The sequence below is a fragment of the Diadema antillarum genome, unplaced genomic scaffold (genome assembly GCF_040938485.1).
Source record: "Diadema antillarum isolate AM-2024a unplaced genomic scaffold, OU_Dant_1.0 scf00000030, whole genome shotgun sequence".
NCBI lineage: Eukaryota > Metazoa > Echinodermata > Echinoidea > Diadematoida > Diadematidae > Diadema > Diadema antillarum.
This window is the reverse complement of record NW_027270919.1, coordinates 2,716,462-2,788,550: the sequence shown is the minus strand read 5'-3', so window position 1 is coordinate 2,788,550 and position 72,089 is coordinate 2,716,462. Positions and strand designations below refer to the sequence as shown.

At 38.1% G+C, this 72,089-nt stretch overlaps 3 protein-coding genes across 3 annotated transcripts in view; all 3 read left to right on the top strand.

Moving 5' to 3' along the window:
- LOC139740990 (zinc finger Y-chromosomal protein-like) overlaps positions 1-1,509 on the top strand; it is a 2,779-nt gene extending 1,270 nt beyond the window's left edge. The window contains exon 1 of the mRNA XM_071651579.1: positions 1-1,509. This exon is cut by the window's left edge and continues 1,270 nt beyond it. Coding sequence (XP_071507680.1) covers positions 1-1,190 — 1,190 coding nt within the window. The 3' untranslated portion in view covers positions 1,191-1,509.
- A 22,987-nt stretch (positions 1,510-24,496) lies between these two features.
- Positions 24,497-36,958, top strand: LOC139740415 (uncharacterized). The gene is made up of 7 exons (XM_071651010.1): positions 24,497-24,908; positions 29,593-30,030; positions 32,144-32,581; positions 33,198-33,635; positions 34,278-34,469; positions 36,413-36,902; positions 36,949-36,958. The coding sequence occupies exons 2-7, from the start codon at positions 29,814-29,816 to the stop codon at positions 36,956-36,958; spliced, it is 1,785 nt and encodes a 594-aa protein (XP_071507111.1). The 5' UTR covers positions 24,497-24,908; positions 29,593-29,813.
- A 31-nt stretch (positions 36,959-36,989) lies between these two features.
- LOC139741028 (uncharacterized) lies at positions 36,990-39,780 on the top strand. Its single transcript, XM_071651620.1, has one exon. The coding sequence runs from the start codon at positions 37,246-37,248 to the stop codon at positions 39,757-39,759; it is 2,514 nt and encodes an 837-aa protein (XP_071507721.1). The 5' UTR covers positions 36,990-37,245; the 3' UTR covers positions 39,760-39,780.
- Positions 39,781-72,089: the final 32,309 nt, after the last annotated feature.

The window sequence follows — 72,089 nt, the reverse complement described above, 5'->3', positions numbered from 1 at the left end:
AGAAGCCATTCCAATGTGAAGTCTGTTCAAGGTGCTTCGCACATAGTGGGTCCCTCAAACGGCACATGTCTTTGCTTGGTCCCAAGCACAAATATGATAATGCTCACCTGGATTCGTTTAGTGAGACTATGAGCACAAGCTCTCTTAATGTGTCAAAGAAGTGGATGAATTCAAATGAAGACCAAAGCAAGCCCCAGTCAAAGAGACGCATGCGCAAGCAAAAGCAATGCAAAGTGTGCGGGAAATCCATATTTCAGCACAATATAAAAGCCCACATGAGAGTGCACACGGGTGAGAAGCCATTCCGCTGCAAAGTTTGTTCAAAGTGCTTCTCACAGCAAGGTTCCCTCACACGGCACATGTCTTTGCATGATTCTAAGCACTTTTATGCCAGAGAGCAGTGCAAAGTCTGTGGGAAATCTGTATTAAAGCGTTATATGTGGGTCCACATGAGGGTGCACACGGGGGAGAAGCCATTCCAATGTGAAGTCTGTTCAAGGTGCTTCGCACATAGTGGGTCCCTCAAACGGCACATGTCTTTGTTTGGTCCCAAGCACAAATATGATAATGCTCACCCGGATTCGTTTAGTGAGACTATGAGCACAAGCTCTCTTAATGTGTCAAAGAAGTGGATGAATTCAAATGAAGACCAAAGCAAGCCCCAGTCAAAGAGACGCATGCGCAAGCAAAAGCAATGCATAGTGTGCGGGAAATCCATATTTCAGCACAATATAAAAGCCCACATGAGAGTGCACACGGGTGAGAAGCCATTCCGCTGCAAAGTTTGTTCAAGGTGCTTCTCACAGAGATGGTCCCTCAAACGGCATATGTCTACGCTTGGTCCCAAGCACAAATATTATGAGAAGGCTATCCCATATTCGTTTAGTGAGACTGTGATCACAAGCTTGCTTAATGAGTCAAAGAAGTGGATGAATTCAAATGAAGACCAAAGCAAGCACCAATTGAAGGAACCCAAGCAAAAGCAGTGCAAAGTGTGCAGGAAATCTGTATTGCAGAACAATATGAGGGTCCACATGAGAGTGCACACAGGGGAGAAGCCATTCTGCTGCAAAGTTTGTTCAAGGTGCTTCGCAAGAAAGGACTCCCTCAAACGGCACATGCCTTTGCATGGTCCCAAGCATACGTGTGATAACATTAACCAGGATTGGTTTAGTGAGACAACAACATGAGCACAACCTCTTTTAATGTGTCACAGAAAAGGATGAAATCACATGGACACTTGTAAAAGCAAGCCCCAGTCGAAGAAATCGAAGGATTTCATTGTAAGAGAGCAGTGCAAAATGTACTGGAAATCCATATTTAAGCACCATATGAAGGTCTGCATGAGGGTGCACATTGGGGAAAAACCATTCCGTTGCAAAGTTTATTCAAAGTGCTTCTTACGAAATATGAACCTCAAATGGCACATGTATCTACTTGCTTGGTTCCAAGCATAAATGTTATAATGCTAACCCAGATACGTTAAAGGGGATGGCTAGTAACTGATCAGTGGGAATCAGTGGGAATGCTGGGGAATGATTGTTTCCATCTTTGTGGGATTCATTTAAGAGTGCATTATATATTCTATTGTTGTGTGAAAAGTATCTGCTTCAGAATGGTCTCATATTCAAGTAATGTGCAGTTTAATGTTTCCAGGTTAGCATGCCTGTATGTGGACGGGACATTAAACTGTACATTACTTGAATATAAGACCATTTTGAAGCAAATGATTTTAACAGAGCAATAGATATATAATGTACTCTCAAATGAATCCCACAAGAATTGGAACAATCATCTCCCGGCATTCCCACTGATTCCCACTGATTAGTTGCCAGCCATCCCCTTTAAGTGAGACTATGAGCTCAACCTCTCTTGATGTGTTAAGAAAGCAGATGAATTCATATGAAAACCAAAGCAAGTCCCAATTGAAGAGATGCAAACAACATCAGTGCAAAGTTTGTGGGAAATCCATATCTGAGCACCGTATGAAGGTTCACATGAGAGTGCACATGGGGAAAAGGCCATTCCGCTGTAAAGTTTGTTCAAGGTGCTTCACATGAATTATGAACCTCAAACGGCACATGTCTTTGCATCGTCCCAAGCACACATTATCATACGGCTAACCCAGATTCGTTTAGTGAGACAGTGAGGGCAACCTCTCTTGATGTGTCAAAGAAGAGGATGAAATCACATGAAAACCAGAGTGAGCCGGATAGTGGGAGAGATCCCAGCACTCTTTTGTAAAAAGAGATTTGTGCAAAGTGTGTGGGAAATTAATATTAAAGAAAAATATGATTCACCATATTAGGGTGCACACAGGGGAGAAGCCATTCCGCTGCAAAGTTTGTTCAAAGTGCTTCGCACAAAGTGGGTCCCTCAATCGCCACATGTGTGTGTATGATCCCGAACATGGCTGCCTTCACATGTGTGGTACACCTGCAACATCTCCCACAAATCATGGGTCCACTGTTGCAGGTTGGATGATCGCATGAGGAAACAAAGGAATTTAGCCTACCATCAGCACAAAACAGCTGTTCATGTGCCCAGACATAACCTCTAGCTTGCCAGTGGTGGCATACAATGTATGAGGCTTCTGTCCAGTTAAGCCTGCAAAACTCATGACTACACAGTTTACACAAGGTCAATAGTCACAAGCATGGGTCATCAAACTTTATGGCGAGTTTCTATTTTTTTATCATAACTTTTGATCAATGGGTCCGTTTGTGTCTATAATAAACTTGGATGGTAGATGTCCCCTGGGGAGTGGATGATCACCATTAGGCCAAATGTCATAAGCTGGGGTCAACAAACTTTTAGAGCCCAATGTTGAGTTTTTATGGTGCATTTCTATTATGATTCGCAATTTTTGATCCATAACTCCAATTGTGACTAAACTTGGACGATAGATATCCCTTGGGGAATGGATGGTGACCACAAGGTCAAAGGGCACAGGCAGGGGTCAACGTTAAGTTTTTATGGCATGTTTCCTTTTTTGCCGTAAATGTTTACCATTTTATATCTGTTTTTATCCGTATATATCTTTTTGTCTTGTAGATTTCTGTTTATCTTCACAGGCATGGGTTATAACTTTAATAATACAGCTTTCTTTGTACTAACCCTTGGTCCTGATTCCACTTCATAATAATTACTGACTTTACATTTTTTTTTTTAAATGTCTTCTTTGTACATGGGCGAGACACATTTTTGCACTTGCCTTGTTTTTCAGAGGGATTAATTCCTAATAAACAAATTATATGCGATCAAGCTAGCTGATTTTTTTTCTTCGTGAAAATTTGACCTGAAAATTGACTGTTGACCTGTGAAATATTGAAATTATTGCATAAATTTGACATTTGTAATTAAAGTAAATAGAATATACAAATGTATAGCCAAAATGGGGTTGTGGGTGAGCAATCCCCCTTAAGTAATCAAGGGGGACATGCCTCCCTCCCCCCTCTCCTGGGATTGTCACCTATAAAGTAACAAGCACGTCATGCAAATAAGATAGGAAATAAAGAAAACAAAGCAACAAATTGCTGATCTTAGAATATGTACTCAATAATGAACAGAAAGAGTCCTGCAGTCCCCTTTATGAGGGCAGTGAATTGTTTTTGGGTCATCCTGTACTAAAAATGACTTAAGAATACTGGAGAGCACCTCAAAAATTAAAGAAATTCCATAAAGGTGCAGGAAATCTCAAACTTCCAAGAAAATTCCTGAAATTTAATCAGATCCTTGAAAGATTCTTGAAAAACTCATAAAGTCCTGGAAATGCCAGAAAATAATGAGAAGGGGAAGGCCTGCTTACTATACACACACTAAACACTGGACCGTCCTATTTTTATGCCTCTTCTACAAAGTGGTTCCGGAATCATTTTTTTTTTTCAGGTTGTCCGTCCGTGTGTTTGTCCTTCAGTCATAATCAACTTTGTAGACAGTGCAACTAAAAAGCCGTTTGAGGTTTGGTGTGTAGACATTGTATGTATAAGTTAGCAAAGTTATGCTTATCACCTTGAGGAGCACATGCTCAGAGTCAAAGGTCAAATGGTCAAGGTCAAATGTTTAAAAAAAAATCACTATTTCCCCATATCCACACAATGCCTGAAGTGTTTTCTTTGAACTTAGTGTATGTACTACCAATTCTCCAGAGAGAGTTTTGGGTCATGAGCTCATAGGTGAAAGATCAAAATGTTAAATTTCCATGTTTTTCTCCATATTCCGCAAATGGTTCATGGTATCTTAATGAAACTTAGTATATGCACATGTACTGGCCGACAGTGATTATCATGGGAATTTCAGGTCATGATTCTAAGATCGGGTCAAGGTCAACTCCTCTAAAATGTCAATTCTTTCCTCATATATATGAAATGCCTGCAGAATTTTTTCTTGAAACTTGATATATACATGTATTGCCCAAGACATTCTCTGGGGCATTTCTTGCCAAAAGGAAAGAGGTCAAAGGTCAAGTGAAGTGCTGAATTTCAATTCCTCCTCCATATCTCGGAAGTGGCTCAAGGTATCATCATGAAACTTAGTCCGTTTTTGTGCATGTTCTTCCTTACAGTGATTCTCTTGGGAACTTTACGGTCTGAAAAGTCAAGGTTAAGGGTCAAAGGCCAGGTTTAAATGATAATATTTTACCATTTAATACTGAAATTACTTTTACTTAATACCTTTTAGAATTACACAATGCATAATTTCAGAAAAGGGTCAAAGTGAAGTAAAAGCCAATCACCCAATTCAGCCTACATAGTTCAAGGAAAATAAACATTCAGCACATTTTGACAAATCTGTGATTATAAATTTTCCCATTTGAAACTGTCATCACACATTGTCAAGAAGTAGAATTTGATCATATAACTCCCATTATAACTCCCATGTAAGTCACATTCTTCGTAGTCTTCATTGGTTCCCTGTATATTGTTGATGATGTGATGCTCAAGTGTTTTTTGTTTTTTTTTTGGATATACGGTATATAGAATATTAGAGGAAATTAAAAGATTGGAGTGGTCCTCGATTAGGATACTTGTAATCATTCCTGTCAATCTGGTGATATGATAAACTGCTTTGGGACCCTTGAAATTACTCTGACACAGTTATATTCTTAAGGAGATTTCCTTCTTTATGACATTGATAATGAAAGCTGATATTTTATACATGTAATTGATGCCATTTTACCTACAATTTGCTCGCTATTATCTTTCATGTAGCTGGCGTTTTTACAAGATGTGAAAAAAAACTTGTCTTACTGTGCATGTATCTTAGTACACGTTTTGTAAGATAACATGTTTAGCACATCGAGGCAATTGATGAAAATGTTGGTGGCGGAAACTTCGGTTTTTTCCAGTAAATAGTTCATGTACTGAGTATCCATTTTGTATAATCATAACGTAAATATCAATTCTGAAGATTTGTATGCAGTGCTGTATAAAGAAAATTGAGATATAGCAACAGAATTGTTAGTGACATGCACGGCAATGTACCTCACAAAGTAATTTAATGGAAGAAAAGCTAAAAATGACCATTTCAAATGTTGCATTGTGGGTCAATACATTGTACAGTAAGAAACTTGAAGTGAAGTACTCTAGCATTATGAGTTACTGTGAAAGAGTATCTATGTTGGCATTGTTTTGTTTTCAGCTAAAATCAAGAGAAAGACTGGTCATGAAGAAAAAGTTATCAAATTTGAAAGTGGAATTTAGAGGGACAGACAATTTTGGACATTTCTGTAATCTTAATTTATTCAAGGCATTTTTTTTTTCAGCCATCATGAGTCAAATGATGAGCTGATGTTGGTTTATCTCTGATATTACAGTTACAATGGTAAATGATTTTTTTTTCTTGATAAACTAGGTAAACACTCAAAGTAATAAAGTGCATTCACATTGTGTTACATGTTGCAGTGATTTTAGATTATGAGCACCTACAAGTGAAACAATATTGGTGTCATTGACGGATTTTTTTAAATATTGTTTTTGTTGTTTATCTTTAATTTCTACTGTTATAATCCCCAAAGTCAAACGATGATGAGAATTGATGTTATTATGATCAATGTACCTTTTCCAAATTTTGGATTGTCAGGATTTCGATGTCACATTTTGTTAAGGAGAATGTCTTTGTATGACTTGCTTGTAACTTTCATGCAGCTTGGTTATAAGAATACCAGACAATGATGACCATTCAGCTAATACGTTGCAATCCCCCAGATTTTAATCTTGATGTAACATACCGTTTCATTCTAACTTGATTGCTATACAACTGTGCTGCGTGCGCATGTGTCTTCATGCTGAAATTAATCATGCAATCCTGAAGGAGCTACCAATATAGCATGACTAATGAGGACTGGCTGAAAATAGAAAATTAAAGTTTATACCGAAAAGTATATTTCTGGCAATATCAAGTGTGTGGGTGCTTTCATTATTTCTCAAAATTATATGTTTGGAATGAAGAGATGTAGTAAGAGAGAGATAGAAGGGGACGCGGCTATGTGTGTTAGTGTGTGTGCATGTGTGTGTGCATTTACTGCATGCATGAATACAAAAGATCGAGAAAGACAAAGAGAGAGAGGTACAGGTATGAGAAAAGAGGGTCACAGCAGAAGAGTGTATGGCAGTGATGAGGAAATACAAAAAAAAAATTATACTCAGTATAATTATATTAAATTATACACTTCAAGATTGCTATTCATTAATTTTTGAATATTAACATTTTTCACAGGTAAGACAACATTTTACATTATCACTGTACCCCCATTCCCACTTACCAAGTGACTAAAATGGTTTGCAAAAGTGTCCAAGCAAGTGAGGAGAACATTTCAAGTAAAACAAGAAAATGTTCTTTTATAGCACAACGTAACGATGTGCATTTTACCCAAATGTCCGTACACTCTTTGTTGCAACACTGTATGGACCATATTTACTTCACAGCAGAAAAAGTAATCTAATACACAGGTAATTGCCCGAGTGTACAATTTTGATCTCAAGATAGCGCTAACCGTAATTATGAAACAGAAGCGGATCGGGGGGGGGGGGTGGTGGGGTTGCAAACCCCCCCCCCCCCCAAAAAAAAAAAAAAAAAATCCAGGGACCTTTTTTTTTTCATCTTATCCTTTTTTTTAACTTGTAATTTTATTTTTTCTATTTATGTATTTATTTTATTTATTATTATTATTATTATTATTGTTATTGTTATTATTTCTAATTTGGCAATGACCTCTATACCAAAAATAGTGGTGTTTTAGATGCAAGAAAATGCCATTTTCACGCACGGATTTTTAAAAATTCTCCCTACTGTGGGAGGGGGGACACCCCCCCCCCCAAAAAAAAAACCCCTCCCCTCCCCCCTCCCCCCCCCCCCTCGCTCGCTCCGCTCACTCAGGCTCGGTCACTACTCTCCCTCGCATACCGCCCCCAACCACACCCTTTATAAAAAGCTAGATCCGCCCCTGTGAAATATTAATGTATGATAACCCAGAATTGGGCACTATTTCGATCTGACGAGTTTGTATGATTGTTAATCAAAACAAATCTCTATATTTGTGCAATCTCATTAAGTTGCCACATGATGGTCACAGAAAAACAAAAAATTAGAGCACTTGTTCATGTATGCATCTCGGACTTTTTCTTGTTACTTGATTTCTTTTATTAATGTGAAAGGTGCAGTTGCAAAGTTAGGTACTTTACACGGTAAACTGGCACCTCGTCTACAACCACACTGTCCACTGTTCACCTAGTCTAATGACATCTCGTCTAAACTCGCTTCGTCTACTACCAACTCGTCTACCAACCATTTTGTCTAAATGCCAATTAGTCTAATTGTCATTTCGTCTACTAGCCATTTTATCTAATGTCCAATTTGTCTAAGTCACATTTCGTCTAACACCCATTATGTCTATTGACTATTTCGTCTATTAATCATTAGGTCTATGAATGAAGTAGTCTACAGCTCATTTTGTCTAATAGCTAATTGGTCTACATCCACCTTGTCTTATACTCAATTTGTCTAATAACCAGTTAGTCTACTCCCAACTGATCTACTCCCAACTCGTCTACACCCACCTGGTCTACTCCCAACTGGTCTACTTGTTATTGTTATTATAGTTGTTGTTTTTTGTCTACTCCAAACTCCTTACTTAAGTCTACTTCGTCCAGTTTCCTTTCCCACTGAAATAGTTTGAACACTCTTGGTGCCCCATTTGGTTTAATTTTTTTGCTCTAATTATGACAATTTTACTACTTTTTTTATGAAAAAAAATAATGTCACAGTTTGAAAAAACTTGCTGTGTAACATTTGTGCTGGATGTGTAATTTATATCAGAAGCAATCATGCAGCATTTATAAAACATGTCCAAACTTCAACACTCCATCCATTCACCTTTGATACACAATCATAAGTATGGTAAAAATGAAAAGGTACACATTAGACGTACATTATCAGTATTCTGGAATCTTTATTCCGTATGACTGACAATTCGTTTGTGATGGAGGATTGTAACTGAGCTAGTTTATTATCATTTAGTTATTTTACGGCCAGGATGTTGACTGGATAGTCGTGTCTCACCATTAATATGTCTTTATATTCAGCATGTGCGGAATAATTCACAACTTTAAAGAATAAACTATCATTGATTTTTGTACCAGGGCAGGATTATGAGTAGTTCGTGACAGTGAGACCGACTGGACACTAGACAAAGTGGTATATTCATTATTAGCATGACCAGATGGGAATGATCAGTTTGGGTATCCTGGTTGAGAGTATACCAGTTGGGAGTAGACCAATATTGGGTATAGACGAGTTGGGAGTAGACGAGTTGGGAGTAGACCAGACGGGAGTAGACCAGTTGGGAGTATTGGGTGTAGACCAGTTAGGAGTAGACCAATTGGGTGTAGACCAGATGGGTAACGACCATGTGGGGGTATAGACGAACTAAGGGTTGGACGATATGATAACTAGACAAAGTGAATGTAGACGAGATGACTTGTAGACGAGGTGGGAGTAGACAAAGTGGCAGTAGGCAAAATGGATATTAGACGACATGACAAGTAGACATTGTGAGTAGGCCTATAGACGACTTGGCTATTAGATCAACTGTTCAGTAGACGAGATGCTCCTTAGACGAGTTGGGTATTAGACAGTATGGGTAGTGGGCAAAGTGACTATTAGACAATATGTGTACTAGACAAAACAAGTTGTAGACCAAATGGGTATTAGACGAATCGGTGATAGACGCTTTGCCAGTAGACCAATTGGAAGATAGACAGAGTGGCTGTAGACGAGGTCACTATAAACCCTTTACACCCATACTGAGCATGCTCACAATGACGAAAAATTGCAAGTGCATTACTCATCATTATAATAGCGTGTCTTTTTCCACCTGTCTGCACGGAGAGCCAGCTGACATTATTGTAGAAAACATCTGATGGAAACGCGTTGCACCCCATTGAATCCTAAACTGGTCATCGTGATAACGAGTGCCTGTATTTACAATTTATTGTGATGATAAGAAGGATAGGAATTAGAGCAGTAAAGCTAACGGTAAAAGTGACAGTGATATCAGTCAGAACAACTTCTGACCTTCTTGGCTTCAGGCTTGCAGTAGCCATACTAGCTGAGTGTCAGCCTTCACTGTGCATGTATATGGACATTATCCAAGTTCACTCATCCTCGTCATGAATGGGACCTGTTCTTTCACTAGTGCTGCAGTGACTTCAGCAACATGGACTTAATCAGTTTATCCCCCATTCTTCCCATTGTCTGGATCTTGGCTCTGCTTCTGTCTGTCAATCAGCTGTACTGTGTGAACCATGTACTGACTGCATCCGTGAAGCAGCTCTCTGTTATAACTGCAAGTTACCACACATCGATGGGAAGCCATATTGTATATGATCGTGACTTTCTTCTGCGTCTCAATCCAGACCCAAGCCGAATATCTTGTTTACTGAATAAGGATGGAGATCATTTCACGTTTGATGTTCAGACACTTCCCTTGTCTTCACTCAAAAAAAGGGGAAGATGGAAGCGGATTAGGAGACATCGAGGCGTAAGGGGTGGGAGACGAAAACAGAGACACGCAGCATCAACAAGCGAAGAAAATATACCTCCTAAAGATATAAATCGGGGTAGATCAGTGAATGCTCAGCCTCTTGCCATTGCAAAATGCGCTGTTCTAAATGCACGTTCAGTTTGCAACAAAGCTGCTCTCATTCAAACATTTCTCCTCGATCATGACATTGATGTCTTAGTAATTACTGAAACCTGGCTGACGGATGGAGATGAAGTCACCCCTCGACAGTTACTTCCAGACCCTGATGGCTACAGCTTCATCTCAGTGCCCAGAAATGGTCGTGGTGGTGGTCTTGGTATTGTAGCTAAAAGTCACATAAGCATCAAGCTGCGACCTCCTCAGAAATGTGAAAGCTTTGAATGTGCCGAGTTCGATCTTAGGGCTGCTAGTTTGTCAACGCTTCTGGTCGCAGTCTATAGACCTCCACCCTCTACGCAGAATGGACTCTCCAGGCATCAGTTCTTAACTGATTTCACCCCTTATCTGGAAGATCTGGTCACTAGGCAGGATAATTTCATCATTATGGGGGACTTCAACATTCACATGGATAATCTGGACAATCCGGAAGCTGCCCAGTTCGCCAATCTTTTGAATGACTGCAACTGTATTCAGCTCGTAAATCAGTCAACTCACATGGCAGGTCATATCCTGGATCTCATTATAATCAAGTGTTCTTGTAAGCTCCTGGATCCAAAGGACGTTTCGATCGGATCGTTTATCTCTGACCATGCAGCTGTTCATTTCTGCTGTAGACCTGAGGAGTCTTCTCACAAGAAATGTGACAGGAAATTTCGTAAACTGCGCTCAGTTGACATTCCTTCCTTCCTCGACGATATTGAAACAGCTCTGAATCAGAAGGATTTTTGGGACAAAGCTGATGCTAATGATCTTGCCGACTGTTATAATGCCACAATCAAATGTACTTTGGACAAGCATGCCCCAATGAAAACTGTACGTGTACCTGAACGTGAGCCAGTGCCGTGGTACACAGGTGGCTTGCGGCAACAGAAACAGCATGTAAGGAGGGCAGAAAGACGCTGGCGTAAATCAGGACTCCCTGTGGATCGCAAAGAGTTTACAAAGCAACGAAATATCTTCACTGATATGGCATCTGTAGCCAAGAAAGATCATATCAAGCAGAAGATAAAGGACTGTGACGGTGATCAAAAGCTTCTGTTTCGTCTGGTTAATGAGCTCCTAGGAAGATCAAAATCAAAAAGGTTACCTACCATCTATGATAGTGAAGCAGATCTTGCCAACATGTTTAGTGACTTCTTTCATGAGAAGATATCCAACATCCGCAATGTGCTATCCAACTTCTCTGCCAGTGGAACAGCTCATGAAACTTCCCACCCTCCTTCCTCTACATGGCTCTCCTTCCAACTCGTATCATCAGTCGAGGTTTCCAGAATCATCAAAAGCTCACCCTGCAAATCGTGTGCCCTTGATCCTGTTCCAACGTGGATGGTGAAAGCGGCCCCGGAGAGATTTGCAGACATCATCGCCAAGATCATTAACTCTTCCCTTGCAACTGGCATTGTCCCAGACATCTTCAAGCGTGCTCATGTCACGCCCCTGCTGAAGAAGACTACTCTTGATCCTGACTCTCTCGACAACTATAGACCGATTTCGCAACTACAGTTTGTCTCCAAAGTTCTTGAGAAAGTTGTTGGAAATTTCCTGTGCAAGTACCTCAAGGGAAATGATCTGTTCGAAAACCTGCAGTCCGCATATCAACCAGGGCACAGTGTGGAAACTGCTCTTGTCAAAGTGACAAATGATATCCTCCTAGCCCTCGACAAGAAACAGATGGTACTCCTTGTCCTCTTAGATCTATCCGCAGCGTTCGATACTGTGGACCACGATTTGCTGCTGATGAGAATGTCGCATCGTTTTGGAATCTCTGGTAACGTTCTCAAATGGTTCCACTCTTACCTGACTTTGAGATCCCAAGTAGTTACTTTGTTGGATTCTTCATCAAAGCAGTGCTACATCGAATGTGGTGTCCCGCAGGGCTCCGTGCTGGGACCTATCCTTTTTACCATGTATACTTCTCCTCTTGGTGACATAGCAAGATGTTTTGGCCTGAGCTATCATCTCTATGCTGACGACACGCAGCTCTATGTTGCCTTCAAGCCAGGAATAACCGATCAGGTCCGTTGTCGGCAAATTCAGGATTGCTTGGCGGCAATGCAGGACTGGATGAGTGGCAATTTCCTGAAACTTAATAATGACAAAACTGATGTGATCCTGATTGGTTCCCGACACCAACACTCTGTGTTTGAGATGGAGCACATTTCCCTGAATGGCCAGAATCTGTCGCTCTTGGAATCAGTTCATGACCTTGGAGTGATCCTAGACAACAGATTGAATATGAATGACCACATCACAAGTGCCTGTAAGAGTGCCAACTACCATCTGAGGAACATTGCAAGAATTCGTAGATTCTTGTCTGAATCTGATGCAGTCAAGGTTATTCACGCCCTAGTATCGTCACGCATTGACTATTGTAATGCAGTATTAGCTGGTCTGCCTAACTCTTCTATCTGTCGCCTCCAAAGAGTACAGAACAGTGCCGCCCGTGTTCTAGCTCGTGTGAGGAAGAATGTTCACATCACCCCAATACTAAGACAATACCACTGGCTTCCAGTCAAGAAGAGGATTGAGTACAAGATTCTTACCCTTGTTTTCAAGGCATTACATTGCATGGCTCCGAAGTATCTTCAGGACTTGGTCACAGTAAAGCAGTCAACTTACAGCCTACGTTCTTCGTCTTCGACGGTGCTACATGTTCCCAAAACTCGGACAACCTACGGGGATCGCGCCTTCCTCCATTTGGCTCCTTCACTTTGGAATAAACTTCCGGATAATATTCGTAACATGCACAGCCTAGATACTTTTCAACGACATGTCAAGGCATATCTTTTTGCTCAATCATATGATTAGGGTTCTTTTTTTGTGTGTGTTTTTTCTTCTTCTGTTAGGCGTTGTCATTGTATTGTATTATTTTGTATGGTATTGCACTGTATTGTAATGTACTATTTATTTGTACCTTTTCTATTTTCTTAAGAGAGAGCAGAAAGCGCTTTGAGTAGTTTGTAACTGGACATAGCGCTTTATAAGAAATTACTTATATATATATATATAATAATGATGATCACAATAACTATAACAATGATGATATTAGAAACAATGACAACTAGGTATAGTTACTAATACTTGATGTCACGTATGATATGTGACCGTGCACCACAAAACGAACAAAAAGTCGCACCCCTTGATTTTACGTGAGGACTCAAAAAAGGTGAAACGGGTCAACCAAGTCAATATAAAGTTTTTCATATTTTCTGAAAGAGCTACCCTTCTTCTACATTATGCTTAAGTTTGGGATCATAAAATGAACGGGAAAGTGCATTTTGAGCAGTTTTTCTACAACCTTTTTTGTAGAGTAGTGAGATCAGGTATATCGTAAAGGCCCCTTTTTATTTCTTGATAATCCTTTGCACACTCTTCATTTTCAAGTCTGATAACTTTTGAAGGGATAATGCTACTGCTTTGAAAGTTGGCATTAATCATTGACATAATATGTTAATAGATCATGCTAATCCCTTCCTTGTTGTTGCTCCAGTGGTTTACATCCTGATTTTTTGTTTGTTTGTTTGTTTGTTTTTGTCCCATTCATCGCACAGTTAGCACGGTTCGGTAAAGATTAAGCTAGCGCTTGAATAGACAGATAGACCCTGTATACTGCAGAGCCTTTTTTTCTCTGTTCACACTTTTCCAAAGTGTGTGCTTTCTTTCCAATATTCAGGTAAGTTAGGAACGTCCATTTCAGTTGATCTATACATCATTTTAAAGCTTAGATTCTGCTCTTTCAGAGTCTGCCCTTAACTAAAAATCTATGTCTGGCGACTTTTTGTTGGTTTTGTGATGTAGGGTAACATATAGATATCAGATGTTGATAATGCTATTAAAGGGTATGTATAGTGCTGTGGATTATACACAGAAAAAAAGAAGAAAGTAAACACTTTTTCAAGTTCATCTTTCTCAGACTACCTGGCTAAAATAGTGTTTTATATACCATGTTAAAGATAATTTAATTAGCTATCAACCTAGTAGGTTAATGAAAAGTAAACTTTACGCATGAGTGACCACATTCATTTTTCTCTTCCAAGGCACAAGAGTAAAATTGCAAAATGGACAAGTTAATATTCAAGCGTATTTGCTATTCCATAATTATAATAATGAGAACAAAAAACAAATTTAACACAATAGAAATGCAAATTAGATTTGCACAAATCAACCCTTGATCTCTTTACTGTCTCTGTAACCTTTCAAAGATAAAGAAAGGCAAACAATAATAGAGGAAAATGAAAAATCTTCTGTCAATTCCGCAGTCAAAAGACATAAGAGAGGAAAAAAATGATATTTAACAAAGAAAGTTAAATTTGAAGCTTTTTTGCCAAATTGAGAAAATTTTAAATAATGTTTTTTTTTAATTTCTCTCATGCATTCCTAAATTATTTAATTAAAAGGTAAAATGAAGAAATTCTGTCGATTTTATTACCTTTAAGGCTTACTCTTCATGTAATTTACAGTTTGAATTGATGGAAAATGCATATGTTCCACCTTCAGTTTCCCCACTATCTTTTTGTTTTGAATTTAAAGGAAAACAAGGGAATGGAAACTGATTCCTGCTGTTTCATTCGTATCTCTCATTGCGTTAAACTGGTCTTATGTTATCACTGCTACCTTAGAGGGCATTTGCAAATGAATTTCAATATATCCAATTCTGCATTTTTTTTTTTACTTTTCTGCCTTCGAGGACAAAAACAAATGTGTTCACTCATGCGTAAAGTTTCCCTTGGTATAGTCCTACCAAGTTGATAGCCGATTAAATAATCTTTAATATGGTATATGACACATTGATTTATATCAAAATCTTCTATAAAAAATATCAACTGGAAAAAGTGTTCCCTTTTTTTTTTTTTGCTGAGTGTAGATATTGAATTCAAATCCTGAGCATCACTTGCATCACAAATCTGTACTTTGCGAAATATGGACAAAGCATTTTGCTTGCGTCTATCTAAAAATGTCTTTTGTCAAAGCATTCAAAGGGGAGACAGGAGCTTCACCAACACACTATATCAAAGACAGTGTACACTTCCGTCCGCACCATTGAGTGAACTAAAAATGACAGAAAATTGTCTTCATGAAAAAAAAAAATCATGACAATAAAGGTAATGGGCCTATTCTGACTTTTTAGTACGATGTTTATTAGTGATGAAATTATCATTGCAACTCATTTTACAAAAGGCCTTAGATCTCGAGTATTAGATGGATATAAAGGGAGGGAAAGCCCCTGATTGTTCACTTGTGAAACAGTTTCTTTTGGGGGGGATGGGGGAAAATTGTCTATTGTGCACTCCTGTTACAACGAACACGGTTATATAACGAAACTTCATTATAACAAAACAACTTCTGGTCAAAAATTATCGCCACTGACAAAGATAACCAAAGGAAATGTGCTCCATAATAACGAAATGAGGATCACTTTCGAAAATACGTATTGGCCGGAGCAAGCATAGCGTCTCTGCGAACTCGTCACATCACTGTGTGTTCGTTTGGTGTGTCACGCACAGTTTCCGAGGGGAACTTGCGTTATTGTAAGACAATAGACTGAAATTGAATAACCATTTGTTTTAATGTTCACATAGCTTTTCAGTGTATGACGAGTACCCGTACTCAACAAACAGAATTATGATTTATGCGTGGCTTCCTTGTTTTCGTTATATTTTTCGGTTATAACGAAATTTCGTTATAACGAAAGAAATCTACCAGTCCCTATCATTTGGTTATAACGAGAGTGCACTGTACAGTGATTCCATTTCCGGGCCACCTAGAGAATTAGTGGTATAGCCATCTATTTATTACCACGTACTGTTGATTCGCAGTAAACCCATCTTTAAGTGTATATATATAGCAATATCAGATTGAGGGGAGGATGACAGGAGTATGACCCCCTTCACCCCGCCCCACCCCCCCCCCCCCCGTGATGATAATGATAAGTATCATGATAATAGTCTAATACTGAAAAAAGGTGAAAATGAAAACAATTATAATTTTTTGAATAATCGCACCGAGCCTTTATCCGTAGGTTACACTGAGGTGCCATCCCCATCCGCACTCCCTCAAAATAAAAAAAGGAGAATACCTTATTTCTGCTTTTAAAATAAAGGCTCATTTAAAGGCTCATTTAACACAACATATCGTAAAGCAATGTGACTTTAATTATTTTCAGAGGTTTTTTTTTTCTTCTTTTTTTTCTACGAAAGGTCAATTGTCGTATCATGTTATAAATCATGAGATAACGGGCCAGCAGACTCTCCAGTACCCCCCCCCCCCCCCTGCCGTGAAGTATCATAGGACACACTGTGAATTCGGCATGAAAAAGAAAAAAATGAAATAAAATTAAAATGTGCACCAACAAAATGATTGTAAAAATCTTGTAATGAAAATGATCTAACTTAAGAACAAGTCCTACATCAGTTACAAATCAGGAGAACGGGCCCGCAGACACTCATGACCCCCTACAAATTATTTCGTGATATACATCGCCAATTCGGTGTGAAAAGAGAAAAATGCCCTTAAAATCTGCTTCAATATAGTAATTATAGGCCTACACATTTTGTAACTTGGAAGAATTGAACCCTAAATAAAGTTGGTCCCACAACATCTTGTCTTGTGAGTTGTCCAGAGTGCCCCCAGTGACGAGCGGTCGTGTGGCAGAGATGTCCAGATAGTGTTAGACTGCGCGCCACAGACTTTGGAAAACTTCTTCTGGATTACGTATATATTTGACTGTAACGAGAATTCTGATGGGACAGTCATACAGAAAAATGCACATTCGTACGTAAGCAAGAATAGCTAGCATACAACTGTACGTATTGCATAGAGCGAAACGTAAGTACGATGTGTGCTTAGTAGCGTACATGCGTGCTTAATTGAGCTCACTGATTTGTCAATAAGCGTAGGGGCCCTACGTGGGTTGTTTTGAGCGTATAAGAACGTACAAATAGGCCCTAGAAGCTAGCACTAAGAAGGCTTCCTCCCGCGATCTCGTGTAGTAGGCCCTACGTTCAACGAGTTCTGTGGGCGAAATACGGGCACCATTGCGCCATTGAAAGCAACAGACTGATAGAGGGCGTATAGTGATGATAATATCAGTACCGTATCACTAGGAACCACTGTCTCCCTTTCTTTTTTCCCCTTTTTAGGGAGCATATACAGGGGAAAAGATGTAGTTAGGATCTCGTTTTGTCGTTCAGTACCGTTTCTGTCTAATCCTGAAATGCATTTAAATGCCATTTTCAAATCTGCAATCCCACAAAGTTTGAGCTAAAGAAGCTCAAACTTTGAAATTATGAATTCCTCGACAAACTGCATTTTTGGTTGAAAGATGAAAGCTTCTCTTGTGAAATTTGAGGGGACTATTTCATTGGGTACGTGTACGGAATATGATTTTTTTTTTTTTTTTTAGTGACAAGAACTCGTAGTCGGGCTTTGCGGACCATTGGACAGAATTAGAGCAGAAGAACCCACCCTGGAAGTGTGATGGATGAAAGGATATATCTCACTTATCTAGGTTAGAGAAGATGAAACACCTCATTTCTCCCTGCTATTTTACAATTTTTTTTTTTTTAATTTGAATTTTAACACACGTCTCTATGGGGAATTATTTACCCGTGTGAGCCCTAGATGGTACATATTGTATTAATGGCGGCGATGGCCAGCCATAGTTTCGCTAGTGCAAATGCGTGCACGCAGCACGCATGCATGGTTGCAGTACATAATATACACACTAATACCACACACAGTTCTGTGATCCATACATCGCATTAGGCTTACATTGTATTGTAGCTTTGTCTCCGGATACATGTAGAACTTCGGAGTTACATTTCACTAGCAATTAGAATTAGAATTTGGGTTAACATCAGAATCAGCCCATCTTTCTTTTTTTTTTACAACTACTGTCCACCAGGAGCTTAATTTGGAAGGAAACGAAGTGGCATCATCGCATAAACTTGATCACGACAGGCGGCTGTAAAGTGCGCACAAAAATCGCTAGCAACGTAATGCTAGTCCCACCTACGTGAAATAAAGTTAGTGAGTAAATTTTCATTGAATCTTAGTTGCCAAATTGAGGATCATTCCAAAAGGGAGTCCAGGTCAGCTTGTACTTCTACTTCAGTACTAGAACTAACGTTAGTTCGGCTGCCCGTTAGTGCTTGTTTTCGTTCTGGGTGGGAGGCATCTAACGTTAGGAGAATTTACCTTTGTGAATGACATCTGCCTAAATTTGTGCTGTAAAAGACTCTACTGTGTACTGCTGTTACTGTTATATAGTGTTAGTGTTTTAGCACCTCAGGAAGGTCATTGACATTGTCATTGACGGAGCGACTATGGTACCAACACCAACACTACAGTTAACCGGTTATCCACATTTTTTAATTGCCCTGATAAAATGGGTCATTCTTCTCTCTTTCACTGGTGTGGTACCAATACACTTCCTTGGAGGGACTCTGCTTATCACATTACACCACTGTGATCTAGTCTATTGTCTAGGTCTAATGCAACGATTAGGCTCTAGCTGTATTACACTTACAGTTCCTCTTTGCTTTCTGCCACTGTCTGACCAAGGAAATCTGCAAATGCACATGGGTCTACATGTACAGATGATAAAGAATGAAATCTGAAGAGAATTTGGAAAGAGATTTTATTCTTCTTACACTCGATTATTGACTTAATGGGGCAGGACATATATGTTGGAGGTACTGGTACCGGTAATTTTAATCTTTAGATTATTATCCCCCTGCTTTCTAAAAGAGGCAAGTCAAGTGCTCTTTCATTAAAGGAAACCAAAACCCAAAGAGAAATGTGGATTGAGTGAAAGCAGCAACATTAGTAAAACACATCCGTGAAAGTTTTAGGAAAGTTGGACAATTGAGGCAAAAGTTATGAATTTTTATTTTAAAGTTTTGGTGTACAGTAGGATTAAAAACGGAACCGCGCTGGATGAGGAGACTACTAGAGGAATATGACGTCATGAATGTGTGGACTACTACGTAAAGAGAGTACGGTATAAAAAGTAGGAAATTCCACAAAATTCATTGTTCATGAAAATTACATACAGTATTCCATCAACTTGATCCTGACATGTTGAGGGTAGCAATTTTTCCCCATGCTTTCTGAAAGCAGTCAGTCAAGTGCTCTTTCATTATGGTAGAAAAGTGATTTTTTGTGGAATTCCCTTTTGTATTGACAATTGTTGTCCACACATGACATCCTCATCCAGCAGTTCCAGCACCAAACTTTAAGATTAAAGATTCATAACTTTTGCACCGATTGTCCAATTTTCCTCAAACTTTCACTGATGTGTTCTAACAAGTTACTAATGTTTCTGCTTTCACTCAATCCATGTTTCTCTCAGGGTTTTGGTTTCCTATAAGTACTAAAACAAGTGAAAAAAGAATGTGTAGGCCTACTTGCACAGTTCACATCTGTGGGCATTTCTACACCGAATGGGACATCAGGTGGAAAATTTCAAGGTTGTAACAGTGCACTCCCGTTATAATGAACACAGTTATAATGAAATTCCAGTTACAATGAAATGTGACCGTGCACCTCAAAATGAACATAAAGTCGCACACACTGATTTTGCGTGAGGACTGAAAATAAGTGAAATGGGTCAACCTAGCCGAACTTGACTTTTTCAAATTTTCTGAAAGAGCGGGTCTTCTTTTACATTATGCTAAAATTTGGTATCATAAAACGGGCAGGAAAGTGTGTTTTTTTAGCTGTTTATCTCGAACATTTTTGGTAGAATAGTGTGATTAGGTGTGTCTTTAGAATCTCTTTTTCATTTCTGAAAAACCTTGTCCACACTCTTCACTTTCAACTCTAATAACTTTTGAAAGGATAGTGCTGCTGCTTTGAAAGTTAGCATTAATTATGGACAGAATGTGTTAATGAGGCATGCTTAATTTCAGTTTAATCTGATAATCCCTTCATTGTTGTTACTCTGGTGGTTTACTTCCTGTTTTTTGTCCCATTCATTGCACAGCCAGCACAGTTTGGTAAAGATTAAGCGCTTTAATAGACACTGTACTTCAGAGCCTCTTTTCTTTGTAGTTCACGCTTTTCCTGAGTTTGTGCTTTCTTTCCAAAATTTAGATAGGTTAGGAGAGTCCATTTAATTTGAGTTACATCATTTTAAAGCTTAAAGTCTGCTCTTTCAGAATATGGTATTAACTAAAAAATTCATGTCTGGCTTTTTTTGTTTGTTTTGAGGTGCAGTGTCACAAATAGAAATTTGGGTCACAATGTTATCCACTCTATGTATTTTCATTGTTTAGTTGTTCGTTTATACCAGACATGTCAATACTTGTACTGAGCAAAGACAAAATTTTGCCCTCTCGTAGATTAGGAAGCATTTGTTTGGACAAGTTTTTGCCCAGAAATCAAACTTTTTTCTTTTCTCTTTTAAATAACAACAATCTGTAACTACATTGTAGATGAACTTCATCATAAATTATTGAACCACTTGCGATATGGCTTTAAAGACTGGATAGGTAAAGTATCATGAATGAAAAAAAAAGGTATACAGTATTTGACTCTGCATTACAAAACCCAACAAATACTGTAGTCGCCAAACATGAATGTTTGGTGTAGGATTGATTTGAGCTGAAAGAGTACATACGTGTGTGTAGATTCTAATCTGGAAAGTTTAAACAATTTAATTGGACTTTGCTAGCTGATTGGAAAGAAGGCACACCCTGTGAAAAAGTGCATACGGAGCAAAGAGGTTCTGTAGTGTTTGGACAGTCTTATGCTTTAAAACAAATGTTTGCTTGCATTTTGATTTTGCAAGTGCCAAAATTCGTGAAATTAAAATACACAGGAAAGATCTAGACACAGCATGCATTGGATGCCATTGGTTTGCAAGTTGTGATTTTTTTTTTTTTTTTCTGCAAGAAAGCCTGTCAGCTCCAATTTAGTAATTGGGAAATTTTCATGCCACGAATATATCTTATGTTACAGCATTTATGTGCTCTGTGCAGTGAAAGGAACAAAAGACAGGATGTGAAACTACATCTACAATAGCAACAACAATGAGTGGGAGTGGGATTCTTCAAATTTTCTGGTAACAAGATGTTTATACACTCCAGTCTCAAAGCTTTAATTTGATGTATTACGTATTTTGTTAAAAGATGCATTTTACTAAGTTTACATCAAGTGATATTTGAAATCAAACTCAGTGAGCATTGGAATTAATTTGTAATTATGTATGGAGAAAAATTGTTCTTTTAAGCACGCTCTAGGTTTCGTTTTGTTCCAAGATTATTGTTCGTCGCATGAGAGAGGAAATATTGCGTACATGTTGTAAAATCCTTTGATAGCAAAGATAATGTTTTTTTCGTTGTACAAAGCATTATCATTGAAAATTCACAAAAAGGATCATAATGCACATGACTTCATACTCATAAAATGCAGAAAGATTGAAGCAGGGATTCTGTCTTCAATTAGCATTCTAGAAATTAAAAAAACATCTGAAGTGGCGTATGGATTTTTATTTATTTATTTTATTTTATTATTATTTTTTTTTTTTGCTTTGCTTACGAGTACATGTGAGCTGGTCTCCAGTGCATTGTACAAGGCAGAGTAGTAAAAGCGCAAAAGCCACGAAGCCCATGCCATTCAGAACTCACACTGCATTTTGTATTTAATTTGCCGAGGGAGGGGCATGCACCTGTAAATCAACAGAAAGATCCACAACTGATTACGGGATTATATCCGGTCACCCGACAGGGCGCACACTGTCATTATTGTTTGCTTCAACTATTACACCAAAGTCTGTATCTCTTCAATAGAACAATAAAATGCTTTGAGTTGTGATATCGATCATGGTCTGAAATTTGCACTTGGGCAATGAACAACTTCAGGGAAATATGTCATCACCAGCCATTCAGCTGTGAGCAGTTGCTAGGGGGAAACTTAGGAAATTTGCTGAGCATACAGTAGCCCTTGCTCAAGCTGTTCAGCAAAAATTGGGCAGCCGAACAAAAATACTGACACATAATTGAATATTTCACTCTTTTCTGGTAAGATTGATGTAGGCCTTTTGAAATTTTTGCTCATAGTAGATAAAACTTTATGATTTCCAATCAGCCTAAAAGTCAAAATTTCCTCTTTTTTTTTATTGGTACCTCAACTAAAGTCTAATTATTCTCAGTTGGATGCCAGCGACATATTGCTGATAGCGACTTATCGCTGATTTTCAAGTGACAGAGTCACATATTCTATCATAAGACTGACACCAACTTTGAACGCTGTCAATAGCATAATTAGTGTATTCTATCAAAAGTGATTTGATTAAAAAGTGTAGACAGGGTTAAAAAAAAAAACATGAAAAGATACCTAATCAGAATATTCTACAGATTTTTTTTTTCCATAAAACAGATAAAAATGTAATCTCCCATTTGTTTTACATTCCCAGGAAATTGAAAAATATAAAATAACTCAGCATGTCAAAAAGTCATGTCAAAGAGTCAAGACTGACTATGTTGACCTCTTTCACCATTTTTAGTCCTCACACGAAATTGGGATGTGCAGCTTTTTGTTGGTTTTGCAATGCTTGTCACATGCGGTTTCATGTCCTGTGCAGTAAAATCTCTCATTCATCTCAAGTGATCACAGATTCAGTCCCTTTGCTTTTTTTTTTTAGTTGCAGACTCCCTTCCAGCATACAACAGATGGACATGGCAGTCTCACGGATTAAGATGGAGGAAGAAGATGATGAGAAAGAAGCAGCAGAATATGAATCCCAGTGGAAGGTGGTCTTTATGGACAACATCACTGAAGCAGGTACAATATTGTACATTGTGCATGTAAAGTGATTTCTGTGAAACTGACACAGTTTTTGTAAAACTATTGGCCTAACAATAAGAATGCAGGAACGTACACTGTATGAGAAAATATAAGGCCAAGAAAAAAGAAATGTACATTGTATTCGTATTGGCATACAAGAGTTGTATATATCCCGACAGACCCTAAAATATCCTGGACCCTAGAGATTTAAAGAAAAAAGCCCTTCGCTATCGCGAATACGATAGCACATTTTCGCTTCCATGCAGTCGCTATTTTATCTCAATATGAGTTGCCATTTTATCTCATGTGAGTTTCACAACTTTCATCTTTTTTTAATGCAATTTAGCAACTTGTTTTTATTTCATCCACGTGTGTGTACATTGTGCCAACCATTCACAGGAACAATTCTGCTTTTACCTACTCCCCAGGAATACATTTCCAATACATGTACTAAAATGTATAAGCATTGTGATCTGCATAATCATGTGCATGTACTTTTAATCTTCATGAATGGTGCCAGTAACTTCTAATTCCAGATGCTAGGATTTAACCCTAATCCCACCAGATTTTTTGACGGACTTGAAACCACCGAAGGGGCCTTTTTGGCCCCCCTTCAGATCTCGGTCATGGATTGCGCGATCCTCGCAAAAATTTGTTCGAAGGTAGAGACCAATGTAATCTACAAGAGCGCATACAAATTTGTAGTTAGATTTTTCACATTATAGTTTATTTATGTAGTATTTTATATTAGTTAATTTGTGCTAAGTTATGCCAAAAAATAATAATTTGCCTATAAAATAGAAAAAAAAAGCTCCAAGACTTCTATTTTTTGATGAACATATTCTTTTCAATATCCTCAACGGTAATATTGAAGCAAAAGTTCGGCTTCATAATTATTTTTTATGTATTTTGTTTATTGAATTTTTCAATTCTTTTGTTTTTGTTGTTTTTTTGTCAAAATTTGTCGTAGAAACTTTTTAAAACATAATCAAGCTAAAATAAATCATCAACCATTGAAAGTAAAAATATTTATTTGTATATAAATTCATTGCAAAAACACAATTTACGTTGGATTTGTACGCAAAATCACGTGTTAGGGCAATTTTGGGGTCGAGAGACTTTTTTAAAAGGGCGTAGCTTCAAAACAGTATGCTCAGGAGCGACAAATTTGGTCTCAAAAGTTGCGCGATACTTGAAAGGTCATAAAATGTCACGGTGAGAGCATAACATGTTGTGGAATAATCATGCGAAACATCGAGGAGGGGGGGGGGGCAAATGCCCCACTTGTGGGAATAGGGTTAAAATTGTAACGTATAGTTAATAGTATTAAACCAAAGCATTTATGGCCACGTACAGTTCACCTTGTCACTCCCAAAAGTGTGTCCCATTTCTAAGTAAATGGACTTTATGATTAACATCTTCATGCATGGTGTCAGTAACTTCTAATTCTTTACAATGTATGTCTTTCAATACCCACTTCCAGAAGAATGTGATACCAACCCATGCTCAACTTCCTCAATTCCAAAACTGGAGACGGAAAGAGAAGTCGTGAAGACTTACAAGCTACCTCTGTATGAGGAGTGTGGAGGAGAATTCACAAGTAGTGAAGATTTGAGACAGCACCTAACAAGACATGGATCCAGACACACCCAAGAGAGCCCCGCCCCACCATGTTATGATGGTTATAGGAATGTAACCAACACGCATTGTTCTCAAACCATAAAAGTGGCATCTGATGACAAAGTGGTTCTAGTCCAAAGACAGCAAGTTCCAACTTACCAAACTGATGGTTTGACAGTGTTTGATGGACCGGTAGATTCCTTGTATACCACTGATACAATTGTCAAGGTGGAATCTTCACTGCCAGGAGACCTCCAGATACAAGGAATCAACTGTGACAACTACCATGGCTGTGATGGTATTAAAAATGAATTTTGAATTTTTAGCAGTGCAAACCTGGCAAGAAATATGTCAAGTTTTAAGTATTAACATTCTGCATTGTGCAAAGAGCTGTTTAGACATGTGGCAGATAAATATTTTTACAAAGGATACCTTCATTGTAGTAGTGAAGATGCTTTTAACAATATTTGAAATTAGTTGGGAGAGTGAGAAATCTTGCTTTTCTGAAGATTAAAAAAAAATCCTTGAATTTCCTTACTTATCACCTTGAGCTTGAGGCCACATTTTTGCATAGATTTAAACCTTCCGGGTTTTTTTAAAGCAAGAATTTTGATTAAAAAAAATATTGGGCCCCAAGTTAATTGTGGCAGATAAATATTTTGACAAAGGATATCTGCATTGTATAGGGTAATTCCATGAAGTTGGGGCGGTGTCCATGTAGCATCGTGATATTTAAAAAATACATTTGGTATATAACTCAATATTAATTATGCTATACATTTATTGTTTGTAGGCTTTACATTTGCATTGAGGCCACACATTTTCCTGGAAATTTTGTGCCATTCAGACTCAATTTTGATGAAGTTATTAAACAATATGTAACAGTGTCCTGTAGCATCGTGACGTGTCCATGTAGCATCTTGATATTTTAAAATACGGTCCTGAGAGACAAATTATGGCAATTAGCTTGACCAAATTTTGATCCAATGCACATTTACAAGATATGAATGAGATACCTAAATATCTCAAATTTCCTTTACCCAGTTTTAATTTTAAAAGAAAATTACAAAATTATCACGATGCTATGCAGTGTCCTGTTTTGTGACATTTGGTGGACACCGCATAGCATAGTGACACATTGTGTAATTTTCTTGTAAAAGTAAAACTGTGGAAAGGAGATTCATGAATTTCTTCCGTCGAGATGTTTTCATTGCAGCTGATTGACAAATTGCCCTACATCGACGTATCGACGTAAATAAGCACTGAATTGATCAGTGTTTTAGTAGGAGCCATGCTGCATGCTATAAGGATTAGAAGTGGACGCTCAATCAGTTGTTACAAGTGCGTCGCGTGCTACTATACGCGCTGTCAATCCTGTAAACAACTTCTACAATTGTAGTTCGGGCTGCCAGCTAGCTGGCCTTTCTTGCACATAACATGTGGCGTAGTATACGCTTATATGTACAGTACTTACATGTGCGGGATTTCCGAGTGCGACGTGCGTAAATTTTTGGGACGAACATCTTAAGACATCTTGACTTTTGAGCATGTAGCTGACCGGTATTGACCCACAAAGGTCCGTGAAAAATGCTGTTAGTGTTCGACCCATTTTATAAATCAAATAATACACAGGTTTAAGCTCGTGACGTTAGTGGAGATGCAGCTCACTCTCGGGTATTTACATTGTAGTGCAACATGTTTCACAATTGTAAATACCCTCAAGTGCACTTCATCTCCACCAACGCACTCTCACTTGTGTATTATTTGTATAATATCACATTTTGGTCAAGCTAATTGCAATAATTTGTCTTTTAGGACCAGATTTTAAGTATCACGATGCTACATGGACACGTCACGATGCTACAGGACACCGTTACATATTGTTTTAATAACTTCATCAAAATTGAGTCTGAATGGCACAAAATTTCCAGGAAAATGTATGGTCTCAATACAAATGTTAAGCCTAAAAACAATATATGTATAGCATAATTAGTATTGAGTTATGCTAAAATGTCACACTTTGTGCCCCAACTTCATGGAATTACCCAATAGTGAAGACGCTTTGAACAATATTTGAAATTAGTTGGGAAAGTGAGAAATCCTGTTCTAGAGATTTACAAAATGCCCTACATTTTTTGTCCCCGCCGAACGAGTTCGAGCAGGGGACTATGAAACAGGCTCCGTACGTGTGTGTGTCCGTGTGTGTGTGCGTCCGTGTGTGATCAAAATGTTCAATTTGCTACTTCACTGTCATTTATGAGCCAATTTTTATTTTGTTTGCTTTATATGATAGCACTACGTGGGAGCTTAGAAACTTCTACACAGAATTTCAGTTGTGACCTTTGACCTTGACCTTTGACCTATATTGTACATTTTGGACATTTTCAAAATGCTACCCCTTCGCCATTTCTAGCCTGATTTCGATTCCGTTTGCTTTATGTGATGGCACTAGGTGAGGGCTTCAAAACTTCGACACAGAATTTTGACCTTTTACTTCTTTGACCTTTGACTTTGATTTTGACCTATATTGTACATTTTGCTACCAAATGCTACTCCTTTGCCATTTCTAACCCGATTTCGATTCCTTTTGCTTCATGTGATGGCACTAGGTGAGGGCTTCAAAACTTGTACACAGACTTTTGACCTTTGACTTCTTTGACCTTTGACATTGATTTTTGACCTACATTGTACATTGGCTACAAAATGCTACTCCTTCGCCATTTCTAACCCGATTTCAATTCCGTTTACTTTATGTGATGGCACTACTGTTAGTGAGGACTTAAAAACGTCTACATAGAATTTTGACCTTTGACTTCTTTGACCTTTGACCTTGATTTTTGACCTATATTGTACATTTTGACCTTTGACCTATATTGTACATTTTGTACATTTACAAAATGCTACCCCTTCGCCATTTCTAGCCCAATTTCGATTCCGTTTGCTTTATGTGATGGCACTAGGTGAGGGCTTCAAAACTTCTACACAGAATTTTGACCTTTTACTTCTTTCCTCTTTGACTTTGATTTTTGACCTATATTGTACATTTTGCTACAAAATGCTACTCCTTTGCCATTTCTAACCCGATTTCGATTCCTTTTGCTTTATGTGATGGCACTAGGTGAGGGCTTCAAAACTTGTACACAGAATTTTGACCTTTGACCTCTGACCTTTGACATTGATTTTTGACCTACATTGTACATTGGCTACAAAATGCTACTCCTTCGCCATTTCTAACCCGATTTCGATTCCGTTTACTTTATGTGATGGCACTACTGTAGGTGAGGACTTAAAAACGTCTACACAGAATTTAGACCTTTGACTTCTTTGACTTTTGACATTGATTTTTGACCTACATTGTACATTGGCTACAAAATGCTACTCCTTCGCCATTTCTAACCCAATTTCAATTCCATTTACTTTATGTGATGGCACTGCTGTTGGTGAGGACTTAAAAACGTCTACACAGAATTTTGACCTTTGACTTCTTTGACCTTTGACCTTGATTTTTGACCTGTATTGTACATTTTGACCTTTCACCTATATTGTACATTTTGTACATTTACAAAATGCTACCCCTTCGCCATTTCTAGCCCGATTTCGATTCCATTTGCTTTATGTGATGGCACTAGGTGAGGGCTTCAAAACTTCTACACAGAATTTTGACCTTTTACTTCTTTCCTCTTTGACCTTTGATTTTTGACCTATATTGTACATTTTGCTACAAAATGCTACTCCTTTGCCATTTCTAACCCGATTTCGATTCCTTTTGCTTTATGTGATGGCACTAGGTGAGGGCTTCAAAACTTGTACACAGAATTTTGACCTTTGACTTCTTTGACCTTTGACATTGATTTTTGACCTACATTGTACATTGGCTACAAAATGCTACTCCTTCGCCATTTGTAACCCGATTTCGATTCCGTTTACTTTATGTGATGGCACTACTGTACATTATGTAGGTGAGGACTTAAAAACGTCTACATAGAATTTTGACCTTTGACTTCTTTGACCTTTGACCTTGATTTTTGACCTGTATTGTACATTTTGCTACAAAATGCTACTCTGCCATTTCTATACCAATTTCGATTCCGTCTGCTTTATGTGAATGCACAAGGTGAGCGCTTCAAAACTTCTTCACAGAATTTTGATCTTTGACTTCTCTGACCTTTGACATTGATTTTTGACCTATATTGTACATTGGCTTGGGTACAACATGCTATTCCTTCGCCATTTCTAACCCGATTTTGATTCCGTTTACTTTATCTGATGGCACTAGGTGAGGGCTTCAAAACTTCACAGAATTTTGACCTTTGGCTTCTTTGACCTTTTACCTTGATTTTTGACCTACATTTTATTATGCAGTGGCTACAAAATGCTACTCCTTCGCCATTTCTAACCCAATTTCGATTCTGTTTACATAATGTGATGGCACAAGGTGAGGGCTTCAAAACTTGTACACAGAATTTTGACCTTTGACTTCTTTGACCTTTGACCTTGATTTTTGACCTATATTGTACATTTTGCTACAAAATGCTACTTCCGGCGGGAACATATATTACGCTCCACATAATTTCTACTTTTCCTTTTTCACTTATCACCTTGACTTGAGGCCCCAATATTCTGAAGATAAAAGCTTCCTTTTTTTTCAATAGGAAGAATTTCAATATAAGAAAATAAGCCCTATGTTAATCCACAATGCATTTACTTATTCCAATACTAAAATGTGCAGGCTTTGTGATCTGCATTTGTAATTTTAATCTTCATGAATGGTGTCAGTGAATTCTAATTCCAGATGCTCGAATTTAAAGTTGTCGTATACATCTAGTAAAGCATTTGTTGCCAAGGACAATTCACCTTTTTGCTCCCCAAAAGTGTTTTTCATTACGGGAATGAATGGAATTTGTAAAGAACATCTTCATGAATGGTGCCAGTAACTTCTAATTCTTTACCATGTTTGTCTTTCAATACCCACTTTAATACAGAAGAACATGATACCAACCCATGCTCAACTTCCTCTATTCCAAAATTTGAGAAGGAAAGGGAAGTTGTGGTCCAGGTATACAAGCTTCCTCTGCGTGAGAAGTGTGTAGAAACATTCACAAGCATTGAAGATTTCAAACAGCACCAAACAAGACATGGATCCAGATACACCCAAGAGAGCCCCGCCCCACCAAGTGATGATGGTGATAGGAATGTAACCAACATGCCTTATTCTCAAACCATAAACGTGGAATCTACTGACAAAGTGGGTCTGGTCCAAAGGCAGCAACTTACAACTAACCAAGTTGATGGTTTGACAGTCTTTGATGGACCTTTAGATTCCATGTATACCACTGATACAATTGTCAAGGTTGAATCTTCACTGCCAGGAGACCTCCAGATACAAGCAAGCAACTGTGACAACTACCATGACTGTGATGGTAATGAATTTTGAATTTTTAGCAGTGCAAACCTGGCAAGAAATATGTCAATTTAAGTACTGTAAAACGAGAAATTTTCGCGTGCATTTTAATTTCGCGAATTTTGCGAGCGCCAAAATTCGCAAAATTAAAATGCACGCGAAAGCTTTTGTATACACTACATGCATTGAATGCCAGTAGCAATTCGCGAAAATTTCATGCCACGAAAAAGGCTGTCGGCTCCAATTCGCGAAAATTTCATGCCGCGAATATATCATGTTTTACAGTATTAACATTCTGCATTGTGCGAAGAGCTGTTTTGACATATGGCAGATAAATATTTTGACAAAGGATATCTTCATTGTAATAGTGAAGATGCTTTTAACAATATTTGAAATTAGTTGGGCGAGTGAGAAATCTTGCTTTACTGAAGATTGAGCTTCAAGCCTCATTTTTGCATACATTTAAACCTTTGGGGGTTTTTTTTAAGGAAGAATTTTGATATAAATAAAAATGGGCCCCAAGTTAATCCCCAATGCATTTATTTATTGTCCCCGCCGAACGAGTTCGAGCAGGGGACTATGAAACGGGCTCCGTACGTGTGTGTGTCCGTCCGTCCGTCCGTCCGTCCGTCCGTCCGTGTGTCCGTCCGTCCGTGTGTCCGTCCGTGTGTCCATGTGTGCGTCCGTGTGTGATCAAAATGTTCAATTTGCTACTTCTCTGTCATTTATGAGCCAATTTTGATTCTGTTTGCTTTATATGATAGCACTACATGGGAGCTTTGAAACTTCTACACAGAATTTCAGTCGTGACCTTTGACCTTGACCTTTGACCTATATTGTACATTTTGCTACAAAATGCTACTCCTTCGCCATTTCTAACCCGATTTCGATTCCGTTTGCTTTATATGATGGCACTAGGTGAGGGCTTCAAAACCTCTACACAGAATTTTGACCTTTGACTTCTTTGACCTTTGACCTTGATTTTTGACCTATATTGTACATTTTGCTACAAAATGCCACTCCTTCGCCATTTCTAACCCGATTTCGATTCCGTTTGCTTTATGTGATGGCACTAGGTGAGGGCTTCAAAACTTCTACACAGAATTTTGACCTTTGCCTTCTTTGACCTTTGACCTTGATTTTTGACCTATATTGTACATTTTGCTACAAAATGCTACTCCTTCGCCATTTCTAACCCGATTTCAATTCCGTTTGCTTTATGTGATGGCACTAGGTGAGGGCTTCAAAACTTCTTCACAGAATTTTGACCTTTGCCTTCTTTGACCTTTGACCTTGATTTTTGACCTTTATTGTACATTTTGCTACAAAATGCTACTCCTTCGCCATTTCTAACCCGATTTCGATTCCGTTTGCTTTATGTGATGGCACTAGGTGAGGGCTTCAAAACTTGTACACAGAATTTTGACCTTTGCCTTCTTTAACCTTTGACCTTGATTTTTGACCTCTATTGTAGGCCTACATTGGCTACAAAATGCTACTCCTTCGCCATTTCTAACCCGATTTCGATTCCGTTTGCTTTATGTGATGGCAGTAGGTGAGGGCTTCAAAACTTTACACAGAATTTTGACCTTTGCCTTCTTTGACCTTTGACCTTGATTTTTGACCTGTATTGTACATTGGCTATAAAATGCTACTCCTTCGCCATTTCTAACCCGATTTCGATTCCGTTTGCTTTATGTGATGGCACTAGGTGAGGGCTTCAAAACTTTTACACAGAATTCTGACCTTTAACTTCTTTGACCTTTGACCTTGATTTTTAACCTATATTGCACATTTTGCTACAAAATGCTACTTCCGGCGGGGACATATATTACGCACCGCGTAATTTCTACTTTTCCTTGTTCCAATGCTAAAATGTATAGGCTTTGTGATCTGCATTTGTACTTTTAATCTTCATGAATGGTGTCAGTAAATTCTAATTCCAGATGCTCGAATTTAAAGTTGTAGTATACAGTTAGTAAAGCATTTGTTGCCAAGGACAATTCACCTTTTTGCTCCCCAAAAGTGTTTTTCATTTCGGGAATGAATGGACTTTGTTAAGAACATCTTCATGTATGGTGACAGTAACTTCTAATTCTTCACCATGTTTGTCTTTCAACACCCACTTACAGAAGAACGTGATACCAACCCATGCTCAACTTCCTCAATTCCAAAATTGGAGAAGGAAAGAGAAGTCCTGGTCAAGACTTACAAGCTACCTCTGTGTGAGGAGTGTGGAGAAGCATTCACAAGCAGTGAAGATTTCAGACAGCACCTAACAAGACATGGATCCAGACACACCCAAGAGAGCCCTACCCCACCAAGTGATGATGGTGATAGGATTGTAACCAACATGCATTATTCTCAAACCATAAAAGTGGAATCTGGTGACAAAGTGGGTCTGTTCCAAAGGCAGCAACTTCCAACATACCAAGCTGATGGTTTGACAGTCTTTGATGGACCGGTAGATTCCATGTATACCACTGATACAATTGTCAAGGTTGAATCTTCACTGCCAGGAGACCTCCAAATACAAGCAAGCAACCATGACAACTACCATGACTGTGATGGTAATGAATTTTGATTTTTTAGCAATGCAAACCTGGCAAGAAATATGTCAAGTTAACTATTAATTCTGCATTGCGCAAAGAACTGTTAAGACATGTGGCAGATAAACATTTTGACAAAGGATGTGTGCATTGTAATAGTGAGATGCTTTTATAATAATCTTTATCTGAAATTAGTTGGGAAAGGGAGAAATCCTGTTCTAAAGATTTAAAAAATGCCCTACATTTTTTCACTTATCACCTTGACTTGAGGCCCAAGTTTTCTGAAGATAAAAGCTTCCTTTTTTTTCAATTTGAACAATTACGATAAGAAAATAAGTCTCATGTTAATCCACAATGCATTTATTTATTCCAATACTGAAATGTATTGGCTTTGTGATATTCATTTGTAATTTGAATCTTCATGAATTTTGTCAGTAAATTCTAATTCCAGATGCTCGAATTTAAAGTAGTAGTATACATTTAGTAAAGTATTTGTTGCCAAGGACAATTCACCTTTTTGCTCCCCAAAAGTGTTTTTCATTACGGGAATGAATGGAATTTGTAATGAACATCTTCATGAATGGTGCCAGTAACTTCTAATTCTTTACAATGTTTGTCTTTCAATACCCACTTCCAGAAGAACATGATACCAACCCATGCTCAACTTCTTCAATTCCAAAACTGGAGAAGGAAAGAAAAGTCCTGGTCAAGACTTACAATCTTCCTCTGTGTGAGGAGTGTGGAGAAGCATTCACAAGCAATGAAGATTTCAAACAGCACCAAACAAGACATGGATCGAGACACACCCAAGAGATTCCCGCCCCACCAAGTGATGATGGTGATAGGAATGTAACCGACATGCATTATTCTCAAACCATAAAAGTGGAATCTACTGACAAAGTGGGTCTGGTCCAAAGGCAGCAACTTACAACTAACCAAGTTGATGGTTTGACAGTCTTTGATGGACCGGTAGATTCCATGTTTACCACTGATACAATTGTCAAGGTTGAATCTTCACTGCCAGGAGACCTCCAGATACAAGCAAGCAGCCATGACAACTGCCATGACTGTGATGGTAATGAAGTTTGAATTTTTAGCAATGCAAAACTTGCAAGAAATAAGCTGACAATCAAAATTCTACATTGTGTGAAGAACTGTTCTGACATGTGGCAAATAGATATTTTGACAAAGGATATGTGCATTGTAATAGTGAGATGCTTTTAACAATACATGTATTTGAAATTAGTTGGGAGAGTGAAAAATCCTGCTGTTCTAAAGATTGTAAAAATGCCCTACATTTCTTCCCTTATCACATTGAGCTTAAGGCATCAGTTTTGTGAAGATAAAATCTTCCATTTTTCTTGTAATAGAAAGAATGTTGACATAAGATAACAAGCTCTAAGCTAATTCACAATGCATTTATTTATTCCAATACTAAAATGTATAGGCTTTTTGATCTTCATAATCATGTACTTTTAATCTTCATGAATGGTGCCAGAAACTTATGATTCCACATACTAAGTAATCGAATTTAGAGTTGTAGTACAGTGTATATAGGAAGTAAAGCATTTCACACCAAGGACAGTTCACCTATTTCGCTCCCCAAAAGTGTTTTTCATTTAACTGAAATGAATGGGCTTAATTGTGAACATCTTTATAGAATGGTGCCAGTAACTTTAATTCTATACAATTTATATCTTTCAATTCTCAATTGCAGAAGACTATGATGCCAACCCATGTTCAACTTCCTCCATTCCAAAACTGGAGAAGGAAAGAGAAGTCCTGGTCAAGACTTACAAGCTACCTCTGTGTGAGGAGTGTGGAGAAGCATTTACAAGCAGTGAAGATTTCAGACAGCACCTAACAAGACATGGATCCAGACACACCCAAGAGAGCCCTACCCCACCAGGTAATGATACTGATAGGAATGTAACCAACATGTATTATTCTCAAACCATAAAAGTGGCATCTGATGATCCAAAGGTAGCAACTTGCAACTTACCAGGCTGATGGTTTGACAGTCTTTTTTGGACTGGTAGATTCCCTACATGCCACTGAGACAATTGTGAAGGTTCAAACAAACACTACATGTATTTAATGAGAGGACGCCAGTCACAATGTGATAACAGCTGGTTTCCAGGCCCCTGCCCAACTGGACTCCGTGGCGACAAAGTCCACGCCCCACAGCAGTGTCGCCACCTTTGCAGAAGACAAATTACTGTGCAGGACAAAACCACCTTCATCTATTAATACTAGTTTTCGAAGTTGAAAACGTCAATATTCTGAATAGCGAAAAACAGTTGTAGTACGGGCAGAGGGTCTGGAAGCCAGACTAGATGTCGTACCTCAGTAAGCCCAGTTTGTGTTTACAGTGAGAAAAGGCTGGGCTCGGCCACAGCTTGGCCATGGCCAAGACTACCTCCAGAGCCAAATGCACGGCCAATATTGGTACCACAAATAATGGCCGAGCCCGGCCTTTTCACTCACTGTAAACTGGGTCTAAGTTAACCCACAATGCATTGAATTAAAGGCTTAGTTGCATGCTTGGAAATGAATCTTTGTGATTTTTTTGTGTATTAGCAAATAAAATATACTGTATGAGCTGTTATTTTTGTGAATTTCACGAATGACAGTTAGATCCATGCAAAAATGTCTCGATGTGCCCTGTTAATAGAGCATTGAAGGGTGTGTACACTTCTGGTCGAGGTGAGGATTTGGCTTTTAATGTTTTGCAAGATATTCAGACACCACTCTATGAGATGTCAAAGAGCACGCAATTGTAAGGGGTATCAAAAGTTTATTTGATGAAAATCAGTTTTGAAATGGCTGAGATATCCAAAAACAGAGTGGAACAAAGAGATTGTACACTGTAATAAAAGACGTGGCCTGTCGCCTTTTATCACTTTTGGATATGTCAGCCATTTGAAAACAAATTTTCATCAAATAAATGTTGAATCCTTGTTAGAATTACATGCTCTTTCATATTTCAGAAGAGGTTTCTCATTATCTCACTTAGGAATGTTAAAAACATGAATCCCCACCCAAAGCAGTACTGTACAGTCCCTTTAACGTAAGCGTCGGCGTCAATTTGTGAAAACATCTTGCGAAAATGTCTATGGCCCTGTCATTCGCGAAAATATCTGTAAGCAAAAATAACAGCATATACAGTAAATATGTAATCCTGCATCACAAAACCAAAAGTCGCGAGACACAGATTTTAAACTTAGGGCAGATCCTGAAAGAACAGACTCTAAGCTTTACAATGATGTGAAATTGATTCTCCTAGACTGTGTAAATGTTGGAAAGAAAGCACACACTCTTGAAAAGGGTGAACCAAGACAAGAGTCTCTAAAGTACAGGGTCTCTTCAAGCACTTAATCTTCACCAAACCATGCCAGCTGTGCAATGAACAGAACAAAATACAGGGTGTAAACCACTGGAGCAACAACAATGAAAAGAGTATCAGATAGGCTGAATTTATATGCTCTATCAACACATTCTGTTCATGATTAATGCCAACTTTCAAAGCATTAACTTTAGCCCTTCAAAAGTTAGTAAACTTGAAAGTAAAGAGTGTGCAAAGGGCTTTCAAGAAATGAAAAGGGTCTCTTAGATATACCTGATCTCACATTATACTCTACAAAAAAAGAAAAGTTGTAGAGAAACTGCTGAAAATGCACTTTCCTATTCATTTTAAGATCCCAACTGTGAAGATAATGTAGAAGAAGGGTAGTTCTTTCTGAAAATATGAAAACCCAATATTGTCTTGATTGACCCATTTCACCTTTATTGAGTCCTGACTTAAAATCAAGGGATGTGAAGTAGTTTTATGTCATTTTGTTATTTCAGCAGGTGAAACAAAGAACCCTGTTCTAAATGAGGATGAGGATTCTGTGTCGCGGACAAGCACTCTTAATCAAAATGAAATCCAGAGAGGCTTTTATGAAGCAGGATCCGACCAACATTGCAATTCTTCACATGTTGCAGTTCATGCAAAGTGCCTGGCAATTGCAGGGGTGATGAATGACACACCATCAGTGGACAGTGAGAAGACTAATACAGCCCCATCAGCCTCGGCAGGGCAAGATGTATCAGCAGAGGATAAGGAGGGGCTGGTTTTCCCAGCACTTGGTCTTAGAGGAGAAAGGCTTACACACGCAGCAGACCCCCAAGAAAAAAATCTTACCAGCCATATGTCAAGTAATGCCAACAACCCAGATTCCTTCAGTGAGACTTTAGAGGCACCCCATCATGTGTCACAGAAGAGGATGAAATTGAACAAACACCAAGGCAAGTGGAAGTCAAATGGACCCAAGCACATTCCTGCAAGAAAACAGAAAGTGTGCAGGAAATCCACATCAAAGAAAAATATGTTTCACCACTTGAAGGTGCAGTTAGCTGAGAAGCCATTCCAATGTAAAGTGTGTTCAAGGTGCTTCTCACAGAAAGGTTCCCTCAAACAGCACATGTCTTTGCACGGTCACATACACACATGTAAAACTACTAACCCAAATTCGTTTAGTGAGACAGTGAGATCAACCTCTCTTGATTTGTCAAAGAAGAGGATGAAATCACATGAACACCAGAGTAAGCCTGAGGGGGAGGGATCCAAGCACTCTTTTGTAAAAAAAGAGCAGTGCAAAGTGTGCGGGAAATCTGTAGTAAAGAATTATATGAGGATCCACATGAGGGTGCACACGGGGGAGAAGCCATTCCGCTGTAAAGTTTGTTCATCATGCTTCACACGGAGTTCTGCCCTCAATCAGCACATGAGAGTGCACACGGGGGAGGGATCCAAGCACTCTTTTAAAAAAAGAGAACAGTGCAAAGTGTGCGGGAAATCTATATTGAAGACAGGGATGAAGATCCATATGAGGGTGCACATGGGGGAGAAGCCATTCCAATGTAAAGTTTGTTCAAGGTGCTTCTTACACAGATGGTCCCTCAGACGGCACATGTTTTTGCTCGGTCACATGCACAAATGTGATACAAGTAACACAAATTCCTTTAGTGAGACATATTTGTCAAAGAAGAGGATGAACTCACATGAAGACCAGAGTAAGCCTGAGGGGGAGGGATCCAAGCACTCTTTTCCAAAAAGAGAGCAGTGCAAAGTGTGTGGGAAATCTTTAGTAAAGAAAAATATGAGGCTCCACATGAGGGTGCACACGGGGGAGAGGCCATTCCGATGTAAAGTTTGTTCAAGGTCCTTCTCACAGAGAGGTTCCCTCAAACTGCACATATCTTTGCACGGTCACATACACACATCTGAAACTACTAACCCAAATTCGTTTAGTGAGTCCGTGAGATCAACCTCTCTTGATTTGTCAAAGAAGAGGATGAAATCACATGAACACCAGAGTAAGCCTGAGGGGGAGGGATCCAAGCACTCTTCAGAAAAAAGAGAGCAGTGCAAAGTGTGCGGGAAATCTGTAGTAAAGAATTATATGAGGATCCACATGAGGGTGCACACGGGGGAGAAGCCATTCCGATGTAAAGTTTGTTCAAGGTCCTTCTCACACAAAGGTTCCCTCAAACAGCACATATCTTTGCACGGTCACATACACACATCTGAAACTACTAATCCAAATTCGTTTAGTGAGTCCGTGAGATCAACCTCTCTTGATTTGTCAAAGAAGAGGATGAACTCACATGAAGACCAGAGTAAGCCTGAGGGGGAGGGATCCAAGCACTCTTTTGTAAAAAGAGAGCAGTGCAAAGTGTGCGGGAAATCTGTAGTAAAGAATTATATGAGGATCCACATGAGGGTGCACACGGGGGAGAAGCCATTCCGATGTAAAGTTTGTTCAAGGTCCTTCTCACACAAAGGTTCCCTCAAACAGCACATATCTTTGCACGGTCACATACACACATCTGAAACTACTAACCCAAATTCGTTTAGTGAGTCCGTGAGATCAACCTCTTTTGATTTTTCAAAGAAGAGGATGAAATCACATGAACACCAGAGTAAGCCTGAGGGGGAGGGATCCAAGCACTCTTCAGAAAAAAGAGAGCAGTGCAAAGTGTGCGGGAAATCTGTAGTAAAGAATTATATGAGGATCCACATGAGGGTGCACACGGGGGAGAAGCCATTCCGCTGTAAAGTTTGTTCATCATGCTTCACACAGAGTTCTGCCCTCAATCAGCACATGAGGGTGCACACGGGGGAGAAGCCATTCCGATGTAAAGTTTGTTCAAGGTCCTTCTCACACAAATGTTCCCTCAAACAGCACATATCTTTGCACGGTCACATACACACATATGAAACTACTAACCCAAATTCGTTTAGCGAGTCCGTGAGATCAACCTCTCTTGATTTGTCAAAGAAGAGGATGAACTCACATGAAGACCAGAGTAAGCCTGAGGGGGAGGGATCCAAGCACTCTTTTGTAAAAAAAGAGCAGTGCAAAGTGTGCGGGAAATCTGTAGTAAAGAATTATATGAGGATCCACATGAGGGTGCACACGGGGGAGAAGCCATTCCGCTGTAAAGTTTGTTCATCATGCTTCACACAGAGTTCTGCCCTCAATCAGCACATGAGAGTGCACACGGGGGAGAAGCCATTCCGATGTAAAGTTTGTTCAAAGTGCTTCTCACAGAGCGGTTCCCTCAAACAGCACATGTCTTTGCATGGTCCCATGCACACATGTGATACGACTAACCCAAATTCGTTTAGTGAGACAGTGAGGGCAACCTCTCTTGATGTGTCGAAGAAAAGGATGAAAGTCGAACACCAAAGCAAGCCCCAATTCAAGAAACACAAGCGCACAAGAGAGCAGTGTAAAGTATGCGGGATTACCATTCTTAAGCGGAATATGACGGTCCACATGAGACTGCACACAGGGGAGAAGCCATTCCGCTGTAAAGTTTGTTCAAAGTGCTTTGCAGCGAGTGGGTCCCTCAAACTGCACATGAGAGTGCACACAGGGGAGAAGCCATTCCGCTGTAAAGTTTGTTCAAGGTGCTTCGCACAGAGTGGGTCCCTCAATCAGCACATGAGAGTGCACACGGGGGAGAGGCCATACCGCTGTAAAGTTTGTTCAAAGTGCTTCACAAAGAGTTGGTCACTCAAAGGGCACATGTCCTTGCATGATCCAAGCATACTAGATGATAACCCTAACCAGGATTTGTTTGCTGAGGTGATATATATGAGCACAGCCTGTGTTGAGGTGAGGAGGGAGAGAGTGAAAATCATATGAACAACAAAGCAAGTCCGAGTAGAAGCGATGTAAGTGCTCATCTATTAAAGAGCAGCGCAAAGTGCATGAGAAATCTATATCATAGGAAAATAAGATTCGCCATATGAGGGTGCACACTGGTGAGAAGCCATTATCCTGCAAAGTTTGTTTAAAGTGCTTCACTCAGCGAGGGTCCCCTAATCGCCACATGTCTTTGCGCAGTCGCTGGCATGCCTGCTTCCCCAAGTATTGTACACCTGCCAGATCTGCCATGAATCATTGGTCCACCAATGCAGGTTCAATGATCACATGAAGAAACAACGTTTTCAGGAATATACCTTGCCATCCATTAAAAAAAGAAAAAGCTGCCGTTCCAACATGAAAAAAAGTAGTATGAGTAATCTATGTGTTAACTTCATTCTTAATGAATTTTTGTTGGAATTGAGGGGAACCTTTGAAAAAAGGATGGGGTAGCTAAGATTTTTTGTCGAGCCCAGCAGAGGTGAGGGGAGACTAAAAGGGATTGCCTGCGGTGTATGTCCGTCTGTTGTCCATCCGTCGTCCGTCTGTCCGTCCGTCGTCTGTCCTGAACGCTACAAAAACTTGAATAACTCTTTACTCTTTGCTTCAATTACAATCAAACTTCGAGGGAAGAGGGGTCATACAAAGTTTCACATTTTACCATATGTGACCGTGCACCTCAAAACGAACATAAAGTCGCACACACTGATTTTGCGTGAGGACTGAAAAATAAGTGAAACGGGTCAACCTAGCCGAACTTGACTTTTTCATATTTTCTGAAAGAGCGGGTCTTCTTTTCCTTTATGCTAAAATTTGGTATCATAAAACGGGCAGGAAAGTGTATTTTTTTTTTAGCAGTTTATCTCGAACATTTTTGGTAGAATAGTGTGATTAGGTCGTCTTTAGAATCCCTTTTTCATTTCTGAAAAACCTTGTCCACACTTTTCACTTTCAACTCTAATAACTTTTGAAAGGATAGTGCTACTGCTTTGAAAGTTGGCATTAATTATGGAGAGAATGTGTTAATGAGGCATGCTTGATTTAAGTTTAATCTGATAATCCCTTCATTGTTGTTACTCTGGTGGTTTACTTCCTGTTTTTTGTCCCATTCATCACACAGCCAGCACGGTTTGGTAATGATTAAGCGCTTGAATAGACACTGTACTTCAGAGCCTCATTTCTCAGTTCACACTTTTCCTGACTTTATGCTTTCTTTCCCATATTTAGATGGTTAGGAGAGTCCATTTGATTTGAGTTATACATAATTTTAAAGCTTAAAGTCTGCTCTTTCAGAATATGGTCTTAACTAAAAATTCATGTCTGGCGACTTTTTGTTTGTTTTGAGGTGCAGGGTCACATATGTGAAGGTTACCTCAAGGTCAAAGCTCACAGGCAGGGATCAATGAACTTTAGGGCCCAATGTTAAGTTTTTATGGTGCATTTTTCTATTATGGGTCCTAACTTTTGATCCATAACTCCATTTGTGTGTAAACTTGGATGGTAGATGTCCCTTGGGGAGTGGATGGTCACCACAAGGTCATAGGTCACAAGCATAGGCCAACAAACTTTAAGAGCGCAATGTTAAGTTTTTGTGGCGCATTTCTATTATGGGTCATACTTTTTGATCTTTAGGTCTGTTGTGTGTAAACTTAGATGGTAGATACCCCTTGGGGAGTGGATGATCACCACAAGGTCAAAGGGCACACTCAGGTAGGGGTCAACAAAATTTTAGAGCCCAATTTTAATATAATTTTTTATGGCGCGTTTCTATTGTGGGTCATAACTTGTAATCCATAACTCCATTTGTGAGTAGACTTGGACGGTAGTTGTCCCTTGGGGAGTGGATGGTCACCACAAGTTCAAAGGTCATAATCATGGGTCAACAAACTTTTAGAGCCCAATGTTAAGATTTGATGGTGTGTTTCTATTATGGGTCATAACTTTTGATCCATAACTCGCGTTTGTGTCCAAACTTGGATGGTAGATGTCCCTTGGGGAGTGGATGATTACCTCAAGGTCAAAGTTCACAGGCAGGGGTCAATGAACTTTAAGGGCCCAATGATAAGTTTTTATGGCAGGTTTATTCTTTTTTGCCGTAAATTTTTACCCTCTTATGTCTCTTTTTATCTGTTATATCCCATTTGGGTGAGACACATTATGGCACTTGCCTTGTTTAATGTTACCTCTTCTATTCTTTATGTGCCCAGACATTGTCAATAGATTGCCAGTGGTGGCATAGTGAGGCTTCTGTCCAGTTAGGCGTGCATAACCCAAGGGTACACTGTTTATATTCCCGCACTAAGACCCCATTTACAGTGCGAGGCTCGGCCGCGGCTCAGCCGCAGCCGTGCCCAGCCCCGCTTCAGTGTAAACACGCAAAAGGCCAAATGCGAGGCCAATTTTGGCCTCGCATTTGGCCTTGCTCTGGAGGTGGTCTCGGCCTTTTCTTGGTGTAAACGCAAACTGGGCCAAATGCGCGGCCAATTGCGCGGCCAATTTTAGTCTGGCTTCCAAACCCTCTGCCTGTATCTTTCGCTTTTCAGGATATTAACCCCCTCAACGTCGAAAACTAGTATATTTTAAGGTGGTTTTGTCCTGCAAAGGATTCTTTCCTTTGGCAAAGGCCTTTGCCCAAACGGCGACAAAGCATTTGGCAAAGGGTCTGAAAACCAGACAATACCAAATTGCGTTTGTTTACAAGCAGAGCGCCACTACGACAAAATATTGAAAGGTTTTAATCAAAAGCGCGGCCGAGCCCAGCAGTGTAAACGGACAAAATTGCGAGGCTCGGCCGCGCAATTGAGGCGTTTACAGTGCGGGGCCGGGCTCGGCCGCGGCTCGGCCGCGGCCGAGCCTGGCCCCGCACTGTAAACGGGGTCTAAAAGTGCTGTGGCAGATCAATTTGATATTCAAAGTATAATCACAGCTCTGTATTAAATGTCAAGTGAATTTATGGTTGATCATGAAATCAGTGATAACTCTGACCCATTTATACAGGCAGTATTTGAGTTTAACTTGCATTACACAGTATACATTACAATGTATATCAAATAAAGAATCTGCCTGATGAAATCAGCACTTGGATTTTCTGACATGAAGAATTTCTCTAGTTCAACTGAAGTGGACGTCATGCATGGAGAATTCCATGTATAGTGTGTCTTTGAAGGTTTTGATATATGAATGTGGCCATAATGCCTTTTGCATGCAATTCTGCACAAAGAATCATATTACACACACAGTGTAGAGTCGTTTCACCTGTGTGGTTTACCGTGGAGAAATATCACTCACTATTATCAGATGATTTCATCCACTCCAAGTATAAAAATATTGTACATGTAATTCCTAATGATAGAAATCATGAATGTACTGTATCGTCAGCGGTCATCCGAGCAATCATTGTAATTTTTGTGTACATGAATAGCATTTGCAGATACAAAACTGTAATCTCGTTTGAAGTTCACCCATGTTTCAATCATGATTGGTACACTTTTATATTTGACATTTACAATTACTTTTGTAATATGTTGAATTCTTACTGTACGTATGATGTATATTTCGAATTGCATTGTTAGGAATAATGCAAGAAATTGCAAGAGATCTACATATTCGGTTTGCAAAGAACATGTTCATTTACCACGTATAGGACAGTTTTTTTTGACCGTGCATACTTTTCTTATGGTCAATGAATGTCATAGGCCTATATCAAAAGATTAAGTGCAAAATCAATGCTCCCGATATATGACGGTACGTTGACAGTGCTCACTGTGTTTGCGGTTATCCGAAGTGTCGTATATAGGAGAGGACGGCATATCACTGGGTTCTAACATGCGCACCTTTGGGGAAATGATCAAAAAATAAATGCTGTGACTATATTAAAGTGATGATTACTCAAAAATTAAATCAAATTAGAAACTGAAAATTTCATAGTCCATGAATGTAAAATGGAATGTCTACTATCAAAATCTCAAAATCAAAATTTTGACCAAAAATCGGGTATACCTGTACAACGTTTGGGGTGACCACCGACAATATGAACACTGATGATCATGCTGTGGAAGGAAACATTAGCACCTATTATTGAATGTTGGCATAGAAATGTATTTATGAGTTTTGTGTCATTTGCTAATACAACTTGTAACACCCTGTTCTGAATGGCAATGCAGATTTCGTGTCCAGAACAAGCAATCCTATGCAAAGCAAAATGTCAAGAGATTGTGTTAAAGCATAATCTGACAAGGGAATGTGCACAGATGTTCTCCTTTGTAATTCCTTCCATACTTCAAATAGTACAAAGTGTCTCACAGTTGCAGGTAGAATAACTTTGAGTCATAAACCATCAGTGGATGGTAAGAAGGCCAATACAGCCTCATCGGCCTCAGCAGGAGAAGCCATACTAGCAGAGGATAAAAGAAGGCTAGTTTTCTCAGCACTTGGTCTTAGAGGAGAAAGGTTGACACAAGATGGAAATTACAAAGAACTCGTAAACAACTTGACCAGCCTTATTAGATGTACTGTAATACAGGTATCTGAAACCCAGATTGACTTAGTGAGACAATGAGGGGAAACCTATCTTGATTTGTCACAGAAAAGGATGAAATCACCTGAACACCAAAGAAAGCCCCATAGAAGCTTTTCTTTGTAAGAGAGCAGTGCAAAGTGTGCAGAAAATGATTGTCCTTATGGGCGCGCACACTGGGGAGAAACCATTCCGCTGTAAAGTCCTTTCAAAGTGCTTAGAAAGGTGAACCTCAAATGGCACATGTCTTTGTATAGTCGCATGCTCACCTACACCTTCAACATTTGCAGAGACTCCAACTCTCCCATTTTCGACGGGAGATCTCCCGCCGAAAGCCCATTTTTGCAAAATCTCCTGTTCTCCCGCTTGAGAACCCTAGGAACTTAGCGCTTCGCACACATCAACTTGAGGTTTCCCGTTTGCTAGGGTTTTCGGGCAGGAGAATCTCCAGATCAGAAGGTGCTTGGGGGTTGGAGTCTCTGCGTTTGCAACAAATCATGAGGCACTTATCACAATGTCAGTAATCTGATGAGGAAGCACAGTTGCAAGGAATTTAGCCAGCCATCATGAATCTTCAGATCCTACACGAATTGGCAATTTTCATGTGGTCTTTGATTTTATTGAATTTTCAGCCTCTGTCCAGTACAAAAGCCATTGGTACATAGTTTATACTCTTTCTCAATTATGTGGCAGATGAATTGGCAATGTTATTTAGATGTGATTGGACCCTGCTTGATCAAGCAAGAGTTATGATTGAGCATGAAAAATCAAGACCCTGGTAACCACCTTCCTTTAACAAGACATTAGCTCTATTACACACTTCTTGTGGTCTTTTGTATCGCCTCACCGATCTTAGTGGCATTTTTTTTCTTTGTTTTGTTTTGTTTTTGCTTTTAGCTAATTATTTGCCATGATAATGTGTGAGCTATAACTATGTACATTAAGAAGAATTACATACACCTACATGTATCATCAATTTGGTGCACCTGTAGAGTTGGGTACGAGGAATATCATTGCAAGTACTTGAGGTGACGTGTGTACAAGTGGTATTCCCTTTTCCCCCCATACCAGCAATGCCATGTTCTGGATACACGTATATTAGACTTGTTCCTTTTTTGCTGGTTTTGCTGTGTAAATTCACTAATGGTTAAACTCTACTTTGTATATCTAACTGACAACCAAAATCTTGATTTGGGGTTTGTTAGTTTTTTTTTCTTCTTTTTCTTGTTTTTGCCTAACATGCTAGCCACTCTTCATCCACTAGCACTCGTTGGCATCAGAGGGTGTTTCACAAAGTTGTTCTTAAAATTTCGAACGACTGAAGAACATGTGGTGATCAGTTTTTGTGCTGAATTATTGAAATGCTGATAGGTATATAGCACATGAGAACTGATTACCAGTCGTTAGTGATTTGTAACTTTGGAAACAGCTTTATGAAACATCCCCGGGCATGCCTGGACAGTGAATACAAAGTGATGTAAAATAAAGTTGCTTGCAGCTGTCTGCTGTTTTGCTGTCTGGTCATTATTTCATTATATTCTGAATTACATGATTGTGATTGTATCTGATGGTAAATTGGTGTACACTGTACTACATTTCATCCGTTCATGACATTAAAAAAACATAATGTATCAAAATTATGATCTATATGAAATATACTTGTGCTTATATGAAATATTTGTTTATTTGTCTCGGGACAGAGAAAACATTTTATCTGCCCCACAAGAAGACTTTTGCCTAAAAGAGACCAATGGCTGTCAATCTTGGAAGTGTATAGTCTGGTATATTGCCTTGATATAAGTAAAATGATATAGGATATTTAGAGTATTCTTCTTCTTCTTTTTTTTTTTTTAGTGTACTTTTGTTGGTATTCACCACTAGAAATGCAAAGACAGTGGTAGTCTTTTTAAAATGGCGGTTTTTGTTTTTCTCAACCTGCTCCATGGAAAGGTGTATAACAGAGATTAGTCAAATCTATTTTGCATGAAAGCTTTCATTAATCACAGTGTGTTAAGGAAGCATTGTGTATATTCTGTACGTCATACATGTTTAAAATCTTATGTTATGTCCGTTGTATATGCATTTTTCCTGCTAATGAAAAGTGTTCTGCAAAAAGTCTGGCCATCTGTTTTTTGTGATCTCTTCCCTTTGGCCCAAGGAATATTCAGATGCTACACTACTAGGCAGTTAATGGCTTTGTCCTTTTGTTTTACATGTTCTCATGGGACAATTGTATTTTGTGCAAACAAGATGACTGTAATAAATGTGGATTCATCTAAATTGTCTATCTTGAGTTACATTGGATTTGTACTAATTTATACACTGTACTTGTTTCTGCTTCCAGAAGATGCTCCATCTACTTTCAATGGTGTATAAAGAGAATTTTTATTTCACAAGCTACTGAGAATTTCAATTCAGTGGCTTCGTGTCCCAGTGGAGTATCCATAATGAAATAAATAAAATTGACTAAAAAAAAAAAATGATGTGTTTATCCTGGTATTTAAAAGAAAAATAGTTTGATGGTTTTGTGGATAATAGAATTAGTCTGTTTAGCAGGGTTATAAAATGATCGGTAAGCGTAATTTTGGTCACTACATATAGTTTCTTTGACTTTGTTTATTTTTCAGGGATGATTTTTTTTTATCTCAACACATCCCCTGTTTTCATTATATCTCCAAAGAATGTACACGAATAAGTATCAAGATGAATGAAAAGGGCTGTAGCCAGTCTCACTTTAGTCAGGGGTTGATTTGCAGTGAGAATGCACTCTAGCTGTTTTTTTACTGTAGTCCGCTGGCTCAAGAACTTTTTTGAACAAAATGGATTTAGTTTCATAGTACAAAATTCATCGGCGGATTTCTCTAATTTATCGATGAAAGTAGTTTGAAGATTTACTGCATCGGACTAATAATTCATACCGTGTGTACCATTATTTAAAAGAAGAAGTCCAATTTGGTGAAGGGAGTGAAGAAGGATGAGAAGTTGGGTGTTATTGTGATAGCGATGAATCTAACGAAAACGCGACTACGGTGCAGAGGCGGATGCAGGAATTATGTAAAGGGGGGTTGGGTGCAACGAATATTTCTGGTATCTCTTCCGGGTTTCATTTCATTTTTTTTCTTTTTATTTCTTTTGTTTTTAACGAAAAATAAAGGGGGACATGTGCCGGTTGCACCCTCTTCTGGCTCCGCCACTGCGGTGTTTGCCGGGCCTACTGCAATGGGGCTCTTTTAATCCTCTGACATGTAGATAATTTGCAGTTTTGTGTATGTATGTATGTATATATATATATATATATATATATATATATATTTGTATATATATGTGTATATATATATAATATATATATATATATATATATATATAATGTATAATTATATATGTATACACTTCTATACATATATACATCAGTATATATATATATATATATACAGTGTATCTATATGTATACTGTACTGTATATACGTTGTGCATGGACATGTGCAATGTATTGTACACCCACACATACGGGCAATATACATGTACAACGTACGTTATATAGATGTAAGCCTATAATTCCACAGGGGGACACAACATCAATATAAGCTACCGAATGAAATGTCATGAATATTCATTACTCGGGTCTTTCAATCTCATTTAGATTATTTTTTACATTGATCTTTGCGAGATCTAAAACAATCATTTCATCTTTATGTGGGACTGGAAACAAATTAAACTGAATGCAAAAAACATTGTTTCTAATGCATTTTTCCTTCAAAATTTGTTAAGGGAAAATAGAGGGTGATTGCATTTTGATATTCTGGAGGTCATGTGATATTTTGTCGGCTGCAAAAGAGTTAAATGACCTGAAAAATGTAGACAGGACAAATGTAACGTTACTAATCGTAACATTGCTTTTGGAGGCCTAGCTTGGGGGAAAATGGTATTGGTTGAACTGCTAAAAACAAAATCCTGAAACATTTATCATAAGCTTATTATATAGAATAAATGTGACTCTTTTTATATGCCTCCGCCACGAAGTGGTGCCAGAGGCATTACTTTTTCGGGTTGTCCGTCCGTCCTTCCGTTCGTCCGTAATGAATTTTGTGGACAGCGTAACTATCAAAATCTTTTGAGGTATCCTAATGAAACTTCACATGTATGTGTATTAGAGGGTGAAGTTGTGCCTATCAACTTTTGGGTGTACATGCTCAAGGTCAAAGGTCAAGAGGTGAAAGGGTCAAATACATAAAATTTCACTATTTCCACCACATCTGTGCAATGCCTGAAGATACTTTCTTGAAACTTAGTGTGTACATGTATTACCCAATCAGGATCCTCTGGTGAAAGTTTGGGTCATGAGGTCAAAGGTCAAAGGTCAAAAGGTCAAGTAAAAATATCAAAACTTCAACTTTTTTCTCTGTACCATGGAAATTGTTCTCGGTATCTTCATGGAACATAGTATATACTGACTGGCAGTGATTATCTAGAGAATTCAGAGTTCATGAGGTCAAAGGTCAGGGGTCAAAGGTCAAGGGCAACACTTCAAAATTTTACTATATCCCTCATGTTTATGCAATACCAGCAAGATTTTTTTTTTTTAAACACTTGGTGTATGCATGTATAACCTAATAGAGATTCTCTGGACAAGATTTTTTTGTTTTCTTTTTTTGCCTCAAAGGTCAAAAGATCAAAGAGCAAGTGAAAGTTGTGAACTAACTTTTTCCTCCATATCTCGGAAGTGGCTCAAGTTATCTTGAAACTTACTACATATTTATGCATGTTCTGCCTGACAGTGATTATATTATGAACTTTAGGGTCAAAGGCCAGATGAAAATGGTAACAATTTTCTATTCAATACAGAAATTGCACTTTTTCTTTTACCGTCAAAATTACTCAGTGCATAAATGTATGAATGGGTCAAAGTCAAGTTAAAATCCTTAAATCTCCAAATACATGCTCTCCTATTCATCCAATAAACCTAGGTCAAGGAAGGTGAACATTCAACACATTTGTGACAAACTTGTCATTTTAATAGTTTGCCAATTTTGTGAAAATGTAATCACACATTGTCCACATGTACTATAGACCTATTAGGAGAATCATGCATTATGAAGGAGGCATACCAGTCGCCATAGCGACATTTCTAGTTTTGTTTTGTTTTGTTTGTTTTTTTTGCAGTGACTTATTTTTTACAAATTTTTGTGACGTAAAACTTTCACATGTTCGTTTTGGGGTTTTTTTTCGTAGCGTTACTAACCATCCCTTTAAGCAGCCATGCAGCATGCAGCGGCAACTTGTTTATTGTGTCTTGTATTCATTTCTATTCATCATAAACATGGGAAGGAAAAAATGTAACAAGATTTAGACTAAAAATGAAAAGATGGTGATTTTGTGATAAAAGTACATACAGTACATGTATATGTATGTAAATTTGCTTAACCCTATAAGCATGCACTGCAAAAAATGCGGTGTTAAAAGTGTAACACCAACCGGGTGTCAAACTGTGGGTGTTAAATTTGGTGTTAAATTGACACAATTTGACACCCTTCGGTGTTAATTTAACACCAACATTCTCTCATTCATTGGGTGTTAGATTCTCGGTGTTAAAATGACACCCAAGTGGTGTTATAGTTTTGTCATGAAAAGGGGGTTTTCACTAATAACACCGTATCGGTGTTAGTTGTCCACCAGAGAAAGTCACGTGTTCGCAGTCCGATGATCTCATTGGTTACACATGCCAATGCCTGAAATTTGTTGCTGTGGCGCGGAGTCGTCAACGTCTGTCATCGCGATAGTCAGGTTTTCGATGTCGCCTGGGGCTAAAAATGACATTAAATCTATGATGGTGACTTTGCTAAGTCTGTCAACGGGGATAAGTATCTTTTAAGGTAATTATTTCCTGTACCAGTTATTTTCTATCATAAACGATGTGCATGATTTTCACGGATTTCATCGCATATTATAGACAACTTTGTCTTTGCACGCACGTAATACTATAGTATACTATGTAGCGCAGCATACTAAGTACATGTAGCCTATAGTGTTTGCCATACATAATAGGCCATAACACCAACGCGCTGTGCACAGCGGTGCATTGAGTCCGAATTTCGCTGAGGGTTCCTTTGTCCAATAATTGCATGTTAAAAATATCATCAAATTTTAAATATAAAAGGTTCCGTGGCATTTTGTATTGTTATTGATGTAGTTTTCTTACCTCTGAGGCTCTGGTGCGGATCTTTGTTAGCGCGCAAATCATTACCCGCTACTGACGTGCACGAAGACGAAGTTCGAACAATGTTTGTGTGTACATGTTCGTAGGTATACTGGTAGGCTGGTAGGCCCCTATAGGCCTACTATATTTTTTGTAGGGCCTACTGTAACTGTTCTAGGTCCAAACTGTTAGGTGTGAATTAGTACTAGGTAGGGTGACCTACTAGTAGCAAATATCGCTCTAAAAAGAGCGTAAATACCCGATTAAAGGGGCTGGGTGGGGGGTTCTCCCGACCCGATTTTTGTTTATCACAACAGGTTACGTGATGTTTTCAGTAGCTACAGTGTACACGTAGGAACGTAGGGGCCTATATATGATGCTAGTGTTTGCGTGTGGATCTTACGTTAGAATTTACTAACTAGTTTCTAATATGAGTACTACTATTTATGAGTTTGCTAACCGCTTACAAATTTACATTATATAAGAATATGCTCTTATAAAGTTGATGACGTCACATGCATGTAAAACCGGTATTTCCACCGAGTCCATGTTAAGACTCTAGACTCTAGATCTAATTGTAAGGTGCGAGTTCAAGGGTAGCGAGAAACAGAATCACAGCCCATCTCTGGCAGTTGTTCTCTGTCTGAGAACTGATCCTAAATTTCACAAATGAGTCAAAATGGAATACATGTATCATCGCTTTTTTCATGATTCAGGTGAGGGAATATACGTCTACTTTGATGGTAGTATTTGTTGAAATAATCTCTTGAAAAAAAAAATCCCTTCTGGAATATGCCTCTTCCCCATACTTATGTTATTGCCACACTTAATGATATTGGCAATAGTGCACTTGAGAATCTTGCAAATGACAGAATTGCAAAAAGACCTTTTATTATCTATCTAAAAAACCTTGAAAATGAGAGTAGATCAATTGCAAAATGGCATTTGATTTTTCCATTTCTCCTCAAATAATATTTGCATAAATGTACACTGCATAAAGATGATGAATACCTGGAAGCAGGATATTATTGCCCCCCCCCCCCCCCCTGGTGGCTTATTAAAACGAACTTGAAATTATGAGCATATCTCAAGTAGGTATACAATATATAATAGAATCACCGACTGAATTAATCTGAAGCCACCTGAACAAAACCCTTTGTTTTCTGCAGTTCTGATCAAATCTTTCATGCACACAAGATAAATTTGTTTCATGCACTTGTATACAGTAAATACACTAGTGCAGTTATGTGGATGTTCAGTACTTTGAGTCCTAAGCCAGTGCATCACACCTTGCGCACCAGTTTGACAGTTTGTGGACTTGTAGCCACTTGATAATTATGTATGTTCATGGTCCTTACACTTGCAGGTTGAACAGTACTTCTCACTCCTTTTCCCAGGCAACGATGCCAAGCTTTTTTGAGCAGTGGCCAGTTTTTGGTGGAAGGTCTTGTCAAGCTAGCAAGAGGAAAGCCTTCAGAAACCACAGTCAAGCTGTTGAGGTTGCTGGGAGAACACATGCGGAAAACTGATGTGGATTCATGAGACTTGGAGCAATCATCAAATAGTGTACCACCAGACCTGGTAGCAGTCAGGGTATGCACAATACTATAGGTTTTGAAAGCCCCTTTTTTATGTTCTAGATGTCTATCCATCCAATATCGTTTCTTGTGTATCATGCCACAAGTTGAAAACAATCATCTGTGAATGAAACTTGGTAAGGCTATGTAAATCCAGGGGGCGTTCCACAAAACTTGTCATTGGTGACAACTGTTGTAAGTAGCTGAAATCTTTGCATCTGACAATACATTTTATCAAACGTTTCCCTGGAGTCGATAAGGGTCATGAGGTCAATAATCAAGGGTCAGGAGCCCTTCATTATGAAAAAAAAAATGCAGGAAATATTTTGTGACTTTGATTTTTCAAAGGCAGATGAATGGATTTCACCAAACTCAATTGTAATATAAAAGTTCACAGTCACAAATCAATATGTAATGTAATTTTGTTATTTTGGAGATGCTGATGAAATAAAGAAGAGTTTTTTTTTTCTTGTTTTTTTTTAAAGAAGTCACACAACCCATGGGTTCATCCTACATGAAGGATCATATGTTTTACTTAATGCTCCCTGATTATGCAGTGCAATTCACTGATAATTTCTGTTGATACCTGGATACTTTGTTAATGAGTCGTAGAATATATTGTATATAACATGCATGTCTTACAACACAGCATAGAATGTAAGTAACCTGCAAATCCTTCTTGTACTCTATCTGCTTCCACCTGTGAACCAGGGCGCAAGGATTGTGCAAGATTGCTGTGGCTTTGGCTATAGACTACCTTATCCGATTTCAAAAGGTAAGTCTACATGACTATAAGGTTTGTTCAAATATAATGCGACAAACCCCCTGACATTTTTAGTGTTCAGATATGGTGCGCCGAACCACGCCACTTTCATTATGTTTATGAATGCACACGACTCAAAAAAAAAAAATAAGATAAAGATAAACTCATGACATTGTATCTTCACTTACTTTTGAGCTTGATTGCACCATAACTTCTTGCCACTGTGTGGCAAAATATATTCCTCTTGCCTCAGTGTTTTTGTTTTGTTTTGTTGCATTTTGATCTGTTTATTTGTTTTTTACCATCTCATATCGCATTCATTTGTGCACTAAAATGTTGCCGGAGTTTGACTCATCATATCTGAACAAGCCTTTATGAGTCATTTTGGACAGGCAATTAGAACTCACAGTACTTTGGTATTCTGAAAATGAAATTGATTTTTACGAGTTTAATTGATTTTGCATTTTCTACTTTCTATGATCTGTTTTTGTATTAGAAAAGAAATTAGAGGTCAAGGGAAATTTTCTGGTTTTTTTTTTGTGTTGTTGGACTATGTAATTTAATAAGATCACTTGCTTTTCCATGTTTCACAGGTTAACTTTTTTTTTGGATGTTGCGAATATTTTTGCGCACTTGCCTTTGTCAGGGTTATGTCCTGATGTCGACGAGAACTTTACTCATGAATGCTTCAAAGTCGATCCTTGAACTTTAAAGATTGTCTTCCCCATATGTAGGCTGAAATTTTGAAGTTGCTTTTTGATCAGTCACGAATAAGAGAAAAGTGATAAATTTCAAAGCTTCTTTAAGAAAAAATTAGGTATAAGTGAGTTTTAATTGTGAAATTATAGTGATCTTTAAGTAAAATGGAATAAGATCCATTTATTATCCTCTGCCAAGAAGTGGTGCCTGAATTGTTATGGTTTTGAGTAGTCCATCCCTCCGTGTGTGTGATAGCTTGAAATCTGTTAAAATAATCATAAATGTGAATAAAATGTGTTAAGCCTATGTATGACTGAGTCTATCAAATTGCATTATGGAATCGAAATAAAGGTCACAGTCAAATTTGTCTAGTTTTTCTTTGTAATAGATTCATACAATGTCTGTCTGTTTTTCATTGTTTCCTTACATTTTCAGCCTGATGCTAGTTTTGATCACCACTTGAAGAGGGAAAGCAGAAGAAGATGCAGCTCTTGATGCAGCTTGCTTGCTTGAAGATCAGAAGATGCAGCTTGCTTGACAGAGGACGTCAGAAGGATAACATACATGTGTACCAATATTACTTCATTGTTGACCACTTGGTACTACCCTGCCCTGGTGATATCATTCAGAGTGCCTTCGACACATTGTTCAAAGCACATTAAATATGTGTTTTGTCTACGGTATGCAAAACCTCTCATCAACCTTTGGACATTTGGAATTACCCCGAGTCCGTGAACCGAGATCTAAACTTTCAAATAGATAATGAAGTGATGTATTCTTTAGGAGTTCCCACTGAAACTGCTTTTTTTCACTGTTTGCCATACGAACATGGACTGAGTGATGGACAAACAATAAATTTCGCCCAGGGGGCCTGTGTACGGACATAATTTGATTCGTTCAGTGGTTTTAGAAGATACTTGAAGAATCATCATTGTGACAATGAAACTGTGAAGATACTCCAAGTCCAGTTCTATGGAGGAACCGAGATAGAGACTGATGATACAAATTGTATACAGTTGATGAAGCAGTACTCTCCATTAGTCGATGACAGTTTTTGATGAGGAGGTGATTACCTTTAGTCAAGAGGACATTGAACAACGACCTTGTAATTTTTACATGTCCTAGTTTACATGTGTCAGTATGGAGTAATGCATTACCATGGTAACATCAAATTTTCATAAAGATTACAAATACAGAATGTGGATCAAGCTACTCAATTTTAAATCAATTCTGTTGAAATTCGATTGTCCAGAAATCTGTTGCCATGGCAATTGCAGTTTTTAAACAAATCATACAAAATTGTGTGGATCACGCTGCTCTCTTAGTTTCTTTTTTTTTAGCATTTAAATTTGAATTTGATACATATGGTCACTATGATAATATGTTATCGTGCAAGACACTTTTTGTGGGGGTCATAAATCCGTTTCCATGGCAACAGCATCTTCATACAAATCATCCACAAGTACGATGTGGATTCAGCTAACTTCCTCAGATTTTGAGCATTTGACTTTAAATTTGGCACATGTGACCACTGTATTATGTACCTGTGCAAATTTTATTTTTCGTCATTGTCAAATAGTATGTTGTCAAGTTAATGGTATTTTGTAATGAGAATCGTATAAACTACAAGTGGATTGAGCTTACTCTCTCAATTTTTAGCAATAACCTTGAGATATGACACCTATATATTGTGACAAGATAAATTCTAGATGTGCAAAACACTTTTCTCGTCAATGTTAAACCATGCGTTGCCATGCTAACTTATTTTTTTTTTTAATACAAAGCAATCGAAGATATTGTGATTGACTCATAACTCCCTCATGTTTTAGGCATTTGACTTGAAATTTGGCACGTGACCACTGTAGTGCGCTGAATGTGCAAATGTCATCTTTTGTATCGGTCAAAGAAAGTGTTATCATGGCAGTGACATTTTTAAATTAAAAACTTACACAACAGTTGATTATGCAATCTCCCTCAGTTTCTGAGCATCTGGCCTGAAATATTGAACAGAGTGCTAATGTAATGGCAACCATCTTTTAAAATGAAAATCAAACAAAAAATACTGTGAATTGGGTGAGCTCCCTCAGTTTTCTAGCATTTGACTTGAGGTTTCGCTCATGTAACCAGTGTAATCTTAAAATGAGTCGCACACTGATCTCACTGTTGAGTAATCTTGCTTTGGTAACAACTTTTGTTACATTGTACTTTTTTTTTCAACAAAAGGCATACAAGAATATCATGAATTGAGCTAACTCTCTAAGTTTTAGGTGGGGGTATCAATTACATCCAGTTCGAGTTGAAAATATTGGCCCAAGAAGGCCTTATGTGTGTCATTTGAATATTCAAATGATCCGAATTTCACATGCTTGTATCATCACTTGCAATAGCATTGATCAAAAGAAAGAGTATAATCTTTTTTTTTATGTTAACATTTTACAACCAGACTGGATGATCTATGTTGAATATTTGAATTACACAGCTGAGTAGGCAATTCAATTTGAACATTTGAATGATAGAGCCAAGAAGATATAATACTAGTATCAATTTCATTTGAAAATTCAACTTGATAGTGCCAAGAAGGCCAAAGGTATTCAGAGTGAGTATTTAAATTTGATATTTTAGCCTACAATAGCCATAATGTATCTCATTTGCATAGATAGTCAAAGAACCAACTGACAGGGTCAAAGGTATTCCATTTTGATACTTATATTGTAGAGATGAGTCTTTCATTACATGTAATAGAATTATTGTGTTTTGTTGTGACAGACAGAATTTATTAAATATTTTGATCAACCTAGTTGCACGTGACTGTCTTTCACCTACTTACATTACTGTGTTATTTTGTGCGATTGAATGTGGAGAGTGTGAAATGATGTCGAGGTATCGACACTTCAAATTGTTAATAAGTTGGCATCACTTGGAATTTATTTCTCACCCTGAAGCGTTGAATCAACACTTCTGTGGTGTCAAATAAACACCAAATAATGCAAACTTATAACACTTTGAAGTGTTAGAATAACACCATGACAGGTGTTGGGGTATAGATTCTAACAACAAATAGTGTTGAAGTTACACCGTCATTGGTGTTAAAGGGTGTCAAAAGAACACCAAAGTGGTGTCAACTTATCAATAATCTAAGCAACACCAAAGCTGGTGTTGGTATATTTTAACACCACGGGTGTTGAACTTACACCATAACTGGTGTTGGGATGTCAAATGAACACCATTATGGTGTCAACTTCTTAACACTCTCTTAAGTGTTGAAAAAACACCGAGGCTGGTGTTGGTATATTTTTACACCCTTTAACACCCATGGGTGTTGGATATTTTAACACCAGAGACGGTGTTACTTCAACACCAGATGGTGTGGTCCTTTATTGAAGTTCGGCCGGTGTTAGATTCAACACCAGTGGTGTTAAATCTAACACCACTGTTTTTGCAGTGTGTAATCGCGGTGTACATGTATGCACACAGCAAAAGGTGTTTGGTGGCACTTTACTAACGGTTTACAAAACGGTTTTAAATTCGATTACAGCTCGTTATTCTGAAGTTCCGTTATTCCTAGGGTTCTTTATTCCTAAGGTTCTTTAATCCGAAAATTTGATGAGGTTTCTTATTCCGAAGGTTCATTAATCCATAAATGAAATAAGGTTCGTCATTCCTAAGGTTCGTTAATCCGAGAATGAAACAAAGCTTGTTCACTACGGAGGTTCGTTATGCCCCCTATATCATTTTGGATCAACGAACTTTCGGAATAACGAACCCTATTTCATTTTCGGATTAACGGACCTTCGGAATAAGATAACGAACCCTATTTCATTTTCGGATTAATGAACCTTCGGAGTAGCGAACCCTATTTCATTTTCGGATTAACAAGCTTTCGGAATATCGCCACAAATGTTCGGATTAACGAACCCTTTTGCATTTTTGGATTAATGAAAAAAAAACGAAACCGATTTCATTTTCGTATTAAGGAACCTTCGGAATAACGAACCCTATTTCATTTTCGGATAAACGAGCCATCGGAATAGCGAACCCTATTTCATTTTCGGATTTACGAACCTTCGGAATAACGCCGGTATTTATTGTTCGGATTAAAGGGATAGTACAGTTTTGGTTGAGATGAGAATTAGGCTTTTAAATTTTTGCAAGATACCAAGAAAACACTTATGATATAGTACAGAGCCTACCGTTTTAAGAGGAATTCAAAGTTTATTTGATGAAAATCGGGTTTGGAATAACTGAAACATCCAAAAACAAAGTAATCGTTACAAAGTGTGGGTCCCACACTTTACTAGAATCGTTCTTTTTTGGATATCTCGGCCATTTCAAAACCAATTTTTATCAAATAAACATTGAATTCCTCATAAAATTGCATGCTCTTTCATATTTCATATGAGATTTCTCATTATCTCACCTAAAAATGTTAGAAACCTGAAATTAGGTCTCAACCAGAACTGTACGATCCCTTTAACGTACCCTTTTTCATTTTCGGATTAAAGAACCTCTAGGTATAGGGAATTTGTGTGTTTCGGATTAACGACCCTTCGGAATATGGAAACTTTATAATAACGAACCTTTGGAATAACAAACAGCACGCGATTTTCACGACGGAGACGTTCAGAGGTAAAAAATTCTGCGCATGCGCAAAAACGCGCATCAAGTCGATCTATTTATGGCGCGTCGTCTGACTTTTTCACCTTGGCATTCTGGGCTATTTTTACGTCCGCTCAATTTACGACGCAGACAGCTACTTGATGCAGCGATGATATGGGGCGCCATTTTATTTTTTTATACCTTGCGTCCTAGTGTAATCTAGAGCTACTTTTCAGCACGACGCAGGGAGAGAGGAGAACGTCCAACACACTCGTCGTCTCAAACGTCCGCGCCGCAAATCTAAAGCCCCGGTCACACAGCACTCCACGTCCAAACTACGTATAAAAAGTTGTGAAAATCTGGTGGACGTGGTCGTAAGTGGTACTTTTTTGGTCAATTTTGGTTTGGCCGTGCTCTGTGCGGGGTATGGCCATTGGCGGCTGTTCCACTGCTGAAGCACTGCCTTGGCACGGCTAACCACGTCCAGCCACGTGTGTGTACGCGGAAAAATCCATTTGTAAGTGATAATTAAGCCGCTAAACACACGCTATTTCCCGTGATACCAACGCGTAACACGTACGCGTCAGATGACTGTGCTCTGCCCGTGACAGAGCGCTAAACTTTCGCGTCTTTACCGCATCTCCCCACGTTTTGATCACTGCCGGAACACGGATTATCACGTGTGTTTCACGTAATGTTGCACGTCTTTACCACGTGTGCTTTACCACGTGTGCCCCCGTGGCTGTCCGCGCAGTAAAATTTTGAGCAGTTCAAATCTTTTTACCGCGTCCGACGCCGTTCAGATATGCCGTTCAGATACGCCGTTCAGATATGCCGTCCGAGCGGCATAGCCGAACAATTGTGCATTTTGAGATGCGTAAAGCACCAAATTTCGTACACAGGTTGACAATCACGTTCAGATTAAATTTAGATATTGGGCCATCGTGAATAGCGCCCTCAAATTACATGGCAGCCATTTTTCAAAATTCAAAATGGCTGCCATAGATGCCATGTTTTCGTAAAATTTGCTAATTTTAGGAGAGAAGAGTCAATAAGATTTAAATCACATTCAAAATAAATCTAGATAACGGGCCATCGGAAAAAGCGCCCTTAACGGCCATGGCAGCCATTTTTTCAAAATGGCCTCCATAAATGTCATTTTTCCAAAATATTTGATTTATTTTGATTTGATTTATTTATTCTCTGTATGCCATTTTTTTCAAATACATTAACTTTCTGCAATTTCATTAACAAAGTACAAAATACCGGTAGTATACTTTATACAATTTTCATCATTTTCATCAATTATGCAATACATCTGTAGTATAATTACATGAGAAACATGTTAATAATTTGCATACAGAACGATTGCCAATAATAAGCACAACGCTTGACTGTTTGGCAACCGATAACAAATAACATTATAGTGAAGAAAAACAAGAGGGTCCAACATGATGCTCGTGGAATAAGGGTTAGGGAGAGGGAGAGAGAGAGAGAGAGAGAGAGAGGAAGAAGAAGAAAGGAAGGGGAGGAGATGATAAAAACCTCCAGATACTAGTCTCGCCAGATCAACTCGACATACCTCTATACCTAGACACATACATACATGCACATACTGTATTTATACTAATAAATTACAGTGATGTATTCACATAATAAGTGTTGCTTTTGTCTTGTAAAAGTTACATTGAATGAGAAAGAGAGAAAAAGAGAAGAAGACAAAAAGCAATCATCTACATACACAGCATAAATTTCTACGTGCCCTTTCAGGGCATGACGTTATATTGAACCATGATTCGCCCGACATAACATGAATAATGAACAACAGAGAAGGAATGAATCCCAGTGGATCAGAGGAGCACTGTGTACTGCAGGTGGATCCGCACGTGCAGAGACTCGGAGAGAAAGAAACATAATAGATACAACAATGAACAAAGAATGAGTCATCAAGTGTTTCTACAGAAGGTATCACCGGTACTGTGAAATCAACATTTTCTTTACTGCTTTTTAAATGAATGAATAGACTTAATGTTACGTAATTCAAGTGGAAGTCTATTCCAGATATCTGGGCCAGTATGTCTTACTGATTTGTGTGCTAGGAGTGTTTTAGGGTTACTCAAGTGTACATCCATTGCTTGCCTTATAGGATAAGAATGGATTTCTGAGTTCAGCTGGAACATATCAATAAATGAAGAGGGTAATAAGTCAGTACAGTATTAAAGCGGAACATCAAGAGTGCATTTTGTAAAGTGTGGATGTCGTTCACCTTTAAGATCTTAAAGCAGAAGAAAAGGGGATCTGTGTGATCATTATAACCAGCATTTGCACATACACGAATAACTTTCTTTTGCAATTTTAATATAGTATTATTAGCAGACACCGAGTTTGCCCATATCATATTACAATAAGAAATGTATGGTAGGATGAGTGCATTATAAAGCATAATCAAGATATCAAAAGATAAGCAATGTCTGAGTTTACATAATATTCCAACATTACGAGCAATAGGAGATGAAATATATTTCACATGATCATTCCAAGTAAGAGTTTCATTAATTACAATTCCAAGAAATTTAGTGGATGTTGTCCTCTCAAGAGGAATACCGTCTATTTTTAGAATACATTCAGTGTCACAACAAATCAGTTTCCTTGGATGTTTGAAGTGCATATAATTTGTTTTCTTTAGATTCAAAGATAAGATATTACTTTTGAACCACTGAGACAATTTTGGTAATTCATTATTTAAAGATCTAATAAGACATTGAAAATCTGAATTTGAGAGAAATACATTGGTATCATCAGCAAAAATAACGTACTGTAATAAATTTGATGCATTAGGTAAATCATTAACATATAACAAAAACAATAATGGCCCAAGAATGGACCCTTGTGGTACACCGCATTTGATCAACAATGTATCCGAATTACAGAATTCAAAACATGTGAATTGCTTTCGATCATTTAAATAACTTGCGATCAGTTTCAGAGCAGTTCCTCTTATACCATAAAAATTTAGCTTTGATAGCAAAATAGAATGGTCAAGAGTATCAAATGCCTTGCTTAAGTCCATAAAGACACCAATAACATGCTTTCGGTCAGCTAAGGCATTTGATACTCGATCATACAATTGTGCAAGCGCCAGGTCAGTTGAATGTGATTTTCTGAACCCATACTGATCAGGATTCAAAATATTGTATTTGGTTAAAAAACTGTCCAATCTATTATATATAATTCTTTCAAGTATTTTAGAAAAGGTAGGTAATAAAGAAATGGGTCGGTAATTACTAATATTCGAAGAATCATCTTTTTTTATACACAGGAATAACTTTGGCTATCTTGAAAGGAGTAGGAAATACCCCAGATAATAAAGAAAGATTGAAGATATGAGAGAGGGGGATAATAATCGATCCGATGATCTGTTTCAGCAAAACACCGCTGATTTCATCACAACCAGTAGAATGTGTTGATTTCAAGGATGATGTTATATGCATAATTTCTATATAATCAGTAGGCTTTAAAAAAAGTGAATGATTACACGCATTATGAAGATATTGATGAAAATTGGTTCCATGGCTATCAACTTTCTTGGCCTGATTGGGACCAATTTTTACAAAAAACTCATTAAAAGCATTAACTATATTTTGTGGAGATTTAACACAATGATCATTAAGATTGAATATTTTGGAAATAATTTTCTGCTTATTATTCCCTAATATTTCTTTCACAATTTTCCATGTGGTAGACATTTTTCCTTGTGCATTCACAAATTGATTTTTATAATACAATTCGTTCGTATTATTGTTGTCAGTTTATTTCTATACCGTTTATATTCATATACATTTTCATCAGAGTGATCATTTAATTGCAACTTATATAATTCATTTCTCTTTGATATCGATTGCAAAATACCTCTTGTAATCCATGGATTTCTTATTTTTTTACTTCCTGTTTGTTTATTTCGCAATGGGATATTCTTATCAAAATGATGATAAAATTTATTCCAAAATAATTCATATGCTTTATCCACATCATCACAAGCAAGTACGTCATCCCAGTTTTCTGAAGATAAAGCATCATTCAGGCGGTTAATATTTTGGGTTGTAAACCTGTACGTAATATTCCCTTATTTGTTTTCTTGGAATATCTTTGTACATTAAGATACAAAAAATGGGGAGATGATCCGAAATCTCACTATAAAGAATACCGGATTGACTTTGGGCTACATTTGTATTTATAAATATATTATCAATTAAAGATAATGATTGCGCACTAATCGTTGTCGGTTTATCGATAGCACAATGAAAAAAATTAGACTGAAGTATTGTGCAAAGTCTTTGTGAGTTATTATTGTCAGATAATAAATCAATATTAAAATCACCCATTACACATGCTTTCTTATTACTGGTATTGATTTTAGATAATATAATTTCAAAATCATCAAGAAATACAGTTGTAAGTCAACACTTGCATCTGGCGGTCGGTAAATAACTACAACAATTATATTCTTTCCATTTGGTATTTCAATTTCTACAGATAGAATTTCAGCATTAGAGTTTACAAAGGATAAATTATGCCTTACAGTACATGAGTATTTATTTGCAACGTACAGTGCTACGCCGCCTCCACGACGGTTTGCTCTATCAGAGCGAATCAAAGAGTAACCATCAATATCAAATATCGGTGGAGATTTGTCATTCAACCAAGTTTCACTTACACCAATAAATGAGAAATCAAAGTTGAGAGATGACAACAAATTGGTTACATTATCATAATTTTTGGGCAAGCTGCGAGCGTTGATATGTAGAAAACTTAAAACGGAGTTAGATTGGGCATGTTGGCACTGTGAAGCAGTGTACATACGGGTGTTTAATTCTTCGGGCAAAAAATATTTACAGTTTATTACATATGATATATCAGTTTCTTCTTCAAAATTCATTCAAAGTTATTGGTACAATATCCAAACATGATGCAGTGTGAGATACACAAGGCTGAGCGATTGGCATGATTGGCGAGACAAATGGCATGGAAGCAGAGGAAAGAGAGGGGACGAGCATCATGGGGAAACTTACGGACTACGATTACTACGAATACAAAAACAGTGAACATAAACAGAGAGTACAATAAGCCGATCCTCTCCGATCAGCATTACATTAGTTCATATTTACAGGGAGAGACAGATAGAGAGAGGGGGGGGGTGGAAGAGAGAATGATAGTGAGATGGGGAGAAGGAAGAACATGTGAGAGAAGAATGGCACAATTCAGAGTATGTCAATCTGTCACTTACGAATACTGTGCACTTGCAACTCTCCATTATCATTGTTAAGAGAACGTGTTATGTAACGGACAGCTCCCTCCATGGATGCACAAACAAAAGAATAAGAACGTAGTCAATGTAGACATTGTAGACTGCACTGACGAATGAAGCAAAATGGCGTCCTTAAAGGTGCAATAAACAAATCAGAATACATGCGGAAGACCACCAGAATTACGCCATTTTCCTGCGAAGAAACGGAGTTTTGTCCCCTGGGCGTAGAGATGCTGGACTTGTTTCGACCACCTTCTTTTCTCATCTAGGTCAGCCCTGGTGAGGTCGTCCGTGATGTAGAAGTTATCCTTGTCAAGCTTTTTTCGCGCATTTTTCATGATGTCCACCTTCTCTCTGTAGGACAACACTTTCACCAAAATGTGCCTTGGCTTCTCTCCTCTCTTTCCGTCTCGATGAGCTCGCTCTACCTTGATATCCATCTTGAAATGCTGCTTGATGACTTTCTCGACAATGTCGACGCAGTCTTCGCGCTCATCTCTTGCAGCCTCCTCCATCCCGACGATTCTAAAGTTGTTCCGACGCGAAAATCGCTCGGCCTTGTTTGCTTCAGCGTTGTGGCGTGCAATTTCTCCTCTCATTTTTTCCATGTCACACTCCATTTTTCCTAATTTCTTTTCCAGAGCAACGTTTTTCTTTTCCAGTTCGTCCACACGCTGGCCTTTAAATTCAATGGCTCGCTCTACCCTCTTGATGCTTTCGCGAGTCCACTGCCTTTTGAATCATATGTTCAAATTTGAGTGATGCCTCCTTAAAGTACGCAGCAAGCGTTGCCGTGGTGAGCACGGCGTCAGGGGCAGTGGGTTCCGTCCCGGCAGCTGGGGGTGCAGAGGTGGCACCAATGGGTAGGCCTAAGTTGGAGTCTTCCATGTCGCTGTCAGTCTCGTCTTTTTTACTCCTTTTACCAAGTTGCCTCTTGGGTCTGCAGCTCATATTCCTCGTAGGTTGTATGCTGCAGATTCAGATGTAGAAGTTGTCTAGGAGCTCGTCAAGGATAGAGGCGTATGCTGCTTAAAACTTCCTGTCTGATACGGAGAGGATCGTATAACGTGCTGAACTATTACGACGCCATCTTTCACTTCAGAAGGAAAAGCCAGTAAGATTTTGCAAGCAAGTGGGAAATTACATTCAAAATGAATTTAAATATTTGGCCATTGCTAATTGCGCCCTCAACGTCCATGACAGCCATTTTACAAGATGGGTGTCTAATGTGCCACTTTTTGTCCCACTTTTGCAAATTTCAGAAGGGAAAAGTTAATAAGATTTTGCCCATAAATGTTAATTACATTCAAAATAAATCTAGATATTGGGCAATCGGAAATTGTGCCCTCAACGGCCATGACAGCCATTTTTAAAACGGCCGTCATAAATGCTATATTTTTGAAAAGATTTACTAAAATCAGAAGGGAAAGCCAGCGGGATTTTGCAAACAGTTGGGAAATTACATTCAAAAGTAGGCCTAAACTTATTGGGCCATTGCAAATTGCCCCCTCAATGGCTGGGCCATTGCAAATTGCCCCCTCAATGGCCATTCCAGCAATTTTTCAAAATGGCCACCATTTTTTTTTTTTTTTTGTAAAGTGTTGCAGACGTCAATCAGAATTTCCACAAAGGTGGAAAATTGCATTCAAACTGAATTTGATAATAGGCCATCCATAAGTGCACCCTCAACAGCCATATCTGCCAAGTTTCAAAACAGCTTCCATGGATGCCCCCCCCCTCTTTTTTCTTTTTTTTTTGCAAAAATTTGCTGATGTCAGAAGGAAAAGTTCATAAGACTTTGCAAACAAGTTGAAAATTATGCTCAAATATAAATTTCAAATATAAGGTTTTCTTAGAAGGCGCCCTCAAGGGCCATGATTACCACCATGGATGTTCGCTTCCTTTTTTCTTTTTCTTTTTTTTTTTGGGGGGGGGGGAGATTTGCTAATTTCAGAGAAAAAATCAATGAAATTTGTACATATGTTGAAAGCCATATTCGAAAGAAAATAATATCTGAGGTCATTACAAATGGCACAATCCACGGCCATGGCAGCCATTTTCCAAATGGCCACATAGTTGCTATTTATTTCTTGAAAATATGATAATGCCAGAAGAAGACAATACAATTTCTTGTGCAAATTGACAAAAGACAATCGAATAAATTCAAGTTTGAATTAATTTTTGAATTTGAATTTGAAATGAAGATATTGAGCCTTCATTTAAACATCGTCCCCAATGGCTATGGCAGCTCTTTGTCAAAATGGCTTCCACACACTTGGGTTGTTGTTTTTTTTTTGTTGTTTTTTTTGCTTATTCCAGAAGAAGAAAGCAATACAATACTGCTAAACGGCCATTATATCTAATACACTCTGGTGTTCAAAGGTTCTAAATTCATGTTTTCAGTTTAGTTCTAATTGCAGTATTTCGCGTGTGACGGCTAACAGTATGGATATCAAAGGTATGATTTTTATGGAAGCAAAGCAAGTAAATTAACTTTTATCGAAAGATGAAAGGCCATTTTTGTATTAGCATAATTTAGCATAAATGATAACTTTTTTTTTAATTTAACTTCGTGGTACTTTAGATTACATCATAGGCATTGTGTGTGCCAATTTTCGTCGCGATCGCGCGGTCGACGGCCGAGATCTGGAGGGGGGGGGGGGGCCTGGGAGCCCCCCCCCCCCCCCCCCCCCCCGTTCTATACTGATCAACCTAAATAGCCAGGCCTATAGTTAGGGTTAAGACAGTCCAATTTGTGATAAATTTGCTGTCATAATACATTGACTTAGCAGGGATCGTCATATTGTACATAATTATTTATAACAATCTGTAACTATCCGAAAATATCCGCAACTCTCCGTAAATAGTCGCAACTCTCCGCAAGTGTTCCGAACTATTCGGAAGTTTATGCAAGTTGAAAGAACAAAATTAGGTGCCAATTCGTAAGAATATCCGCAAGTGGGCGCAAGTATTCGCATTTGGTCGCATCTCTCCGTATCGCCCGCGTATTTTTTTTTCCCGTATGTTTTGTAAAAGTGCTCTGGTGACAGCAAGAGATCCCCGGGTGTCCGCAGAAAAAAAAAATGACTTATTAGAACGTAACGCCGGACGCAGAGCATTATGTGCCTGGGGCCTTTAATAGGTGGACACACGAACGCGCTCACACACAACACACATACGTAGGGCCTACGTAGCCCACGAACACCAAACCCCTCAGTATACTCATGCAGGCACAAAACTGCGCCCTCAAACACGCACCATCACATACCCTTTGATATATAGTACACATACGCCACTATATACCACATCGCACATACACACGTACGCATACAGGCACACGTGTACACACAGACAAACAAACCACTACCACTATACAACCACCACACATGCACAGTTTCTACATATTGTATCATTATACTCCAAACACACACACACACACATACACACACACACACACAGAACAATATGGAAACTCATACACAAGTCACTTATTGTACGCACCTTATACAAATTATACACAGCACATATCATGCAGCTCACAACAAACAAACACACACACACACACACACACACACACACACACACACATATACGCATAACTTACCAGTCATATAACCCATTCCACCAAAGCTTAACACCGGAGGAACCACCCCGAGCCCGGGACAACGATCCGTGACGGGGCCACAATCCGTGTCGCAACAATTTTTTTGCCATCACGGTTTGTCGCCTTCGAGGTCAAAAACTGGGAACTGCACAAGCGTCACGGATTGTCGCCAGACGACAATCCGTGACGGGGGCGACAATCCGTGTCGCAACAGACCGGGCATCGACCTTATTGAGCGGTCGCTTTCGAACGACTTGGGGAACAAGAATAGCTAAATTAAAAAACAAAAAGGAAAAGAAACAGGAGAAAGCCAAGGGACCAGATGCAGGGAAGGGGATCAGGCCACTGCAATCTGGAAGAGGCATGGGGAGGGAGAGAGTAGGCAAGGAAACCCCGCCAACTGCTCTCCTTGAACGAAGAAACATGTAGCTGCTGCGTCTACCTGACATTCAGGTAGCCCCACGCAGAACAGGACTTGGCTAGCAATAATGTGGGACAGGGACAACTACTTTGGGAAGATGAAATGAAAACAGTAACGGTTGGGATGTTATGTAGACATTATAATATCATGCAGTTTTATTTTATCATTAATTCTATTCAGGCCTATCGAATAAAGAAATAATAACTGAAAAGATAACCGAGAAAAATGGAAACGTGATAGCTTAGAATGGAAAATTACTGAATAGAATATAATATAAAGGTAACGACATAGCAGGCAAAAGAATTTTGGAACATTGTAATCTGAGAGTAATCATGGGTGTTTCTCCCTTTTATTTGCTTTCCTTTATAAGTTATACCTGTTTTTATCTGTGGTTTCATGTAGCTGAGGTTAATAATTCCCCTTGTAATTTAGTTCTTACAACGTGTACTTCTTTCCTCTTTATCTCTCAATACTAAGTTTGGGCCCCAATTTCTTTTTTCTCTCTCTCTTCTTTCTTTAAAACACAACAACAACAACAACAACAACAGCAACAATAACTAAGCTTCCACAGCGCATACACACAAACCGCCATGCCAATGTTCCCATTCGCTTTATAATAATCAAATACACTGTAGTATACAATTATCTCTGCCGGTCATCTGCCGGTACGCCAACAGGACACCGGCAGATGACCCATCGATCACCGGTCATTGGTCTTGTGATTTCGTAAAAATCGGCCGGTGGCCGTTTGGGAGGTCGTCCAGTTGCCGGTCGGACATCACTCGGTGACTGTATGCTCGGAATCTTCGCTGAGAAAATCCCAATATTTCGCTATTGTTTTTTACCTAGAATCGACCGATGACCGACGGAAATCGATCGGGAATCTGTGGGGCATCGCTTGGGTTTTGCAGCGCCCTGCTCGACATCTCAAAAGTGATAATGATAACAGTAATGATAATAATAGAGATAATAATATTAATGATATATATTTTCCGGCTCAATTTCATCAGATTTGCATTGATTTCGATCATTCAAGTTCAAGCGAATTTGAATGATCATCAAGATCAACATTCAACAGGCTTACTATAGTTTAGTTTTGGTTGTGGTCCTGATAAAAGATGGGTCCCATTATTAGGACCACTTTGTTTTTGGATATCCTGGTCATTTCAAAAGATACACCTTGTATTCATTAAATAAACATTGCATTTTTCTTAGAACTGTATGCATGGCCGGTGGATCGGGGGGGGGGGGGGGGGCAGGAAGGCTCACCCACCCCCAATGTTGTTCAACATACAAACGAATACATAAGGTGTCATCACTTTGGACCCCCTCCCCCCACTTTTTTTTTTTAAACCCGGAAGTACGTAAGTGGCACTAAGAAGAAATAGATAAAGATCTTGAAGTTTGAAGTTTGAGCGCGGCAACGTTACGTGTTTTGCTTGTCAGCTTACGAAACCCGGAAGTGGCCCCTCCCTCACTCATAAGAAACTGTGTTTCCTTGTTTGCACACACTTCCCTCTCTCTTCTCCCTTCTGTGTGCTGTCATGAAATAACCTTTCTTCCCACGACCTCCCCCCCCCCACCCAAAAAAAAAAATGAATGAATAAATAAATACAGAAAAGAAAAAGGACATCAGGGTTGTCGTTGATACCTTGTCTTTACTTTAAATGTTGAAATACATTTCAAACTTTCTGAATTCTTTAAAGCGTATTGTCTTTCGTAATGTACTAAAGAATGTCGTCTTTGCACCAGCTCCATATATTTTTTAAGTGTTTCAGTTCATGTTATTGATTTGAACAAAGATATATATTTTTTTCTTCTTGTAGAAGAACTTTTTGTTTCCTTGATAACGGATGAGAACTACAAGAAAGTTTTCACTCTGGATCTTTGTCCCACAGTAGTCTCCGATAGGCTTACTGGATTTCAATCCTAAAGTAGCAGCCACTAAAGTTCTGAAATGTACGTGTTTCTCTCTCATTACTGTCTGTAAAGAATATATAATATATATATATTTCTTCCGGCGATTTTGATTTGGTTTGCTGCATTATAGTAAAGGAAAACTAGCACAGCCCTAATCGATAATAAGATAGGGTCATATCACAAGGCCGACACCCAGGTGTCATACAGCTCACGAGTCATACAGCCCATGAGTTCGTCATTTTGTCTAAGTAAAGCTAGTCTATACAAGTTCGACAATTACAACACGGGGCTTAATCCTTATCGGTCTTTAATTCAATTCAATTCAATTTATTTCACATCTTTTAAAAAATCACAAAAATAGACATATGTATAAAATGTACAGAACAGAAAACAGAAATATACACAAAACAAAGCATAAGAAGTACAAGGACAGTTACAGTGAAGTATAAACACAGTAAAAACAGTAAGAACTGCAGCAGATGTGTGGGAATGATAAAAGGCCATTGGCCTGTCAAAGGTCAAACCCTTGATGGACTGCATCTTACAAATTTGCATTTTAAAAATTGTGTTTAAATTACAGAACATAAACGGAGACAAAAAGAAAGACAGTAAAGAATATGGCAAGAATAAGATAAAGAGAAGCAATGACAAGATTTACAGGTAATAAACTCAGAAGACAAATACAAACAAGCTAATGAGCTACAACAACAATAACAAAAATACTTAAACAAACAACAGGCAATCAATAAAACTTACAGATACCTCATTACATATTGCATATTATTCTTTCTGTAATGAATAAAATTTATATTTCCTTTTAAAATCACTTAAAGTGGAACATTGTTTGAACTTATCTCACATATTATTCCAAAGTACAGAACAGTAAAGAAATCACTGTTCTCGAGAATTTATATCTATAAAAAGGAATATACATTTTATGGGAATTTCTAGTAATATACATATTCACATCAAAATTATAAATGAAATAATCATTAAAAACATAAGGTAATAACTCTTTGGTGAAGGAATACATAAAAGAAGCATTCTGAAATTCATTGATACTATAAATATCCAAGAAATGTAACTTTAAAAATAACTCTTTAGTGTGTGTCAAATAATGTGTTTTAGTTATTGTACGTATTGCACGTTTTTGGAGTTTAAAAAGTTTCTGCGTTAAATACATTGCGCAGTTACCCCATACAATATTACAATATGATAAATGTGATAAAATCATACTATTATATATATATATTCACTAAAATTTTCAATTTTAATATATGCTTCAAATTATGCAGTACTCCAATTACTCTTCATATTTCAAAAGAAATATGATTAATATGATCTTTCCAACTTAAGCATTCATCAATAATAACACCCAAAAATTTAATACTTTTGATTCTCTCAATTTCAACATTATTAATCATGATATTGATTAAATTCGCATCAACATTTACGTTCCGAAATTTAAAAATCATATAATTTGTCTTTGTATAATTTATCTGTAATAAGTTGGCTAAAAACCATGATAGCACTTTTTGAATTTCAGTATTTATAAGCTCATTAATCGTTACAACATATTTTCCAGGTAAAAACAAGTTGGTGTCATCAGCAAATAAAATTACAGATAAAATATCACTTACATATTGCAAATTAGTAATATACATTAAAAATAATAGTGGTCCGAGATTTGATCCTTGCGGCACACCAACTGGAATATCTCTAAAATATGAATTAACATTAGCTATACAAACATATTGCTTTCTCTCACTTAAATAACTCTTTATAAACCATTTCATTGCTATACCCCGTATACCATAAAAAACGAAGCTTATCAAATAAAATAGAATGATCTATACAATTAAAGGCTTTTGATAAATCTAAAAACACTCCAACTACTATTGCTTTATCTTCAAAAGCTTTGGCAAGTTTATCTACTAAATCAATTATTGCATGTGATGTACTGCACCCTTTTCTAAAACCAAACTGTCTCCGATATAAAATGTCATGTTTTTGTATAAAACAAATCATTTTTACATAAACTATTTTTTCCAATATTTTACTAAAAATTGATAGAATAGAGACAGGTCTGTAATCAATTAAAGACATTTTATTACCATTCTTAAAAATGGTATCACTTTGGCGATCTTTGATGCACTTGGAAAAATACCTTGTTCAATAGACGCATTGAAAATATTGCACAAAGGTGACACAATTGCATCAATACAAGTTTTTACTACTTTTGTGTTAAATCCATCATACCCTGCTGATTTATTTACATCTAATTTAAAAACTACATTTAAAACATATGAAACTGTTACAGAACTAAAAAACAAAGAATCAGTGACCTTTCCACACATATGTATTTTTAAAAGAATCATTTTTAGATATGCTTAACTATGCATAATCATGAATTTCTTTTCCAATTTTACTAAAAAAATCATTAAACACATTACTCTTTTTATTTGTGATTACCTTACCATCAAACTAAATTTCATTCATTGACGCTTTCTTTTTTTTCTTACTCAATATCTCATTTATTACTCTTCAAGTGGTTTTTGCATCATTCATAGCATGTTTGAATTTAACATCATAATAATTTCGTTTTGCAGTTCTTATCATATTATTAACATCTTTTCTATATTGTTTATACACTTTCCTTCTACTATCTGTTGGGTTTCTTAAATATTTCTTAAACAAAACATATTTTCGTTTACACAATTTTTTATATCTGCAGTT

Bases quoted from the DNA above. Each gene is read 5' to 3' on its own strand.
- LOC139741028 (XM_071651620.1), top strand. From the start codon at position 37,246: ATGAGGGTGCACACGGGGGAGAAGCCATTCCGCTGTAAAGTTTGTTCA.
- LOC139740415 (XM_071651010.1), top strand. From the start codon at position 29,814: ATGCCTTATTCTCAAACCATAAACGTGGAATCTACTGACAAAGTGGGT. The intron at 33,636-34,277 runs GTAATGAAGTTT...TCTCAATTGCAG, and splicing joins CAACTGCCATGACTGTGATG to AAGACTATGATGCCAACCCA. The intron at 34,470-36,412 runs GTAATGATACTG...TTATTTCAGCAG, and splicing joins AGAGAGCCCTACCCCACCAG to GTGAAACAAAGAACCCTGTT.